This window comes from Lycium barbarum, chromosome 1 (genome assembly GCF_019175385.1).
Source record: "Lycium barbarum isolate Lr01 chromosome 1, ASM1917538v2, whole genome shotgun sequence".
Taxonomy (NCBI): domain Eukaryota; kingdom Viridiplantae; phylum Streptophyta; class Magnoliopsida; order Solanales; family Solanaceae; genus Lycium; species Lycium barbarum.
In genome coordinates, this window is record NC_083337.1 from 110,107,655 (window position 1) to 110,179,743 (window position 72,089).

Genomic DNA, 72,089 nt, shown 5'->3' on the forward strand with positions numbered 1-72,089 from the left:
GTGTGGGGTAGTCGACGTAATTATATTAGCATTAACGCATCAAAATGCATGAGAGTTTCGAGGTTAACCGTGCTGGGGCCAGAGTAATTTTGGGATGGGTGACCACCTGAGAAGTACCCCGAAAGTTTCATAAATGTAGATATAAAAGACAAATGGGGAATTTGGAGTAACCTAAAGGAAATTAGATGTACTGAACGGTTAGAAACCCTGAATAGGTCGGGTAGGCTAAGGCAGACCCAGCCGGTAAAGAAAAGGAAGCGTAACACAGTTCTGTGATCAGATTAAGTTTGAATAAGTGTTCGGAAATGTCTTGTGAGCAAAATGGTATTAAATATACGTGCATGTGTACGACATCCCATTTATGACCGCACCGATCGACGGTGGGCCCCAGCAGTCGGTGTTGTAATACATGAAAGAAAATAACTGTGGTAGAGTTTGAAAATTCATGAAGGAAAAACAGAGACCTTCCCGAAGTATGATGAACCCCATAAGGTCAGTTGAACATTCGAGGACGAATGTTCTAAAGGGGGGGAAGATGTTATATCCCGTATTTTCGAACGTCGGATTATTTGTAAGCTGAGGTGGGGCCCACGCGTCAAGATTTTTTTTATTTGGAACATGTGCCAAGTTATATGAATCGCATATGTAAAATTAAACACAACTCGTGAAGGGCCCTTGGGCCAAATCAAAGTGGAAGCCCTCCAAACGAATATTATTAAGAAAACGTTTTCGGGTGACTTGACTTCGAGGGGCAAAAACGGTATTATACGTTTCGAATTTGGAAAACTACCAAGAAATAGAAGTTGTAGGTAATTGAATTAGCTTTCCCACCATAGGTCGTGGGTTCCCAGGCGACGTCGGTACAAGGATATATGGACGTTTTAAGGTCGAAAAGTCAGTGGGCTAGGCCCAACTCGTGACCAATCGGGCTGGCCCAAAAAAAAAGAGAAGAGGCCCAAATTTGAGGGGGGTGGCCGGCCATATGGCCTTGTCCCAAGCCCAATTTATTATTCATGTGATTAATAATATAAAGGGGCTAAGCCTTCATTTTCATTCAAGAAGATTCAAGAAAAATCAAGAAGAGAGGAGAAAAGAGAGGCACGGCTAAAGGAGGGAAAAAAAAGAAAGAAGAAAAAATTCTTGAGCCTAAATTCTTGGTCCAAAAATTCATCTCCCTTTGAATTTCTACTAATCTCAAGGTGCTCTTCAACTTGGTATAATTATTTTGGCAAGAAAGTGACTTTGGTGGCAAGGAGAAGTTTGGAGGAAAAGGTAAGAGTTTATTCCTTTTATCATATTATGATGGTTTGTTTATGTTGTAGTGTGTGGAAATAGATGGAAAGTATGAAAATTTTGTGTGTTGTGGATGTGTGTGTTTGGCCGTGTGCATCAAATTGGAGGGGGAATATGAATTAAATTATTTAGTATGTTAATTGTGTTGTTGTAGCCTTGTGATGAAAATAGAAGTAAAATGGCTCTTGTTGTTAGGGAAAATTTGTCGTAAGGTTGTTGTAGGAAAATATGCAATTTGATTGTAGTTTATGTAAATATGGAGGTGAAAGTGGTAAGGTGCAAATTATGGTTGTTGTAAATGAAATTGGAAGATAGGAATATGTTGTGGATGTTTATGTTGAAGATTGGAAGTTTAGGTGAATTATGGTTTTGGTGGAAGTTTGTATATTTTGTATATTTTGTGAATATTTTGTAGAAACGATATGAAATGCTTTCGAATTGTATTGTGATGATTTTGGTTGGGAATGAATAGGAGAATGTTGGTATTGAGTTGAAAATGTGCAGTTGGAATAAAAGATATTGCGTTATGTTGGAAAGAAGATTAGTTATGCTATATTGTGTTTATAATGATTGTTGGTGTTGTGGGTATTGTTGTTGGTTTGGTTGTTGATATTTTGAGCCCAGTTATATTCTCGGGGAAGCGAAATCATAGGGGAAATGCTGCCCAAATTTTTGTAGACAAGTAGTGAATTAAAGATTTGAATGCTAAAAGCCTTACTATTGACAATTGGTAAATATGACCATTTGTAGATTTTGGGCGAAACGGGAATCGAATTTGAGCGAGCGTAAGGCGCAACTAAGGTATGTAAAGCTACCCTTTTCTTCTCTTGGCATGTCCTAGGTGTACTGGATTCGGATTTGAGCCTCGTGGGTTATTCTGCTCATAGAAATGCGAGTCTGAATTTTGGTACAATTCATTCAGCACAACTCAATTATAGCCCTTAAGTTTTGTTGTAAAACTGTTCAAACATCCATAACCCGTACAAACGTGATAGACTCGCTTTGAAACCTTCATGGATGACTCCATAGAGTCCAATGTTTGTAATTTATATCCGCCACCTCGACTTGGCCCGAGGTGGGCCCACAAGTTTCGAAACTTCCTTCGTTTGTCTCACTTGAGCTATTCTTGTATGATATAAAAGTAAGTATTCTGATATTCTGGATAAGCTACTCACCTTCTGTATTTTTCTTGATGTACGATTCTTGTGTGATGCATGATTCTGGCATGTGTGATTTATGTTTGGAAAGTAATAAAGTTGGCATTTATATTATTGTGCGCACTATGTGATATTGACCGCTGGACCCCTGACCGCGGTGTGTGCGACATTGACCGCTGGACCCCTGACCGCGGTATGCCGCACTATGTGATGTTGACCGCTGGACCCCTGACCGCGGTATCTGCGATATTGACCGCTGGACCCCTGACCGCGGTATGTCGGGTTTGGGATGCTAACCGCTGGACACTTGGTCGCGGTATGTGTGATAGTGACCGCTGGACTTTTAGCCGCGGTAATTGTGTGTTTGATTTTCTGTGTGTATGAGACGGAAATGTTTTTCAAAGGAAAGCAAAGTATTTTGGCATTTGGATTGCCGTATTTGTCTTCCGGAACCTTTTATGTATGATTTGTACGTCAGATGTAACACATGGGTATTTTGGCTATTGTGCTCACCTTCTGTACATTTTACTTCGGTTATGTTTTCGTTTTCTGTACTTCATGCTTTGCATACTCAGTACATCTTTCGTACTGATCCCCTTTCTTCGGGGGCTGCGTTTCATGCCCGCAGGTACAGAGTCACGTTTTGGTGACCCACCGGCGTAGGATTTCCCTTGTGCGGTTCGGAGTGCTCCCTTTGTTCCGGAGCCGACGTTTTGGGTACATACTCTTCTGATGTATATGTTTATGTTTATTCAGGGTACGGCGGGGCCCTGTCCCGCCATCTGATTTTGTTGTTCCGTGTTAGAGGTATGTAGACATAAACGTGGGTAATGTGCAGTTTTGTTTGGGCGTGTTGTGTGAATTGTGTTTGGGCGGCCCATCCGCCGTGGCAGCCCTATCGGCCGCGTGTATGTATGCTTTGGTAAGTTATGTATAGTATGATAGCCTTGCCGGCTTCTGTGCAGTATATATGATTGTAGGCACCAATGTGGAGCAACATCTGATATTTATTTGTGTACGAGTCGTCTGTATGCTGAATCTGGTAAATGAGCGCGTAGGGGTGCCCAGTTCGGGCACTAGTCATGACCTACGGGGATGGGTCGTGACAGCACCGTATGAGGCTTTATATGGGCGAAAGTGTAGATCCCCGATTGGGTGGTTTGAAGCAGGAGAGACTAAATTGATAGGGCCAGACTTGGTCCAGCAGGCCATAGAAAAAGTTGAGCTCATACAAGGTCGGCTATTAGCAGCCCAAAGTCGTCAAAAGTCCTATGCAGATAATCATCGAAGGGACTTAGAGTTCCAAGTTAAAGATTGGGTATTCCTAAAGGTGTCGCCAATGAAGGGCGTTATGAGATTTGGCATAAAGGGGAAACTAAGTCCCCGATACATTGGGCCTTATGAGATTGTGCGCAAGGTAGGCGAAGTGGCTTACGAATTAGATCTACCTCCTGATCTGGAGTCAGTTCACCCAGTTTTCCATGTTTCGATGCTTCGTAAATATGTTGGAGATCCTAATTGGATCGTGCCAGTAAATGATGTTCAAGTGACAGAAGAGTTGACTTATGAAGAGGTACCCATTGCCATATTAGATAAGCAAGTACGGAGGCTTAGAAACAAAGAAGTGGCCTCAGTTAAGGTTTTGTGGAGAAATAATAACCGAGAAGAAATGACTTGGGAAGCAGAAGAAAACATGAGATCCAAGTACCCGCACTTATTCCAACCCCCGGAAGAGACCCAAGATTAGACATCAAGATCATGAGGTATGTATGCTTTCTTTTTATGCATTTGGGTCGTGTGTGGCAAAATTCTATTGCTATTATGTTGTGGCCCTGTGAGGCATTGTTATTATGGGATGTTTTGACAGGATGGTAGTGCCATATTACAGGGGAAACTCTGGCGAAATTTTAATAGAATCCCCGAGGACTTAACATTCGAGGACGAATGTTCTTAAGGGGGGAAGAATGTTACACCTTAAAATTTTTTTCGTTGATGTACAGTGAATAGTCGAATGAAGAGCAGGAAGTATACGGTATTTCAATAAGTAAGGAATGTAATTTGATGATCCTAATTGAGATTTCAAAGACATTCGAGTTAATAGAAGAAAGTTTGCCAAGAGGAGGCAAGGCATACGATAGGTAACGAAAAGGATTTACGAGTAACAAGTTAATGATGACTTAATGATGTTTTGGAGAAGAGTTATAATGTCCATTAGATTGTTAATGAGGTGATAAACAAGTGTTAAGAAGGTTCCATAAGGATTGGAGATCAAACGAGTCGACGAGAATGAGTTCGGAAGAACTGGGCATTATACGGCCCAACATACTGGCCGTATAATCAGCCCAGATGGCCAGCCTCACTAGACCAAATCTACGGCCAGACATACAGTCAGTATAATTTATACGGACGGTATGTTGGTCCGTAGAAATTGGTCGAGACAGATGGAGTATTATTAATAAGGGATCAAGTTCATTTAATTTTATTTCCCCTTCACTCCCCTTCTCTCTAGAACTCTCTAGAATATTTATCCACACTTCTCCCACAAGAATTCAAGAGATATTAGTGATCAACTTCATCAAACCAAGAGAATCAATTGTAAGAAACCCATTAAATTTCATCCAAGACAAGGAATCCAAGTGAAGGTGAAACTAGGGTTTTGCTCAAGTGAAATGTTTCCACCCAAGGTTCATTCCTACACCATCTAAGGTAAGTTTTTTGGTATTTCCATGTTGTTTAAGGTATTGAGAGGTTGAAAGATTTGGATTGTAGAAGGAAATAGAAAATGGGTCATGAATGTGGGAATAGTGTCATTTTTGAATAATAGCTTGGATTGAGTCATGATTCTTGATATGTTGTGATTATGATTATGTTATAAATGATGTTAAGAACATGCGATAGACATTGTATATGAGTGAACGTAATAGTGTGCTATGACCATGGATAAGGATGATTGGAAGTGAATGGAGGAATATGGATAATATAGGTGAACAAAGACTATTGTTATGATGTTGTGAATGTTATTATATATGTTTGGGAGTTGATATATGATATGGAGGAAGATGTATAAACAAAGGAGATGCTGCCAAATTTTCTCTAGCTTTAGTCAAGTATGCTAAGTTATCGATTTTCTAATGTTAGTATAACTCTAATGAAGGTAGAAACGTGAGCATTGAAGGAGAACGTTCAAGCGATAGAATAGTTGAACGAAAAGGTATGTAGGGATAACCCTTCTTTAAATAAGGCATGGTTCTTTTGCTATACACCTATCTTTTCATGAGCCTATGATGTCCTCCAAATGATTCTATCTTTAAAAGGTACTATGCTGATGATTCTTGAGATGTTACGATTGTACTAAATTCTTTATATGATGAGTAATCCTCTAGGGATAGATGTAATGAATGGCGATAGTAATGATGCTAAAGATGCTTATGAGATTTTATGTATATGTGTCTATGTATTACTATTATGAAACCTCGAGCTTATATGGCCGGGTAGAATAAATATATTGCGCGCGCACCACTGCAGTTGGGTATGGATAACCATGAGCCTTGGTAGGGCCAGGTATGTATACTCACCGAGCCTTTCCATGGCCGAGTATGTGAAACACCGAACCTTCATGGTCGGGTATGCTATGTATATGATATGGATATGTATACGATATGAATATGAATATGAATACGAATATGCTATGAATATGAAAATGGATACGAATACGGATACGAATATGGATGTATGTACACAGTTTCGCATTAGAAATGGAAAGTCCCTATGAAAATCAAGTAAGTGTTTATGACGATGGTTCTGCTACCTCCCATCTTATGTTATTTCTTATGTCGTCTATTATGCTTGTATAATGATGTTGATCATGCTTTACATACTCAGTACATTCTTCGTACTGACGTCCTTTTATTTATGGACGCTGCGTCATGCCCGCAGGTGGCCAGGGAGACAGGCTTGATCCATAGCTTTATTACTCAGGGACTACATAGCGGAGCTCCATTTCATTCGGAGCTACATCTTTTGGTATTTATTCTTTTGTGTACATACTTATGGGCATGGCGGGGTCCTGTCCCGCCTTGTGATATGACATACTCACTTTAGAGGCTCGTAGACATGTATATATGGTTAGATGTATTTGGCCTTGTCGGCCTATATTTTGGATATCAATTTGTTAGCTACGTCGGCTTATGTACATTGTTATGGGCATAGTTGTTGATGGTAATATAAATGTATTGTTGCCAAATGGAAATAGTATGAATGACGGATTGAAAGTATGACTTAGCTATGTGGCTCACCTAGATGTAAATGTGAATGTACGATAAGAGGTGCCTGGGTGGGCTAGCACCAGTTACCCATTGTGGCCCTTCGGTTTGGTCGTGACAACCCTTTTCTGTGTCTACATTGGTTGGTGAGTCCGTTAATGTTAGGCGAACCTATCGAGGTTGTACGGTAAATATTTGTAGCCATCAGACCTCAGCAAATCTTGTTGAGTTAGAAATAGTCGACTTCAATGTTATTATGGGTATGGATTGGTTAGCATCTTGTTTCGCTAATGTTGAATGTTGGATAAGGATTTCCAAATATCATTTTTCGAGCTGAAATGGTAATGCATCGACACCTAAAGGTAGGTTTTTTTTTATCTCAAGGCAAAAAAGATGATACCTAAGGGTTGTATTTATCATATTGTGCGGGTTAGAGATGCATATGTTGAACCACCGACTTTTCAGTAAGTTTTGTTGATTAATGGATATCCGGATATGTTCTAGATGAGCTTCTAGCTATTCCTCCAGAACGGGAGATCGACTTCGGTATTGATGTTCTCCCAGACACTCAGCCGATATCTATTCTGTTATATCCCGTATTTTGTACGTTCGGATATTTCATGGTAGTCGTGGTAAGTTAAGGGAATGACCATCTTCCAAAATTATTTTAATGTACAAGTTTGTTTTGAATATTATTTATGAACATTATTAGTATGGAAATATTGAGAAAGGTTAAGGGTAAAAAGGGAAATTCACAAAATGGCTCATGGTAAAATTGCGGAAGGCCAGGGGCAAAATGGGAATTTCACAAAATATTCGAGAAAGTTCTTGGAGGGGCCATGTTGGCCGTGTGGCACATGCCATATTTTATTAAGTGGGGGCTAATTATAAATTATAAAGATATATGGACCAAAGCTTGCTTTAGAAGACAATTAGTCTTCTTTAACTATTTTTAAGAAATTTCAAGAAAAATGGAGAAGGGACATGTGTCCACTTACTATTTGAAGGAGCTATGTATATATATGTGTTAGCAAGAAAAATCATCTAGAAATTTCATCATTTTCTACAACATAAGAAAGCTTGAAGGAGAGAAAAAAAAAAAGGAGTCATTCGACCATGGTATGGCCGAACTTAGGTCATGAAAAATTGGTCAAGAAAAATAATTCTTTTCTAGCAATTCAACCAATTTGAAGGCCCTAATTAACATGGAGTGATTGTTGGAGCAAGCAAAGCATTTGTTGTGCAAGTTGGAAACCTTAGCCAAGCCAAGAAGTTGAGTGAGAAAGGTATGTGTTCAATCCTCTTTTACATATGTTATGGATGGTGGTGTATGTTGTAGTGTGTGGAAATGGATGAAAATCATGAATTTGGTATGTTGGGGGTGTTGGCCGAATATAGTTGCATTGTGTAGAACAAATGAATTGATTTTATTTAGTAGTTTGATTGTTGTGTTGTGGATTCCATGGTGTAAAATGAGGATTTAATGGCTTGAAATGAATTTGTAATCGTTGTGGTGTCGTTGTGGAAGTTAATGTGACATTAGCATGAATTCTTATATTTGTATGAATGAAGTTGTTAATTTAAAATGTTGGTGGAATTCATGAGTTTAGAAGTGAGACATTTGTTTGGAAGATTGTAAGTTGGGTTGTTGTGATTGAATTTGAAATAAGGAAATGGGTTGTTATTGTTCTTGTTGGAATTGGAAGGTTTCGGGTGAAGTAGTATGTTGATTGAGTCGTTTTGAATGTTACGTGAATTGAATTGAATATAAATGAAATGTCGTTAAATTGTATGACAAAGGTTGTTAGTGTAAGAATGCGTCTTGAATTGATTGTTGATGTTGTTGGTATGATTGATGGTATTGTTGTTGATAGATTGACCGAGTTGAATTCTTGGATTGTTGATTGATGATTTGGGCCGAGTTAGATTCTCGGGGATGGTGTATTTACAGGGGAGATGCTGCCGAAATTTCGGCGGATTATAAATGAATTCAGTTAAAGGATTAAGACATGTATATGGTGATGAATCTAATAATTGCGTCAATCTTCTTGAATGTAGACTAGCGATAGCGAGCTTGGACGATTAAGCGTAGCTAATAGGACGCGGAACAGGTATGTTAAGGCTCGTCCCTTTCTTTCCAAGGCATGATTCCGATGTTATGATCTCATAATTGCTTCCATACTCTCCTTGTTTTCAAAAGTTAGATGTTTATGATTTCAAGGCATGATTCTTTTCCGATAACCCGTCAATGCTTTCCAAAATGTCCGTATTTTTCCAAAACAAGGGTTTATGGTATTGTAAGCTTTAATGACAATAACGATGGATATGTTTTACAACGACATTGATGATGTCGAGGATGAGAATATTTCTATGATGACTATGATAAGTATGATTTCATGTTCGAAAGGTACTAGATATGATTATTGCTTTGATTTTCCAAAAATAGCTTCTGAAATGTTCGTAGAAGGTTCTGTACTTCAAACGCTCATAACTTTCTTATACTAAATCGGATTGACCTGAAACTTGTTTCTGAGCCTTCAGATGTCGGTTTATGTATGCTGTTATTCGTTGCTCGTCTCATCTTATAATAATTGTTCCTTCAAGGTGAGACAAAGCGGCCACGGTTATTCCATAATGTAATTGGAGGTTACCGACCTTACGTCACTCCGATACATACATGACTTTCTTTGGGCTCTCCTGCATGCTGCTTATATGATATATGTATATGTATATGTATATGGGGAAGATGGGGAAAAGGGAAATATGTTGCGCTATAGACGCATTGCCACCTGGTCAGTTGGCGTAACTTATCATCCCGGACGAGGGATGCCCGGACGCGGGACATATGTGGTGGAGCCGACGTTGTTCGGCGCTATGACATGTTCTATTTTCTATGTATATGAAAAAGAAATGTTTTCAAAGGAAAGCTAAGCATGCATGGCATCCGCCCTAAGAGGCACTCAGATGTACAGGTTACCCTTTTATCTCATGATTTGCTCTATATCTCTATTCTATTGTTGTTCATAATTACATCTCTTACTATGTTACTATTCATGCCTTACATACTCGGTACATTGCTCGTACTGACCCCCTTTCTTCGAGGGGCTGCGTTTCATGCCGCGCAGGTACACCCAGATGAGCTGAAGCTATTAGAGAAGACATTCCAGCGGAGTTGGCAAGCTCCACTTGTTCCTGGAGTGCTGCCGAGTCAGAGTATGTGTGCTATGATGTCTTGTTCGAAGTTAGAGACTTTGCAGACAGAGTCGTGGGTATAGAGTGTCGGTATCGTAAACGGCTCCACCAGCCGATGTGTCATCTTATGTTATGTTATAAAGTCCATGTGATTACAGATTCCATTTGATCTGAGTACGAGGGAAAAGAAAGATTCTGAAAGCTTACTATGTATTTCATTCTTATTCGATTTAAGAGTCCAAAGATATTATGCATGTAATAAGAGTCAACGGGTTCGTTCGGCTCCAAATATGGGGTCGGGTGCCCATCACACCCTAGTAAAGTCGGGGTGTGACATATTCCCCCTTATAGAATGACTCTTGTTGAGCTGAAAGAATTGAAGGAGCAATTTAAAGACTTGTTAGCGAAGGGCTACATCAAGCCTAATACTTCACCATGGGGTGCACCGTCAATATTTGTATGGAAGAAAGATGGTTCACTAAGGATGTGTATTAACTATTGGAAATTGAATAAGGTTGCTATAAAGAATAAATATCTGCTTCTGAGGATAGATGATTTATTTGACCAGTTGTAGGGTGCCAAATACTTCTCCAAAATTGATTTGAGGTCTGGGTACCAATAGGTTTGAGTTCGGGAGAGAGAGATCCTGAAGACATGTTTCAAGACCAGATACGGTCACTTCGAATTCCTTGTGATGTCCTTCAGAATAACGAATGTGCCAGCAAGGTTTATGTATCTGATAAATAGTGGATTCAGGCATTTCTAGATCTGTTCGTGATTGTTTTTATTGATGATATTCAGGTTCATTCACTTTAGAAGCAGAGCATGCAGATCGCTTGCGAGTAGTTCTTCAGACACTTTAGGATCGTAACCTTGATGCGAAGTTTTTGAAATGTGAGTTCTGGTTGAATTCTGTGATTTTCCCAGGCCATATTGTTTCAGATGAAAGCATAAGGGTCGATACTCATATGATCAAGGCCATGAGGACTTGGCCTAGACTTATGACTCCGACAATGGTTCGTAGTTCCTTGGGTTTAGCCAGTTACTACAGAAGGTTCATAGTGGGTTTCACCTCCCTTTTAGCACCCTTACAAAGCTAACGTAGAAGGTGGCTAAGTTTCAGCGGACAGATGCTTGCGAGCAGAGTTTCCAAAAGCTGAAGAATAGCTTGACATTGGCACCAGTTCTGACACTCCCAGAAGGTTTAGAGGATTATGCGGCCTGTTGTGATGCTTAAGGTGTCAGGTTGGATGTGTTCTGAAGCAGCACAAATGTAATTGCTTATGCTTCGAGACATTTGAGGAAGCACGCGAAAATTTATCAGACCCATGATTTAGAGCTAGCCGCACTTGTGCACACACTTAACATTCAGAGGCATTATCTATATGGCCTACATGTTGACATTTTTATATATCATAACTCAGTATATCTTCTAGCAGAAGGAGCTAAATTTATGACAGAGACGACGGCTTGAGTTGCCGAAGGATTATGATATTGGGATCTTATACCAACTGGGCAAGGCTACTATTGTAGGCAATGCTCTTAGTCACAAATCTATGGGCAGTTTTTCTCACTTTGAGGTTGAGAAGAAAGAGTTAACCAGATAGCTACATTAGCTAGTGAGTATAGAAGTTCAATTGCTAGAGTCAGATGACGGTGGAGTTGTGATCCAGAGCAAACATCATCATCGTTGGTAGCATAAGTGAAAGAGTGGAAGTACAAAGATCCTATTCTAGTGCAGCTTAAAAGGAAAGTCCAATGAATTGAGGTAACAACGTTTGAGGTAAAGGAAGATGGAGTCTAAAGGTATTGAGGCCGATTATGTGTTCTAGATGTAGCGGGACTTCGGCATCATATTATGGCAGACTACATTATTATCGTTACTCTTTCATCCAGGGTAAACTAAGATGTACCAAGATATTAAAGAGGTCTATGGTGGAAGGATATGAAGAAGAGTTAACATTACCAAGTTCGTAGCTCAGTGCCCTAACTGTCATGCAGTAAAGATGGAAGTGTAGATCCTTTATCGGATAGTTCGACGTAGGCGAGTCAGAATTACTTGGACCGATTTGTTCCATCAGGTCATAGAGAAAGACAAGTTTATTCTGTAGTGATTACTGATAGCCTAGAGTTGTTATAAGTCATATTCATGTGTGTGACGATTAGACTTGGAGTTCCATGCTGATGATTCGCTATTCTTGAAGGTTTCACCAATGAAAGGCGTTATGAGATTCTGCAGGAAAAGCAAGCTTAGACTGAGATACATTCGGCCGTACAAGATCATTCAGAGGATAGGCCAAGTGGCCTACGAGCTAGAGTTGCCTTCAGAGTTAGAGTCTGTCCATCCACTCTTCCATGTGTCTTTGCTACAGAAGTGTATCAGAGGCCTTTCTTAGGTTGTCCCAGTTGATGAAGTTTAGATTACTGAAGATTTGTCCTACGAAGAGGTTCAAATTGCCATTCTAGATCGGCAGGTCCACAAGTTGAGGACCAAGGCAGTGGTTTTCATAAAGGTATTATGGAGAAATAAGAATGTCAAAGAGATGACGTGGGAAGCTGAAAAAGAAATGAAATCGAAGTATCCCTACTTATTTTAGATAGAAGGTTCTTGATCATTTTGAATCGACTATATGTTTTCCTTGGCCTATGTTATGTGACTTTAGACTAACCCCCCATTCAATGATTAGGTGACACACAGAGTTTAAATGTTACAACATTGCCGGAGGAAGAGTTAGTTGTATTTGAGGTAAGTTATAGCATATGATGATTTATATTTGACGTTTGATGGCCGTGAGATGCCAGATGAGATGCTACTACTTGTGTGTGACCCTGTGAGGCATATAGTATGTTGTTTTTTAGCTGCTTGGCATGTTTGAGAAGCCGTGTTTACAGAGGAGACTCTGTCAAAATTTTGAAAACTTCTTTAAGAGTTAGTATACGCCTATACATTTGAGGACGAATGTTTCTAGGGGGAAAATGTTATATTTCTTTTTTTTTGTACGTTTAGTTGCATCATAAGTTAGTCGACATACTCTCGGTAAATGATGTTAATCCAAAGGTTATTGTCATGAACCAATTTACAGCTCGTGCGGGCACCTCCCTTATTCTCACCTACTAGGCGAACCCTTACCAACCAACCCGTTATTAAAACTCGTTTTCAATTCAACAAGAGGTAGGAAAGATGATTAAGTAAGAAAACAGAATGAAATTCTTCATAAATTTAAAAATTACAACTTCTCGGGACCTAGTCTAGACATGTGCAAGAGCTTCTACAATACAGTGGAGTAAACTCAAAATAAAATGACACAACTTCTGCCTTAGAATAAGATACACAGAAGTTGCAAAGAGATGTATGCCACTTTAGCTATCGAAACCTTCAAGCCATAGCCTGAATTTCACGACCCAACCCCATGGTCCATGACTAGGGCCCGAACTGGACACTCGTATACAAACCTATTAGATATAGTCAAACTGAATCTAAGAACAATATGAAAACTTGCAAAAGAACTCCAAAGGTTCATAACGTCATCATATATATATATATATATATATATATATATATATATCCAGATAACCTGTCTCCTGAGGAGTCACAACTAATCAAAACATAATGTGATACGTAAGCCGACAAGGCAGACACTACATGTCAATATGATACGCAAGCCGACAAGGCTGCCACTACATATCAATACCATACGCAAGCCGACAAGGCTACCACTACAGACGAACATATCCATAACACATCGTATAGACACAGCTGAACAAAACTTATACACAACCCACACATATGTCTAAAGACCTCTAGGAGTATCGATAGTGAAATATGACAGGACAGGGTCCCGCCGTACCCCTCGATAAACATACATATATATATCAAAAGATCTGTACCAAAAGTCTAGGCTCCGGAACAATGGAGCCCTCCAAGACAGCTGAGTGGAAATCTTAAGCTGGCGGATCATGACCGAAATAGAGATCATAGGAGACAAGTATGACATTTAAAGTACCGATACACTGGCCTTATGAAACGTAAAACATGCATGTCATTATCATATATCGTACCTGGCCCATTACGGGACTCGGTGAATAAAGTCATCACATACCATCCTTGGCGCCATAATCACATCATCATATCATCATATATATACATATACCGTACTCGGCCCTCTAGTAAGGGACTCGATGAGCAATGCAGTGAACTGTGCACGAGAACATACCCGGCCCGGGACTCGGTGAAAGATATATTACGGCATGCACGAGCAGAGTAGTGAGCAACCATGTGCAAACTAAGTCATAGCTGAGACTCAATAGAATAATCAAAATAAACTATCATTTGAAAATCAAGACAATAGTCATATCAAGTACCCTTCGAATGTCACTATGGATTATATCAAAATAGGACGTCTGAAATCATAGACACGTATCAAGACATAATAAAATAAGTTCTAGGAATTAGGAACATTAGCCATCCTAGTGCCTCTAAGAATAGGAGCTTCTTTGGAGTCATATACACGTCGTCTGTTTGTTTCATAAAGATCATGCAAAAATAAAGAAGGGTTAGCTTACATACCTATCGTAAATCAACCGTAACCAAGCTTGCTTCGTCGCCCCTTTAGCCTATTTAATATGAAAGTAACACTATTGTTAATAAACTACGACTTCCCAAACTCACGAATTTACAACCAATCACTTATGGGAATCACTTCTTAGTTCATACTTCTTGATTAGTATTTTTATTAGTTAAGAACTTAACGGAAATCGGGCAGCATTTCCTCTATATAACTCGCCTAACCCGGACTTCCAATTAATCTCCGATTATCACAACAATACCAACAACAATGAAATCATATCAAATCCTTAAAATCTATTCTTAAATCATTTCCAAAATAGCCCAATATACATTCGTATACCAATGCTTGTATACACTTCTTTATTTTCGTATATCCATAGTATAACGGCAACAAAACTAACAACAACTCAAATTACAACCAATCCCATGATATTCCAGCCCACAAAACAATTTATAACAACCACCAAACAGCCTACATGATAACAACAACAATAACTTGTGCGATTCCGCGCAATTAATTTCGTAGTTCCCGTCTCACAATTTAATTATGACCTGGACGAATTTAAATATATCTAGTAGAGGAGAATTCTTACCTTTTATTCCAAGAAATAATCTTCTTCCACCGTACTTCCCTTCGGATAAATCTCCAATTTGCTATCATCCGGAGGAAACCGACGTGGACATGACCTCTATGTCGTTAGTCGCATTTGCCTATACCATAGAACTTAATATATTTTGCTGTTGGGGAAAAGAAAATATAACTTATCCCCTAAAATGGAGGAGAACGTTGCTTCTCCTAAAATAAATCCTTATTCATCCTTCAAAGAATTAATCACGTTACAACATATCTTTAGAATTCTCTAAGGAAAGTTCACTGAGTACTTTAATAAATCTCATGGATGGGGTTCTGAAATATTCCATATGAACTCATCATCAACTAGAGTAAGATCATATATATCCCTTACCAGTGGATTATGGGGTCCACAAAAAATGTGTGTCATTTCTACCTTCAAGCAAACCACTAACACGTAGACATAAAGAATTAGTCATTTGTGGCTCTTCTACCATGAAGCCACGCGTCTTGCTAGTATCCTTAATTAATTACTTGCCTCCCATTAACAATTAACCATTTCACTACTTACCCACATAATTAATTTCCTGATCTCAATCCACTTAAATAGTACTTATATACTCATTATTATACTTGTTATATCCTGTATTTTCGAACGTCGGATTATTTGTAAGTCGAGGTGGGGCCCACACGTCAAGATTTTTTTTTGGGACATGTGACAAGTTATATGAATCGCGTATGTAAAGTTAAACACAACTCGTGAAGGGCCCTGGGGCCAAATCAAAGTGGAAGCCCTCCAAACGGATATTTTTAAGAAAACGGTTTCGGATGACCTGACTTGGAGGGGCAAAATCGGCATTATAAGTTTGGAATTGTGGAAACCGCCCAGAAATACAAGTTGTAGATAATTCAAATAGCTTTCCAACGGCAGGTCGTGGGCTTATAGGTGACATCGGTACAAGGACATATAGACGTTTTAAGGTTGAAAGGTTAGTGGGCTAGGCCCAACTCGTAACCAACCGAGTTGGCCCAAAAAAAAATGAAAAAAAAATATTAGGCCCAATGTTTAAGGGGTGGCCGGCCAAGTGAGGCCCAACCCATAGTTTAATTAAATTTCCATGTGCTAATTAATATAAGAGCCTTGGATGAGTCATAAAACATAGAAGTTTCAAGAAAACTTGAGAGAAAGAAAAGAAAGAACAAGGAGAAAACTCCATGGCCATTTCGGCCAAGATGGGGGAATTTTCCCCCCATGAAATATTGTTCTAAAAATTATTTTCTTGTTGTATACCCACTAATTCAAGGGTCCTCTACAACTTGGTGTAATTATTTTGGAAGATAGAACCCTTGGTTCATCAAATGCACACCTTGGTCAAGTGAAGAAGTAAGGAGAAAAAGGTAAGAATTAATCCCTTTTTATGTGGTATGAAGGGTTTATTTATGTTGTAGTATGTAGAAATGGTTAGAATTCATGAAAGTATGGAAGTTTGTATGGTGTTTATATGTGTGTAAGTAGCCGTGTGCATGTGAATATTGTATAGCCAAAATGAGTTAATTTTATGTTGTATTTTAGTTGTGGTTATGGTGAAAATTATATTGGGAATGAAAGTTGAATGAATTTTTGTTGAAGTTGGAATGTAGAAGTTATGTCACTTTAGAAGGATTTTGTGATATTATGGAAATGAAGTTGTTAAGATGTGAATTATGATTATGGTTGATGAAATTGGAAGATGGAAATATGTTATGGATAGGTAGGTTGAATATTAGAAGTTTTGGATGAATTATGACTTTGGTGGAAAGTTTGTATATTTTGTATACCTTGTGAATATTTTGTGGAAATGATATGAAATATTTCCAAATTGTATTGTAATGATCTTGATTAGTAAATGAATATGAGAAGGTTGATATTGACTTGAAAGTGTAAAGTTGGTTTGGAAGTTGTTGCATTATTTGAAAAAGAAGACAATGTTTGTTAGAATGCATTTCTAATGGATTGTTGATATTGTTGGCATTGTTGATTGGGTTGGTTGTTGCTATTTGAGCCGAGTTGAATCTCGGGGACGTTGTATGTATAGGGGAGATGCTGCCCAAATTTCCGTAGACAAGTATTGGCAAAAATTGAACCTTTAGGCCCTATGATTAATATTTGGTAAACATGACCAAATGCAGATTTCGGACGAAACGGGATTTGAATTTGGAAAGGTGTAAGGAGCGAATAAGGTATGTAAAGCCTACCCCTTCATTCTTAGGCATGTTCTGAACATAATAGGCTCGACCGCGAGCCCTAAATATAACCCCGTTCCTCGGAATTCGAGATGGAAATCCGCTCCAATTCCTTCAGTAAGATTGAATCCATTTCCTTATAACTTGTCTTCAAAGTGAGCTTTAAGTATGAAATTTTCCTAAACGGAGTCGGAATACTTCCAAATGATTATGGACGACCTCATAAGGTCTACTATCTGTAATTTACGTACGCCTCCTCGGGTTGGTCCGAGGTGGGCCCACAATGCCCGATACTTTCTGTATAATTTTAACTACCTTGTTTCTGTCCGATTTTCTCAGACAACATCTGGACTAATATTCTATCCGTTATATGGCAAGCGTTATGACTATTTTCATAAATCTGACAAAATATTTTTGACATCTGGAAATCTGATCCTGGTAATAATCTGTCGTGCCATCCCAAGTGATATATAGGCGCGTATTTTGAATACTGTCCGAATACTTTGATTTGACCTGCCGTTCGGCCTATTTCAGTTCCATTGAGTCTGTATGATGATCTGTATGTATATGGTTTCTCATTAATCTGTTCGTGGATGCCTCAACGCTTTCTTCACTGCGCCCGGGCCAGGTTCTGTTATCGTGCATATTCCTCTGCATTGTTCACCGCGTCCCTCGGTGTGCGGGCTGGGATCTGTTTATATCTGAATGATATTATCATTTGTGTATGGGGATGGCGGCCAGGATGGCATATGATCTGATTCTGTCTGTCCACCGCGTCCCGTACTAAGAGGGCCGGGTTCTGTTACCGCGTCCCTCATGAGAGGGTCGGGATCTGTATCTATGTATGTATATGCAATCTGCATCAGTATAAGCATATGACTCCGTATGACTCTGCATGCATAATTCTGTTTGTCCGTCTGGATTATGATTCCGTCCGTCCGTCTGGATTATGATTCTGTCCGTCCGTCTGGATTGTGATTCCGTCCGTCCGTCTGGATTATGATTCTGTCTGTCCGTCTGGATTATGATTCCGTCCGTCCGTCTGGATTATGATTCTGTCCGTCCGTCTGGATTATGATTCCGTCCGTCCGTCTGGATTATGATTCCGTCCGTCCGTCTGGATTATGATTCCGTCCGTCCGGCTGGATTATGATTCTGTCCGGTACATTTCTGCCCGTCCATTTGGATTATGATTCTGTCCGCTATATTTCTGTGCTTCTGGTTCAGACTATGATTATATTTGTTATATTTTCGCTTTACATACTCGGTACATTTTTCGTACTGACCCCCGATTCTTCGGGGGTTGCGTTACATGCCCGCAGGTACAGACGCATCCGGTGATACGCCGCCAGTCTAGGACACTGATTCTGCTGTTTTGGGAGAGCTCCTTTGATCCGGAGCGTGTACTTTTGGTATATATCTTCTGACATCTATATATTCTGTATGTATGGTAACTTGGGGTACGGCGGGGCCCTGTCCAGTCATCTGATTCTGTATGTCCGATTAGAGGCCTGTAGATATGTATGTGGGTTATGGTTGTCACTGTTCAGGTAGGTAAGTACGAGTTTGCTATTCTGTCTGCTATGATAGCCTTAACGGCTTAAGTGTAAGTCTAAGTATGCTTATATATGTATATGTTCTCGTGCGCTGTATTTTATTTTATTATGGATCCGTGTACAACTAATGTGAATTAGTTTTTTTGGGCACGCCAACTCTGGTAGGTAATTACGTACGGGTATCCAGTTAGGATACCAGTCACGGCCCACGGGGTTGGGTCGTGACAGAAGTGGTATCAGAGCGGTTTGTCCTCGGAATGTCTACAGGCCGTGTCTAGTAGAGTCTTGTTTATCAGTGTGTTGTGCACCACATCTATAAACAGGAGGCTACAGGACATTTAGGATGTTACCCTTTCTTTGAATCTTAGATCGTGCGATAGAGCCGTATGGTTAGGATGTTTCTTTTCCTACGAATTGCTGTATCTACGGCGAGGCTCCAACGAGCAACAGTGTCAGCATTTGGGAAATTGTTTCTGACCCTCTTCCTGCAGGTGATTGTGGATTGATAAAGAATGAAAAGGGCAGCTTCTGACGATGTGGATGGGGGTGCTAAGAAGGCCCCTAGGATATCACCAGGACCGAGTAAGCAGAGCCCCAGCTACTCGATTGAGACAGACCCTTCGGAGGATCCGGTGACGATACCTCCAGAGTTCCTTACCCCCAGAGAAGAGGATATCCACGATACAGATCCACTAGAGCATTCCTCTGGGACGCCGGAGGAGGAGGTTTCCGGGGACATGCCAGCAGCTCCCGTGGTGGAGCACTATGTCAGACAGGCCTCCCCGGAGAGTGTTACGCCCTACTCCAGTCCTTTGTCCTGGCCATCAGTGAACCAGGAATTGCCGGGCTACCTATACTCCTCCGATTCGGATGCAGGTAATAGTGGGAGCCAGACGAGTGGGGGGGGGGGGGGGGGCAGACAGACGATGATGATGATGGACACATTTCCCACGGCAGCTCCCCAGGTCAGACCCGAGATTGATCATTTATAAGTATATGAGTTTCCTAGAGCTTTCTATGTGTGTATGATATTTGTAGAATATTATTCAATGACGACAAGGGAAAAAAAATTAAAAAGGTATTAAAGACCCAGTGGTTAAAAACAAGGGCGACTGAGATGTCCCCGCCACCAGTGTGAATCTAGAAAACCCAGATGAAAGTGAAAATTGAAGATTCAGAAGGGCAACATGGTAATTGTATGGTTTAGACCGGAGTGGGACCCGTTATGAAAACTTTCCGAAAATTTACTAAGACCCCGATCGGCCCTAAATTACGTGACAAAGGTCGTGTGGGGCGGTCGACGCAATTATATTAGCATTAACGCATCAAAACACATGAAAGTTTTGAGGTTAAGCGTGCTGGAGCCAGAACAATTCTGGGATGGGTGACCCCCTGGGAAGGATACAAATTTTCACAAATGTAAGTATAACCTATGAATGGAAATTTGGGGTAACCTAAAGAAAAAGAGAATGTGTGGAGTAGCCAGCACCCTTATAGGAGTCACGCAGATCGAGTACGAAGAAATTGGAAAAGAGTCCGAATGAGGATCTGGAAACATTGCGAATAGATATATTGTGATTGCACTTTTGCGATGAGACACAATAAGGGAATGTTATGTATCAAAGGCATAAGGAGGGGATCCAAATAAAAATCTAAGAAATATGGTGAAGGAAAATATTGTAAATGTACCTCTGTAACAGCGCAACAACGATAAGGAAGTGGTATGCATAAGAAAGTAAGAAAGGGCCTAAGGGCTATTGTACAGGGTCAGTAGAGTTCCATAAGGATACAAACTTATTTGTTATATTTGATTGGATACATTGATGAAATAACTCGTGGTACAACGATCAGGGTGAGTAATGAAACGTCGACAAGGGAAATTTTCGTAAATCACTGAAGCCTTAGTGGAAGTGGTCTAATTCTAATCAAGATTCTGTCTGCTATACTTCTGCGCCTCTGACTGTACTTCTGCACCTTTGACTTTAATGAGGCTCTGTCTATGATGCCTCTGTACTTCTGGATCTGATTACGTTTCTGTCTGATATGCCTCTGTACGTTCGACTCTGATTACGAATTTGTCTGATACATCTCTGTACATCTGATTTTGATCACAGAACGTCTGACATACGTCCATACGTCTGACTTTGACTATGAATCTGTCCGCCATAGTTCAGTACATCTGACTCTGATTATGGATCTGTCTGGTATGCTTCTGTGCGTCTGACCCTAGTTATGAATCTGTTCGATATGACATGGGATTATGATAACGTTGTAAGTAACCGAGAAGTGTGACAAGGGGTGAAAGATGTTGATGGTAATTGTAACATTGAAAAGAATTTTGAAGGAGAGAAAGGAACCTCCCCGAAATATGATGAAACTTCATAAGGACAGTCGAACATTCGAGGACGAATGTTTTAAAGGGGGGGGGGGGGGAGGATGTTATATCCTGTATTTTCAAACATCGGATTATTTGTAAGTCGAGGTGGGGCCCACATGCCAAGAATTTTTTTGGGACATGTGACAAGTTATATGAATCGCATATGTAAAGTTAAACACAACTCGTGAAAGGCCCTGGGGCCAAATCAAAGTGGAAGCCCTCCAAACGGATATTTTTAAGAAAACGTTTTCGGATGACCTTACTTGGAGGGGCAAATTCGGCATTATAAGTTTGGAATTTTGGAAAACGCCCAGAAATAAAAGTTGTAGATGATTGAAATAGCTTTCCAACGGTAGGTCGTGGGCTTATAGGTGACATCGGTACAAGGAGATATTGACGTTTTAAGGTTGAAAGGTCAGTGGGCTAGGCCCAACTCGTGACCAACCGAGTTGGCCCAAAAAAAAAATGAAAAAAAAATATTAGGCCCAATGTTTAAGGGGTGGCCGGCCAAGTGAGGCCCAACCCATAGTTTAATTAAATTTCCATGTGCTAATTAATATAAGAGCCTTGGATGAGTCATAAAGCATAGAAGTTTCAAGAAAACTTGAGAGAAAGAAAAGAAAGAACAAGGAGAAAACTCCATGGCCTTTTCGGCCAAGATGGGGGAATTTTCCCCCCCATGAAATATTGTTCTAAAAATTATTTTCTTGTTGTATACCCACTAATTCAAGGGTCCTCTACAACTTGGTGTAATTATTTTGGAAGATAGAACCCTTGGTTCATCAAATGCAGACCTTGGTCAAGTGAAGAAGTAAGGAGAAAAAGGTAAGAATTAATCCCTTTTTATGTGGTATGAAGGGTTTATTTATGTTGTAGTATGTAGAAATGGTTAGAATTTATGAAAGTATGGAAGTTTGTATGGTGTTTATATGTGTGTAAGTAGCCGTGTGCATGTGAATATTGTATAGCCAAAATGAGTTAATTTTATGTTGTATTTTAGTTGTGGTTATGGTGAAAATTATATTGGGAATGAAAGTTGAATGAATTTTGGTTGAAGTTGGAATGTAGAAGATTATGTCACTTTAGAATGATTTTGTGATATTATGGAAATGAAGTTGTTAAAATGTGAATTATGATTATGGTTGATGAAATTGGAAGATGGAAATATGTTATGGATAGGTAGGTTGAATATTAGAAGTTTTGGATGAATTATGACTTTGGTGGAAAGTTTGTATATTTTGTATACCTTGTGAATATTTTGTGGAAATGATATGAAATATGTCCAAATTGTATTGTAATGATCTTGATTAGTAAATGAATATGAGAAGGTTGATATTGACTTGAAAGTGTAAAGTTGGTTTGGAAGTTGTTGCATTATTTGAAAAAGAAGACAATTTATGTTAGAATGCATTTCTAATGGATTGTTGATATTGTTGGCATTGTTGATTGGGTTGGTTGTTGCTATTTGAGCCGAGTTGAATCTCGGGGATGTTGTATGTATAGGGGAGATGCTGCCCAAATTTTCGTAGACAAGCATTGGCAAAAATTGAACCTTTAGGCCCTATGATTAATATTTGGTAAACATGACCAAATACAGATTTCGGACGAAACGGGATTTGAATTTGGAAAGGCGTAAGGAGCGAATAAGGTATGTAAAGCCTACCCCTTCATTCTTAGGCATGTTCTGAACATAATAGGCTCGACCGCAAGCCCTAAATACGACTCCGTTCCTCGGAATTCGAGATGGAAATCCGCTCCAATTCCTTCAGTAAGATTGAATCCATTTCCTTATAACTTGTCTTCAAAGTGAGCTTTAAGTATGCAATTTTCCTAAACGGAGTCGGAATACTTCCAAATGATTATGGACGACCTCATAAGGTCTACTATCTGTAATTTACGTACGCCTCCTCGGGTTGGTCCAAGGTGGGCCCACAATGCCCGATACTTTCTGTATAACTTTAACTACCTTGTTTCTGTCCGATTTTCTCAGACAACATCTTGACTAATATTCTATCCGTTATATGGCAAGCGTTATGACTATTTTCATAAATCTGACAAAATATTTTTGACATCTGGAAATCTGATCCTGGTAATAATCTGTCGTGCCATCCCAAGTGATATATAGGCGCGTATTTTGAATACTGTCCGAATACTTTGATTTGACCTGCCGTTCGGCCTATTTCAGTTCCATTGAGTCTGTATGATGATCTGTATGTATGTGGTTTCTCATTAATCTGTTCGTGGATGCCTCAACGCTTCCTTCACTGCGCCCGGGCCAGGTTCTGTTATCGTGCATATTCCTCTGCATTGTTCACCGCGTCCCTCGGTGTGCGGGCCGGGCTCTGTTTATATATGAATGATATTATCATTTGTGTATGGGGATGGCGGCCAGGATGGCATATGATCTGATTCTGTCTGTCCACCGCGTCCCGTACTAAGAGGGCCGGGTTCTGTTACCGCGTCCCTCATGAGAGGGCCGGGATCTGTATGTATGTATGTATATGCTATCTGCATCTGTATAAGCATATGACTCCGTATGACGCTGCATGCATGATTCTGTCTGTCCGTCTGGATTATGATTCCGTCCGTCCGTCTGGATTATGATTCTGTCTGTCCGTCTGGATTATGATTCCGTCCGTCCGTCTGGATTATGATTCTGTCTGTCCGTCTGGATTATGATTCTGTCTGTCCGTCTGGATTATGATTCCGTCCGTCCGTCTGGATTATGATTCCATCCGTCCGTCTGGATTATGATTCTGTCTGTCCGTCTGGATTATGATTCTGTCTGTCCGTCTGGATTATGATTCCGTCCGTCCGTCTGGATTATGATTCCGTCCGTCCGTCTGGATTATGATTCTGTCTGTCCGGCTGGATTATGATTCTGTCCGGTACATTTCTGCCCGTCCGTTTGGATTATGATTCTGTCCGCTATATTTCTGTGCTTCTGGTTCAGACTATGATTATATTTGTTATATTTTCGCTTTACATACTCGGTACATTTTTCGTACTGACCCCCGGTTCTTCGGGGGCTGCGTTACATGCCCGCAGGTATAGACGCACCCGGTGATACGCCGCCAGTCTAGGACACTGATTCTGCTGTTTTGGGAGAGCTCCTTTGATCCGGAGCGTGTAATTTTGGTATATATCTTCTGACATCTATATATTTTGTATGTATGGTAACTTGGGGTACGGCGGGGCCCTGTCCCGTCATCTGATTCTGTATGTCCGATTAGAGGCCTGTAGATATGTATGTGGGTTATGGGTTGTCACTGTTCAGGTAGGTATGTACGAGTTTGCTATTCTGTCTGCTATGATAGCCTTAACGGCTTAAGTGTAAGTCTAAGTATGCTTATGTATGTATATGTTCTCGTGCGCTGTATTTTATTTTATTATGGATCCGTGTACAGCTAATGTGAATTAGGTTTTTTGGGCACGCCAACTCTGGTAGGTAATTACGTACGGGTATCCAGTTAGGATACCAGTCACGGCCCACGGGGTTGGGTCGTGACAATACTAATGTGATATAGCACTAGCCCATAACCTCATTTGCCATACATAAAATATTATTTGTAATCATCGTCGTCACACTCTTCCATCTTAAATCATTTCGGCACTTCATTCCTCATATACACCGAGTTTTTGATTTTCATGCTTGAATATAATCAAATTTTCCGGACTCGAGTAAATTTGCTCATGATGAACGATTCAATTTCCTAGTCCAAAATATGAGCTATTATAGCTTGGACCATATTTCATTCAAATAAATTTCGAACCTCGACGAAACCTTCTCATATATCAAAAAACAAATTCAGCCACGTTTTGTGGGGCCCACTTAGTGGTCTAATTAAGTTAATTAATCATTAATCCCCACTTAATAATCTGATCATAGTTAATTAACCCCTAATCTCCACTAATATTTCTACACTAATTGTAATTTAAAGCAAATCGTGCACTTATTAAAATTGAGATTAAAAGTCCTTGTTCCATATCTTAAAAATAATCTTGTCCTTGAACTTATGTCGATTAACTTTCGACAAGTCCAATGTACAAAAGTACGGGATGTAACATTCTTCCCCCCTTTAGAACATTCGTCCTCGAATGTTAAATTAGTCCTGTATAAGCATACTGGTTATGGTGATCATATAACGAATCAATTGTAACTCGAACTCATCTATCATGTTGTGCCTTTCTTGACTTAACCTAATGCCATTCTCCACCTGATATCTGTTAATATTGAATCTCCAAAGAAAGTAAACATAATTTAGCTACCTCCGTAATTGACTGCAACTTACTATATCCATCTATACTTGAAGCTTGATTCGAGTTTTTCTTGTTTTGGGGTTATCCTTTTAATCCTTTGACATGCACTATCTTAACATTCCCTTCGAGTAGTTGAAAACGAGTTTTCTTCTTAGTAATGAATCTCAGTTGCAATACTCCCTTGACACCTCATGAATATCCTTTCAACAGATATAAGTGAGTCACTCTCCTGATGTGATTCTCCTTGATACTTGAACTCGTCGATCCCCTATTTTTTTTTTTGCCTCAATTAGTCTAGAAACCTTTCGTCCTTATCGTTACTCCTTCCCATCATCTTAATCGCATAGTCACTACCTCTATACTCACATTATTAAGTCAACCATGTGAATCATCTATTACATACTCTCTTAAACTTTCGTGATTACTAATAATCAGGAACCTTCTTCTTATCTTTAGAATCCTCTTCGGGTGTCTCTTCTCGCTTAACTTATATCTGAATAAAAGTTAAAATACATGATGATCTTAAGGGGTTTTAAATATCATGTTAATCATGTCCCATAATGAATCTCTCGAGAGCACTTGTTTGAGGTAAGTACTCGTCTCACATCGTGAGTGTCACACCCTAACCTTATTAGGGTGTGATGGGCACTCGACCCCACATACAGAGCCGAGCGAACCCGCAGACCCTGATTACACACCTAATGTTTTTTTTTGAATTCTGAAAGTCAATTACAAATAAAATACATGTTGAGCTTTCAAAATTTTCTGCTTACTATTTTTAAAATTTAACAAATCTGTAATTATATAAAATTTACTACATAACACAAAATGACATATCGGCTGATGGAGCCGCTTACAGACTGACTATCATTACCCACGACGCTGTCTGCAAAGTCTCTAATACTGATCAGACATCACAGCATACATACTCTGATTCGGCAGCACTCCTGGAGGAAATGGAGCCCGCCAATCCACTGGATCATCTTCAGCTAATCTCGTCTATCCACTTGTGGGTACCTGCGCGACATGAAACGCAGCCCCCGAAGAAGAGGGGGTCAGTACGGAATATGTACTGAGTATGTAAGGCATGAGTACAGAAAACGAAACCATGACTGAGACAGATAGAACAACATACAAATAGCCTATCCAGAATACCAAACACTTATTTTTTTTTTCTTTTCCAGACACGAATCATACTTACTCATCTCGTATGCCAGACGGATTACAGAACGTACAAATTACTCAAATGATGTCATATAGCAAACGGGATACAGAATATACGGAAGGTCAGAATGCTTACTCTCCAACACAAGTCATGCCTATCGGAATCGGATATCATATCACATACGCGGTAACCCCGGGGACATATACCACGCCGGGACAAATACCATATCATACATACGGTAACCTCGGGGACAAATATCACGCCGAGGGACCGGTCACATCCTATCATATACATGATAACCTTGGGGACAGATAACACGCCGAGGAACCGGTGAACAATGCCAAGGGATGCGCACGATAACGTAGGAACGTGGTCGCCAATCCTACCTTTGGCGCCACAACACATCATATTTCAGAAAATTTGCTCCGACCTCCGTCACACATCATAACATAACCACGGTACCCGAGGGCGGACAGACAACACGGCACCCCGAGTCCGGACACATCATACTTCATAATATATCCTCTGTAACCGGGGACGGACATATAACACAGTACCCCGGAACCGGACACATCATACTTCGGAATTCATATATGGAACCCGGCCCTTAACAGAGCAGAGTAGTGAGCAACTAAATGCACATAAATCGAGACTCAATAGAATGATCGAACGTGCCATCAGAATAATCATAGCAGGTTACCCATATCAGAATGCTTATATTAAAATACTTATGTCGGGGTACTCATATCAGAATACTTATGTCAGAATGCTTAGGTCAGAATACTTATATCAAAATACTTATATCAGAGTAGTTATAACAGAATACGTATGTCAGGATTCTCATATCCAAAATACTTATATCCGAATACTTCTATCAAAATGTTTACGTCAAATTTCTTGTATCGGAGTACTTACGTCAAAATACTTTTGTCAAAATATCCATATCAAAAATACTTGTATCCAAATGCCTATATAGGAATACTCATATCAGAATTTCCAGATACTTATATCAGAGAGTACATACAGAGTTCATAACAAATCCAGAACAATAGCCCAAGTTTCTCTTAATTATTATGCGGAAATGAGTCCAATAGAGCAATACAAATGGGGTTCGGGAATTATGGGCCCACCTCGGATTAAATCGAGGTGGCGTGTATAAACTATGAACATTTAGCCTTATAGAGTCATCCATGAAGGTTTCAGGGCAATCCGGTTTCATTTGTAGAAGTTACGGACGTTCAAACTATGTTTCCATCAAAGCATAAGGTTCTTAGTTCAATTTCACTGAATGAATAGGGGTCCAAATCAAGCTCGGATTTCTAGGAATAGAGTTTCCCTCGAGGCTCGTATCATAGCCTATTACAACTAGGACATGCCAAAAGAAAGGAAGGGTAAGCCTTACATACCTGTGCCGCGACCAACTGGCTACGCTCATTTGTGCAACTTGTTAGTCTTCATTCAAAAGAACTCATCCATTCGCTAGATTCATTATCACATACTTGCCTTAACCTTTCAAACGCATTCACTTATATTCTGCCGGAATTTCGGCAGCACCTCCCCTGTAAATATACCAACCCCGAGAATACGGCTCGGCTCCAAATCAACAACAACAATACCAACAATACCAACAACCATAACAATAGTCGTTAGGAATCAATTTGAACGCATTTTAACATTGATGACTCCTACGCAATTCAACAACATAACCTCATATTCAATTCAACTACTTACATTCAAACCAACATCAACGTTCATACATTCAATTACTGATCCGAAACCATTCAAAACAATATTCAAAACCCTTTAAACAATTCACACAATATTTCAAACGACCCAACCAACACGCCAACTTACCTGAATTCATCCCCAAACCCGTGAACAACATCACCAACACATTCCTCTTTCCCAAATTCACAATTTACATCAACGAGCCACACCTTAACAATGTCATTTCCATAAATATAAAAATTACATAAGAATCACATTAAGGCGTCAAACGTCCCATATCACTTACAATTTCATCTTAAATCATTAAATTCTCATTTCCGTCATAGAATCCATAACGACGACAACTAAAATACTAACTAGAATTTGTTCACTCATAACCACATCAAGAGGCCATATTCGGCCACCACACCCACATACAAACTTCATGATTTTCATTCCTTTCAACACACTACAACAACCAAACATGCTAAATAGAGCTAGTTCATCACTGCTACACACATACACCTACACGGCCACATCAACATACACACTTCCAGGAATTGTTATTCATTTCTACATACTCCAACATGTACAAGACACCCATAACATATAAGAAATAAGATTAAACTTTTACCTTGCTTCCTTACTTCACAACTTGCCTAATGTTGTCCACGGATGAAAACGGACAATCTAACGCTTCCAATAACACTTCCACGTTAATGAGCACCCTTCAATTGGTAGGAAAACTAGAAAGAAAATATTTTTCTTGATCTATTGTTATGGCCCCATATTTTGGGACCATGGCCGAATAGGCCTTAGCTCCCTTCTCCTTTTTTTTTTTTTTGTTCTTCCACTAGAAGATAACTCATATATATATGTACATGTATGTCCAAGCATGTGAGGGGCACATGCCCCTCTCTAGACTTTTCTTCTTTTTATTTTTCTAGACTTTTCTCAAATTTTCCAAAGACGATTTAGTCCCTCTCTTTTTTTTTCGGCCATGTGGCCATTTTTATGGAATTTTCAAGACTCATGTAAAATTCCCGTTTTACCCCTAGCCTTTCCACAAAATTACCATGACGCCCTTTTGAAATTTTCCTTTTTGCCCTTAGTCTTTCTCAATATTTCCATACTACCAATGTCCATAAATAATATTCACAACAACTTGTACACTAAAATAAATTTTGAACATTGTCTTGCCGTCAACGTACCACATCTACCCCGAAATTTCCGAACGTATAAAATACGGGCTATAACATCCTCCCCCCCCTTTAGAACATTCGTCCTCGAATGTTCAACTGACCTTACAGGGGCTTATAACACTTCGGGAGGGGGTTCCTTTATGGTTGCCCTTTCTTTCCATGCCCATTCCGTATAGTCGAGTCTTTTCGTCCTCATATAGGTCCTTATTCTGTCTCATGGGTTTCCTATGTGCTGGGCCAATTTTTTTTTATCCTTGTCTTCCTCCGATCATCTCTTTTCTGTTATTATTCCATAACCATATCTTAACAAAAGCCTCACCTTTAGATCTCTACCACAACTCTTCTTTAATCTTTCCTCTCGTATCTCTGGATGCAGGCGTACTTGTCTTTGACCTTATGTGTTGGTGCTCATTTCTTTCCTCGTTATTCCCTTTAGGCCTAATATGGCCTCCCCCCCTTTAAGGGGGTTCCTTATACGTCACGACCTTAAAGTACTCTTATCTTTAATTATTCTTCATCCCTCGTCACTCTTTCCAACTCTATGCATAACGTATCGAAACTTCTCAGCTCAAATTGTTTCCCTTTTTCTCTTTGCTCATATCATCGTTTTGTCCATCTTTTTCATTGCCTTCCCTCTCGGCTCATTGTAATTAATCCTTGAATCTTACATATTCCTCTTTCGTTCCATATTACCGCACTCCATCCTTGCCCCATGTCTGTATTTACACCTTTATCTGATAATCTCGTATCTCGCCGGAAATTTCCTCTTAGGGGTTTCATCCTGCAAGGTTTTCCTCGTTTACTCACCGATATCTGAATTTCCTTACTCCTCATTTACTTACCTACTTCTTTTTCTAACACCATACCGTCGAGACTTTTCTGTCCTTAACCTATAGTGGAAATAGCGTCCTATCTCGTAATACTAACACCATTCGTTTTCTCACTACTATTCAGGCTTCGGTGTCCCTTTACCCGATTGAGGCCTCCTTTACCGTAGCATAGGTTGTTAGGACACACGTGTCTACTGATACCATCACATATGGGATAACGTGTGCAACCATATCTATATATATAATTATTATCAACCAACCCACAAAATACTTCCAAACTTTATTCAAGCCTATCCTAGTTCCCGAGCTGTGACATACTCTTTTGCCTCTTCACCGAGCTAGTCTACCTCGTTTTATGCGCCTTCTTATGGTCTCCAACCACCCCATACACCATAGTCTCACTCAGGTTACCCTAGTTTTCCATTTGTTCCCTTAAATTTTTAATTTTGCAAAATTTTCCCAATTACTTCCCAGGGGGGTCACCCATCCTGAAATTGCTCCCACCTGAGCACGCTTTAACCTCGAATGTTTAGTGGAATCCGATGCCTTAATGCTGATATTTTCGGATCCAATTTATCGCATAACCTTTACTACATGATTCGGGACTAATCGAGGTCTTACAGATCCTGGGACACCCTCGTGGTACGTCTTTTCTTCCATAATTACCATTTTACCCCTTTCGACCCTCGGTGCTCACCTTCCACTTTCTTACATAACTATCTCTCATTCTGGGTTCCCAGACTCCTGCTGATAACAGATACACCTTCGTTGTCACTGTTTTATGGATGCCCCGATATTAGTCCGTTTGAACTTCTTACTCACCGCTTTTACATAGTAACCTGCAGCAAAACTAATTGTCAACTTTCTGAAAACTCCATCTAACCTTGTTTTTCTTATACCATCCTCCTGTACACTGCAAATAACAATAACACATTATAGAACATACAACTACACCACATTCCGATCATCCGGGGCTGCCAATTCTTGGGAACAGATCAAATACACTAGTACTTACCCGTCTTCCTCCATCGTATGTGAGACTTTGCATATAAGGAATCTTACCCCCTATGACTTGGCTCTAGGCACGATCTGAGACAGATAGAAGGTCAACAATCCCTAGATGCCCCGTAGCCTCTTGTTTATAGATGTGGCGCGCTACACACCACAAACAGGACTCTACTAGACACGACTTTGCAGACAACCCCTAGGACAGACCTGCTCTGATACCACTTTGTCACACCCTAACATTATTAGGGTGTGATGGGCACTTGACCCCACATACAGAGACGAGCGAACCCGCAGACCCTGATTACACACCTAATGTTTTATTTTGAATTCTGAAAGTCAATTACAAATAAAATACATGTTGAGCTTTCAAAATTTTCTGCTTACTATTTCCAGAATTTAACAAATCTGTAATTATATAAAATTTACTACATAACACAAAATGACATATCGGCTGATGGAGCCGCTTACAGACTGACTATCATTACCCACGACGCTGTCTGCAAAGTCTCTAATACTGATCAGACATCACAGCATACATACTCTGATTCGGCAGCACTCCTGGAGGAAATGGAGCCCGCCAATCCACTGGATCATCTTCAGCTAATCTCGTCTATCCACTTGTGGGTACCTGCGCGGCATGAAACGCAGCCCCCGAAGAAAAGGGGGTCAGTACGGAATATGTACAGAGTATGTAAGGCATGAGTACAGAAAACGAAACCATGACTGAGACAGATAGAACAACATACAAATAGCCTATCCAGAATACCAAACACTTATTATTTTTTTTTCTTTTCCAGACACGAATCATACTTACTCATCTCGTATGCCAGACGGATTACAGAACGTACAAATTACTCAAATGATGTCATATAGCAAACGGGATACAGAATATACGGAAGGTCAGAATGCTTACTCTCCAACACAAGTCATGTATATCGGAATCGGATATCATATCACATACGCGGTAACCCCGGGGACATATACTACGCCGGGACAAATACCATATCATACATACGGTAACCTCGGGGACAAATATCACGCCGAGGGACCGGTCAAATCCTATCATATACATGATAACCTTGGGGACAGATAACACGCCGAGGAACCGGTGAACAATGCCAAGGGATGCGCACGATAACGTAGGAACGTGGTCGCCACTCCTACCTTTGGCGCCACAACACATCATATTTCAGAAAATTTGCTCCGACCTCCATCACACATCATAACATAACCACGGTACCCGGGGGCGGACAGAAAACACGGCACCCCGAGTCCGGACACATCATACTTCATAATATATCTTCGGTAACCGGGGACGGACATATAACACAGTACCCCGGAACCGGACACATCATATTTCAGAATTCATATATGGAACCCGGCCCTTAACAGAGGACTCGGCGAACCATCTGCACGATATATATATACCGGCCCGGGATCCGGTGAAAGGGATCATAGCACATGCACGAGCAGAGTAGTAAGCAACTAAATGCACATAAATCGAGACTCGATAGAATGATCGAACGTGCCATCAGAATAATCATAGCAGGTTACCCATATCAGAATGCTTATATTAAAATACTTATGTCGGGGTACTCATATCAGAATACTTATGTCAGAATGCTTAGGTCAGAATACTTATATCAAAATACTTATATCAGAATAGTTATAACAGAATACGTATGTCAGGATTCTCAAATCCAAAATACTTATATCAGAATACTTCTATCAAAATGTTTACGTCAAATTTCTTGTATCGGAGTACTTACGTCAAAATACTTTTGTCAAAATATCCATATCAAAAATACTTGTATCCAAATGCCTATATAGGAATACTCATATCAGAATTTCCTGATACGTATATCAGAGAGTACATACAGTTCATAACAAATCCAGAACAATAGCCCAAGTTTCTCTTAATTACTATGCGGAAATGAGTCCAATAGAGCAATACAAATGGGGTTCGGGAATTATGGGCCCACCTCGGATTAAGTCGAGGTGGCGTGTATAAACTATGAACATTTAGCCTTATAGAGTCATCCATGAAAGTTTCAGGGCAATCCGGTTTCATTTGTAGAAGTTACGGACGTTCAAACTATGTTTCCATCAAAGCATAAGGTTCGTAGTTCAATTTCACTGAATGAATAGGGGTCCAAATCAAGCTCGGATTTCTAGGAATAGAGTTTCCCTCGAGGCTCGTAACATAGCCTATTACAACTAGGACATGCCAAAAGAAAGGAAGGGTAAGCCTTACATACCTGTGCCGCGACCAACTGGCTACGCTCATTTGTGCAACTTGTTAGTCTTCATTCAAAAGAACTCATCCATTCGCTAGATTCATTATCACATACTTGCCTTAACCTTTCAAACGCATTCACTTATATTCTGCCGGAATTTCGGCATCACCTACCCTGTAAATATACCAACCCCGAGAATACGGCTCGGCTCCAAATCAACAACAACAATACCAACAATACCAACAACCATAACAATAGTCGTTAGGAATCAATTTGAACGCATTCTAACATTGATGACTCCTACGCAATTCAACAACATAACCTCATATTCAATTCAACTACTTACATTCAAACCAACATCAACGTTCATACATTCAATTGCTGATCCGAAACCATTCAAAACAATATTCAAAACCCTTTAAACAATTCACAGAATATTTCAAACGACCCAACCAACACGCCAACTTACCTGAATTCATCCCCAAACCCGTCAACAACATCACAAACACATTCCTCTTTCCCAAATTCATAATTTACATCAACGAGCCACACCTTAACAATGTCATTTCCATAAATATAAAAATTACATAAGAATCACATTAAGGAGTCAAACATCCCATATCACTTACAACTTCATCTTAAATCATTAAATTCTCATTTCCGTCATAGAATCCATAACGACGACAACTAAAATACTAACTAGAATTTGTTCACTCATAACCACATCAAGAGGCCATATTCGGCCACCACACACACATACAAACTTCATGATTTTCATTCCTTTCAACACACTACAACAACCAAACATGCTAAATAGAGCTAGTTCATCACTGCTACACACATACACCTACACGGCCACATCAACATACACACTTCCAGGAATTGTTATTCATTTCTACATACTCCAACATGTACAAGACACCCATAACATATAAGAAATAAGATTAAACTTTTACCTTGCTTCCTTACTTCACAACTTGCCTAAAGTTGGCCACGGATGAACACGGACAATCTAACGCTTCCAATAACACTTCCACGTTAATGAGCACCCTTCAATTGCTAGGTAAACTAGAAAGAAAATATTTTTCTTGATCCATTGTTATGGCCCCATATTTTGGGACCATGGCCGAATAGGCCTTAGCTCCCTTCTCCTTCTTCTTTTTTTTTTGTTCTTCCACTAGAAGATAACTCATATATATATGTACATGTATGTCCAAGCATGTGAGGGGCACATGCCCCTCTCTAGACTTTTCTTCTTTTTATTTTTCTAGACTTTTCTCAAATTTTCCAAAGATGATTTAGTCCCTCTTTGTTTTTTTTCGGCCATGTGGCCATTTTTATGGAATTTTCAAGACTCATGTAAAATTCCCGTTTTACCCCTAGCCTTTCCACAAAATTACCATGATGCCCTTTTGAAATTTTCCTTTTTGCCCTTAGTCTTTCTCAATATTTCCATACTACCAATGTCCATAAATAATATTCACAACAACTTGTACAATAAAATAAATTTTGAAAATTGTCTTGCCGTCAACGTACCACATCTACCCCGAAATTTCCGAACGTATAAAATACGGGCTATAACAGTGAGTGAACACTTGATAGGTAGTTTTTCCTATAGCACCCCTATCATCACTGTTACATCCGGCATTTTTGCGTATTCGAAAATTTTGAGATAAATTGACTTGTAATAATTAAAGCCATATTTGGACCTTACTTGGTATGAATGTGTAGACTATGAATACGATGGTGTGGAATTACGAAAGGTGGCCAAGTGCAAAAATTGGAATTTTGGATACTTGTTCCATAAATTTCAAGTCTAGCCTATTGGACTCAAACAAAAAAATAAGAGAAGTGAGGCTCAAATTGCGAAGGCCCAACCGGCCACAAGCCTTGATCCAAGCCCATGGATTAAATAATTTCCATGTGAATTATATAGTCATAATTATCCTTAGAAACTTCAAGACAAAGCAAGAGAAACCAAGAAAAAAAAGAGGAGAGAGTTCGGGTAGAAAGAGAGAAAAGAAAGAAAAGAAAGAAAAAACATTTGGGGCCTAATCTTGGATTCAAAAATTCATTCCTTGTGAAATAACTACTATGTGCAAAGTCCTCTACAACTTGGTACAATTAGTTTGGCAAGAGGACAACTTTTGTAACAAGTGAAGAACTTGGAGGAAAGGTAAGAATTTTATGCTTTTGACATGTTATGAGAGGTGTATGTATGTTGTAGTAAGTTGAAATGAATGAAAAACATGGAAATTTTGTGTGTTGAGATTTATGCATGTTGGCCGAATGCATGTACATATATTACATGTCTTTGATGATTTGAATTCATGTTGTAATTTAGTTGTAGTATGGTGGAAATTGTATTAGAAATGAAAGTGGAATGAATTAGTGAAAGTTGGAGAATATAGTATGTGGCCGTGTGGTACTATGTTGGTTATGGAATATGAATTTAATCTTGTTAGTATGTAAGTGTGTTATGGTGAAATGAATGGAAAGATAATAGTCTTTGTTGTCATGGAAAAATGGTTACTAAGCTGTTGAAGGAAATTATGCAACCTTGTTATGGTTTATGTAAAAATGGAAATGAAAGTATCAAGAGGCAAATTATGATTAATGTTGATGAATTTGGAAGATGGAAATGTGTTATGAACTTGTATGCTGAAGGTTAGGAAAATTGGATAAATTGTGGCTTGATGGAAAGTTTGTATGTTTGTATATCTTATGTATATCTTGTGAAAATGATATGATATGCCCCCGAATCGTGTTGTAATGACTTTGATGGGTGATGAATATGAAAATAATAAGATTGGTTTGAAAGTGTAAGGTCGGAACGGAAAGTTGGCAAATTGTGCCCTATTATGTATTTTGAGCTACTTGTCGTTATTATGAATATTGTTGTTGGGTTGTTTTGATTGTTTGGCTGTGTTTAACTTTTGGGGAGGTCATGTATACAGAGGAAATGCTGCCGAAATTTCGGTAGGCAAGTATGTGTTAAGTTTGGACTATTGAAAAGTTGAAACTAACAAATGGTAAACTTGACCATTTCTAGATTTTGGACGAAATTGGAATCGACGCCAAGCGAGCATAAGGCGCTATCGAGGAATTTATAGCCTTCCCCTTTATTCTTAGGCATGTTCCGGAAGTGATAGGCTCGGCCGCGAGCCTTAAGTACGACTCCGTTCCTCGGAATTCGAGATGGGAATCCGCTCCAATTCCTTCAGTACAATTGAAACCATTTCCTTATAAAATGCCTTCAAAGTGAACATTTGCACGAAACCTTCCCAAACGGAATCGGAACACTTCCAAATGATTATGGATGACCTCATAAGGTCTATTATAAGTAATTTACATATGTCGCCTCGAGTTGGTCCGAGGCGGGCCCACAAGACCCGATGCCTTCTGTATAACCTTAATTACTTTGGTTCTGTCCGATTTTCTCAGAAAACATCTGGATTATTATTTTGACTATGAAATGACTATTTTTATGCAAATCTTACAAAATGATTTCTGGACATCTGAGAATCTGATTCTGATAATAATCTGTCGTGCCTTCCCAAGTAGGACATAGGCGCGTATTATGCATACTAACCGGGTACTCTGACTTGACTCGCCGTTTGGCACCGTTCAGTTTGATTGAGTCTGTATGTTGAGTCTGTATGTATGTTTCTCATTAATCTGTTCGTGGCTGTCTCAATGCATTCCTTCACTGCGTCCCTGGCCAGGTTCTGTTATCGTGCATATTCCTCTGCATTGTTCACCGCGTCCCTCGGTGTGCGGGCCGGGATCTGTTTATATCTGTATGATATTATGATCTGTGTATGGGGATGGCGGCCAGGATGGCATATGATCTGATCTGATTTTGTCTGTCCACCGCGTCTCGTACTAAGAGGGCCGGGTTCTGTTACCGTGCCCCCAGACAGGGCTGGGATCTGTATGTATGTATGCATGTGCCATCAGCATTTATATAAGCACATGCCTCTATATGATTCTGTATGACTCTGTATGATTCTGTATAACTCTGTATGACTCTGCATGCATAATTCTGTCCGTCCGTCTGGATTACGATTTTGTCTGTATGTCCGTATGGATTCTGATTCTGTATGTCCGTATGATTTACGATTCTATCTGTCTGTCTGAACCATGATTCTGTCCGTCTGTCGGGATTATGATTCCGTCCGTCCGTTTGACTTATGGTTCTGTCCGCTATATATATATATGCTTCCGGTTCAGACTATGATTGTGTTTGCTATGTTTCTGCTTTACATACTCGGTACATTTTTCGTACTGACCCCCGGTTCTTCGGGGGCTGCGTTACATGCCCGCAGGTACAGACGCACCTGGAGATACACCGCCAGTCTAGGGCTCAGATTCTGCTATTGTGAAGAGCTCCTTTAATCCGGAGCAAATACTTTTGGAATATATCTTCTGTCATCTGTAGACTCTGTATGTATGGTATTATGGGGTACGGCGGGGCCCTATCCCGTCATCTGATTCTGTATGTCTGTAGAGGCCTGTAGATAGATATGTGGGTTACGGGTTTCATCTGTTTAGGTAAGTACGAACGATTTTGTGACTCCGTCTGTATGTTAGCCTTATCGGCTTGTCTGTAAATTTCTGTATGTTCAGGTATGTATATGTTCGCGCGCGCCGCATCTGTATCAGCCTGATTCTGTACACATCTGTTTGAAAAAAAATCTGTATGGTACGAAATTCTGTTAAGTAGGTACGTATGGGTATCCAGTTAGGATACCAGTCGCGGCCCACGGGGTTGGGTCGTGACAATCACATTGAGGTAATACCTCTCTTCTATCCTATGCCCATTTTTCCAATCTGTTTCACATTTTGCATCACTTTACGAAGTGCTATCTTGAACTTTCCGTCCCTTTTTTTGTCCTTCGGTCTATACCTCTTACCATTTCATTCTTACGTCTATGCGTGTCGTATCACCTCGTAATGTCGAAGGTCAATTTCCCTTCGTTGTCTAATGTCTATAACTATCTCATCATAGGATAGATGCCTTTGTCATAGTGTTCTTCGCCACACGTTCATTGAGACCCATAGGTCATCTTACGCATTAGCCCTTTTTAGTAATATAGCTCATAACTAATCCTTATGTTACAACCCAAACTTAAGGTGCCCGTCCTTTTGTTCGTTCTCTTTAAATTCACTCTTCTAGTAACCAACTCGTTCTGATCATCTCGCTTAAACTATTTCACAGTTTCCCTTAATCCAACTTATAACACTTTAGGCATATTATGTCATGTCGTTTCTTAGTCATACTCCTTTCCCTTCCTTTATTCACCCTTTGATTTTCTTATATCCTACTGTAGGAGATTTTTCTGTCCCTTCTCCTTTGCTACTTGTAAGTCACAATATCATTAGCAAACAACTCTATTGCCAACATCTTAGCCTCTAATCCAGTATAGCATTGCTATCCTTCGTAATATCTCTTAAGTTACTCGTTACCATTCTCTTGCAGTACTCTTTCTTTTTATAAGCACCCACTTTTAATGTCATACAATTGACCTTTACAAATGATTCTCAGCACTGTCTCAAATACCACCCTGGCTTCTATCCATTTATTGTTGGCTTTCAGATCTTACTAACTTGTTTCGGCAAGGGATCTCAATTGAAATTTAAGCATCTATACCAAATATATTTCAGTGTCAATCGTTTCCGTCTTACACCTGCGTTTCTCTCACCCGCTTCCCCCCTTTAGGGTGTACTTATTATTATCTATTTATATTCTGCTCTATGTCCCCATTTTCAATCTTCAAATTCATCTGATCTCCCCCCCTTTTTTTTTCAATTCACTTGGCACACTATACCATATCCATATCTTTTCTTTATAATTTATAACTTTGATTATCCACGTACGAAACCTTAATCAAAATCAGGAAGCGACGAGAACCTTTCTAGATATAGTACAAAATCTCATCTGACCAGATGTACTCGAGTAATGCAACCCATGTAGCAACTCATCCAAGGCCACATTCCACTTACCCCAATCAGTAATTAATTATAGTACTTGTAGTTGTTCCATATTCTCAATTAGGTGACACTTATATTCTGTTGATAAGTGTCCAAAGCTCTCTTGTAATATTATCTTTATCCCAACCTATATCATCTGCTTCCTTAAATAAATTTACAATACATTATTTGTTCCTCAGGCCTACAGTCCTTGTCCTTTAAGGATTCCACTATTTTCGAGGTGAAGTCATATACACGCAGTACTCCTTTATGCCTTATACTCTTTTACCCTTGTGGTGTACCCAACACTGATTTCTAACTTACTAAAAATCATATCAAGTTCACCTTGATAATGTTCTTATCTTATCACCTTGTCATCGTACTATACCTTTAAGGTCGTAGCTTTATTGTTACACCCCGAAAAAAGTCCTCGTATACGTATAACGAATAGACCAACGAAGGGTATGAGGGTGCGATGTTATACTAAGTAGGGAATGACCATACCTGAATTTAGGAATGAGGAGTTGCGGAATTTCATTCAGCCCAGTGGTCGTAAAGTGCTTTACAGCCCGTAAAGTGCCATCGTCCTCCAGCCTTCCAAAAATTTCAACTTTCTGTTAAGTGTGGAAATGGTTAAATACGACTTGGTATACGGCCCGTAAACTGGTTTACGGACCGTAAATCTCGATCGTAAACTGCCATGATCCTCAGCCAACCTTTCTGTTTTTGACAATCTTGAATACGACCATACTATACGGTCCGTAAACTGGTATACGACCCGTAAAGTGTGGTTTACGACCACTGTTCACCCCGACGATTGTCCATTAAAAATCAGATTGTGTGATTTATAAAAGGGACCCAAGCCTCATTTTATTTCATTACTCATCCATACAACTCAAGAAACCTCAAGAACTCTCCAACACTTCATCAATAGGAATTCAAGGGAATCAAAGGGAAACTAAGATCATCAACATCAAATCCAAGCAACAAAGTGTATGAAACCTAGTTGGAAGTCATCTTCTTCAAGAAATTCCAAAAGAGGTGAAGAAGGGTTTTAGTGCTAGAGGAGTATTCTCATTCAAGGCTTGCTCAACCATCAACCAAGGTAAGTTTCATGACCATTCCATGTTGTTTAAAGTATTGGGAAGCTGAGACACTTGAAACATAGAAGAACATAGAAAATGGGTCTTGAATGAGGGAATAGTGTAACCATTGGGAGATGGTTGAATGGAATCATGAAAGTTGATATGCTATGATTATGAATACGTTGTAAATGATGTTTAGGTCATGAAATAAGTATTATATACAAGGAAATGTGATAACGAACTGTAACCATAAATGTGAAGGAAATTGGGGGGAAAATGATGGAACGTAGTGAATATATATAAACGATGGTTGTTGATTGTAATAATGTGGATGTTGTTGAGAACGCTGGGAGTTGATAGGGACTATGGGAAAAGTAGTATAAATAAAGGAAGTTCTGCCCAATTTTCCCTAGAAATAACGACGCATTTTAAAATCGATTAACTAATGTTAATACGATTCTCTCGTGAAGGTAACGACGTGACCTCGAAGGAAGACGAGTGATCGATAGCGTAGCTAAGCGACAAGGTATGTGAGGCTAGCCTTTCTTTCTAATGGCACGAATCCTATAGTATAAGTTCCTTTCCTCTTCATGAGTTCCTATATCCATAACTATCCACATAAAATAAGAGACATGATACGATGATGCCATATTGATAATGATATTAATCATTGCTTACACTCACCTTATGTACTAATTCCTTCAAGGTGAGGCAGAATGTCAATAATTGCTCCATAATGACATCGGGGGATCACGACCTTACGTCACCTCGATAGGATATAGATGATCTTGAGCCTTATGCATGTACTATGATAGGATAAGCATATTATGATAAGCATATGATTATAAGTATTTTATGATAAGCATGTCATGATTGCATCACACCGTGCCTAGTTGGCCGGGCAGTCACCGCTAAGGCGGGCAGCTATACAGATACACCATGACCATTTTCGCATGGGCAGACACCACTAGTGGGTTGCATGAGATGGTACCCCGGACGCGGGAGGCCTGAACGCGGGCTAATATTACTGATTATCACACCGTTCTGATATGGACGGGCAGCTTGCATGTCATGCATACACGATATGGTGATAAGTATGAGTAAGACAGCATGCATCACTTCTCTTATGATTATCATTCAGATTCAGATGTTCATATTGATGTTCTCATTATATTATTGTGTTGTCCTTCTTCATTGTTCATGCCTCTCATACTCAGTACAATATTCGTACTGACGTACTTTTTCTTTGGACGCTGTGTTCATGCCCACAGGTAGACGGGGAGGTGAGCTAGATCCAGATCCATAGCAGCGGTCAGTTGAGTGAGAGCACTCCATTGTCCGGAGGTGCTTATGCTCATTCTGTTGTTATATAGATGCATGTTTTGGGCACGATGGTGTCTTGTTCCATCTATGTGTATTTAGTCTGTCAGTAGAGGCTCGTAGATACGCAGTGTGGGTTAGATGGTCTCACATGATGTTACTATATGTATATATTATTTTGATATCCGAGAGGCAAATGTATATAAGGCATTTATGTTTCTACTTAAAATATGATTTTTCCTGCATTTCGTGTATAAAAATTGCAAAGAAGTATTAAATGAGTAAGATGAGCATTAGAACGAGTGGTGCTCGGTGGCTAGCCCCGGGTACCCGTCGCAGCCCCTAGCTGGGTCGTGACATTTATATTTCCCTTTTATTTTACACTCGTACTCAATTAATTACGTCTATCTTGGGTGCTTTCTTTAGTATTCCTTTCCATTTCTCCAGTCTATGTCCATCTTTTATTCTGTGCACGAGGAATCTCATGCTACCCCTGTATCCTTCGGAAAACACTACTCCTGCATAATCCCTTTCTCATTTTCATAACGTATTCTGTTCATTCCTATTTGTTCTTATCATCCTAGTCATTTTTTTGCACTCATTCTACCTCATTTCTCATCTTTCTATAGTTTGGTCTTTCACAGTTCCGTCACTTATATTACTCGTTTCTTGCTATACAAGTCATAACTTATTACTACATTGTATCCGGCTGGCTTTCTTCTTATTTCCTTCTTTCAATTAACTCCTTCTTTTCTTGTGCTCGCTTTCATTTTCGTTATCACATAATTTTTATTCTGAACTTTCCCTATAAAACTTTATAAGTCTTTCTTATTCGTTCTACACCTTGCCCTTCCATTTCACATTTGCCTTTATACTTTAGTCGGATAGATCACGTCATAACTTTTAGTCACTTTCTGTTATAGCCCGTATTTTGTACGTTCGGATAATTTGAGATAGTCGTGATAAGTTGGGGGCAAGACCATTTTCAAAAATTATTTTAATGTACAAGTTGTTATGAATATTATTTATGAATATTATTAGTATGGAAATATTGAGAAAGGCTAAGGGTAAAAAGGAAAATTCGCAAAGAGGTTCATGGTAATATTGTGGAAGGCTAGGGGCAAAATGGGGATTTCACAAAAACAACATTCAAGAAAATTCTTGAAAAAGGCCACTTTGGCCGTGTACCATAGATGGGGGCCCCACCCATGACCATGTGCCCATATTTTTGTTATAGCCCGTATTTTGTACGTTTGGATATTTTAAAGTCGTCGTGGAAAGTTAAGGGCGAGACTATTTTCAAAAATTATTTTAATGTACAAGTTGTTATGAATATTATTTATGACTATTATTAGTATGGAAATATTGAGAAAGGCTAAGGGCAAAAAGAGAAATTCGCAAAATGGGCCGTGGTAATATTGTGGCAGACTAGGGGCAAAACGGGAATTTCACAAGCATTCAAGAAAATTCTTGCATGGACCAAAGTTTATATAACAAAACAAATGGTCATATTTATTTATTTTAAGAAATTTCTAGAGAGGGCATGTGCCCCTCACATGCTTATGGGAATTATATATATGAATAAATGGAAGAAAACTCTAGATAATTCATCTTTCCCCACAACTTAAGAGAAAGGAAAAGAAGAAGGAGGGAGAGTAGAGGGGTTCGGCCATGGAGGACAAAATTTAGTCCCTTGAAATCTTGTTCAAAAAAAATTATTTCTTCTAGATTCCTACTAATTCAAGGGTCCTCTTCAACGTGGTATAAGTGTTGAAACAAGAAAACCGCTCTTTGTTGCAAAATCACAACTCTAGCTAAGTGGAGAAGTTGAGAAGAAAAGGTAAGATTTTGTTATGTCCCGTGTTTTCGCATAATTGGAAATCGAGAAAGATGATTAAGACTTGTGTGTTGTGAGGAAATATTTTGATTTTAGTTAACGTGACTATGTTGGTTGCGAAATTATTGGTGTAAATACATTGGGGAAGGCCGAGGGTAAGTTTGGAATTTCGGAAATTAGTTTCGGGAATTACAAAACGAGCCTTCATCGAATTGGGCCAAGGAAAAACTTAACAAAAATTGAGCCCAAGTCCAAGGGGGTGGCCGGCCAAGGCTAGGCCCAAGCCCCTTATTAAGTGGTCATGTGATTTTCACATGACCTTTAGTTGGATATCTATCATTGCTCCTTTGGAATTATTAAGAAACCTTATCAAAAAAAAAAAAAAAGAATTGAAGAACACCCCATTTGAGGCTCTTGGCCGAACCCCCTTTGGGGAGAAAGAAATTTTTTTTCTATCCTTTGTTTTGATCCAAAAATCTTGTTCCTCCCATATTTGTAGTGTACTCAAGACGCTCTTCAACGGGATATAATTAGTTTGGCGAAAGGAGCACGTTTGCGACAAGTCAGAATTTCAAGAAAAGGTAAGAATTTTACCCTTTTAATGTTATGGAATTGGTACGAATATGATAAGGATTGAGAATAGACGAGAACCTCGTAGTTTTGATGTATGTATGAAACCGTGGGTGTGTGTGTGTGTGGTGTTGTGGCCGTGACTTGTGTAGTGTGGAAGGCAAGTGAAATTGATTTTGTTTAAGTTGATTAGTTGCGTCGTTGTGGTATTTATGACGTAAATGAATGTTTAACGAATTGAATTGGCGTTGGAAATGGTTGCGGATTATTATGGGAAAGTATATGATTTCGGTATATTTGTGTATATCCTTGCATAATTATGATATTAAGACTGTAAATGTGACTTATGGTTGTTGTTAATGAATTCGGAATGAAACAATACGAGTTAGCATGTTCGTCGGAAATTTTGACGTTTCGGATGAAATATGGAAAGTGACGAACTTCTTGAATTTGTGTATATTGTTTGGAACATAATTGGGATGTGTTTGAATAACCTTGAATGAGTAAATGGATATAATAATGTGGACATTAGTTTGGTATTGTGAAGTTTGAATGAAAGTTGTCAACTTATATAGAAAGGAAGAATATTGAAGTTAGAGTGCTTTAGTTATGGTTTATGGTGTTTGTGATGTTTGGGTTGTTGTGTTGATGTATATTGAGCCGAGCTAAGTCTCGGGGGTGTTAGATATATAGGGGAAATGCTGCCGAAATTTCGGTAGACAAAAATGAAGTTAAGGAAATTCTTAAGCCTTAGAATCTCTAATTGGTAACTTTGACCATTTGCAGATTCTGGACGAAACGGAATTTGAGTTTGGGTTGAGCATAAGACGTTTATAAGGTATGTAAAGCTCCCCACTTCTTCTTTTGGCATGTCTTAGTATGTTAGGTTGATATCGGAACCCCGCGAGCAATTCTGCTCCTCGAAATCCGATCTATAAAATGGCTACTATTCATTCAATTCAACTGAAGCCTAATGACCCTATTTTGGCTAGAAAGCAAGTAAGCATCCAAAACTTATGCAAATGCAATCGGATTACTTCGAAATCTTTATGTATGATCCCATAGACACTAAATGTTCGTAATTTATGTTCGCCACCTTGACTTGACCCGAGGTGGGCCCGCTAACCCCGAGATGCCTTATTCGTTCTATTAGGCTCTCTTTTTGGATAAGTTTCGATAAAGAATCTTCGATTTTGAAATTGTCCTCTATGAAATAATGTTTTGATTACTATGATATACTAAGCTATGTTGTGAGCCATACGTACCACTTTGGAAACATTTTTGTGAAATAAACTTCCGTACTAACTAATTAACCGACTACTTTGGTTAATGAAATGACTTATGAAGCACTCAAGTTTTGAAAGGCTATTTTGATATACAATTGCATTGTTTGCTCACGACTCTGCTCGTGCCTTACTATGACTTCGTTCACCGGTTCCCGGGCCGGTTATGATTCGTGCGCACTATGATAAATTCGGTCGTATGCTGTGTTACGGTTCCCGAGACCTCGCCATAGGGCCGGGTTCCGTTTGGTGTTATGCTGTGATATGGCTGGTGATATGATATGCTGATATTTGTGTGCTCGGGGATGTACGGAGATTTGAACCTTCTGGTGTTATGCTGTGTGTGGCACCAGCGTCGGAGTGGTGACCACGTTCCTGAGCTTTGCATGATTTCGTTAGCATTATGTATATATGATTTTGATACACATTTTGATATACTGTTCGGCATTTCTCTCTTTTGTATCCTGTTTGCTTTTAGTTGTGGCCTATATTTCTGTACTCCATGCTTTACATACTCAGTACATCTTTCGTACTGACCCCCTTTCTTCGGGGGGCTGCGTTTCATGCCCGCAGGTACAGACGCCGGTGATCCACCACTGTAGGCTCCACTTCTGGTATTTCGGAGTACTCCCTTTGATTCGGAGTCCACTTTTGGTATATATATCTTTTGCCATATATATATATTTCTGTATATCGGACTATTTGGGTACGGCGGGGCCCTGTCCCGTCATATGGTTCTGTCGGTCAGTTTAGAGGTCTGTGGACATGTCTGTGGGTTATGGTCTTTCTGTATGCTTATGTGTATATGTTGTTTGGGCGATCCCTTACGCCGAGGCGGCCGGTCCGCATGTGGTTATACGTTGCTTTGTTAGCCCTGTGTGGCCTTTGTTGGTGTCTGCTGTGTACAGGGCTATTTTGGATAGTCTGTAAAACAAAGGAAACTCTGCCGAAATTTTCCTAGAAATTATCTAGATTTGGAATATAGCCTTATCGGCTTCTACTATTTATATTTGAATGCATTTGATAGATGGGTTTGGGTGCCCAGATCGGGCACTGGTCACGGCCTACGGGGTTGGGTCGTGACAAATTTAATCCTCTTTTATATGTTATGGAGGGTTTGTTTATGTTGTAGTATGTAGAAATAAATGGAAACCACGAAATCATGCATGTTGGGGATTGGCCGTGAGGTGTATATGTTGTGTAGGAAAGATGAACAAATTTCTATGTAGTAATTTGATTGTTGTAGATATGTATTCTATGATGAAAATGAGAATTTGATGATTCAAATTGATGTTGGAATTGTTACGGGCTGATTTGGAAGCCAACATAACTTTGGTGCCGTTTCTTTAATAGTGAGAATAATGTTGTTAAAATGTGTGTCGTTGGGATAGTTCATGAATTTGGGAGCAAGAAATGCATTGAAATTGCTCCTAGGGAAGTTGGGGAGTTTTGGGGTGAAGTATGGTATGTTGGTAGAATTGTTGAATATTGTGTAGATTATTTGAATGTGTTCTTGAATTGTGTTTGAATGATCTTGGATTAGTAACGAATGTGTGAGCGTTAATATAAGCTTGAATGTACATAGAGAAGAGGATTACTAATGTTAGAATGCAAATTGGATTGATTGTTGATGTTATTAGTATGGTTGTTGGTATTGTTGTTGATGTTTTGGCCGAGTTGAAGTCTCGGGGATGTTGAATTTATAAGGGAGATGCTGCCCAAATTTCTGTAGAAAAATGTTACTTTAAGATCTAACTCCTAAGGGCTTATGGTTAATGTTTGGTATTTGTGACCAATTGTAGATTTTGGGAAGATCGGGACTTGAGTTTGGATTAGCGTAAGAAGCGAATAAGGTATGTAAAGCTCTACCTTTCTTTCTTTTGGCATGTCCTAGTCCTAATAGGTTATCATACGAGTCTTGGGGAAAACTCCATTCTTAGAAATCCGAGCATAGTTACGACCCTTATTCATTTCAATGTAATTGAATTATGAACTTTATGCTTTGATATGCTTGATGAAAAATAGCTTAAACACTTTTTACTTCTAAAAGAGTCTTGTGCCATAAAACGTCCGTAACTTTTACAAATAGAATCAGATTACCTTGAAACGTTCGTAGATGACTTCATAAGGCCTAATGTTCGTTATTTATGTACGCCTCCTCGACTTGACCCGAGGTGGGCTCACAATTTCCGAAACCTTCTCGTATTGTTCTATTTGACCTATTTCCGTACTATAATTAGAAGAAACCTTTGGTTATTGTTCCGACCACTAAACGATAGTTTTTTTAACTATTCCATTGAATCCTATGATATATTTTGATATGTACAAACGATCTCAGAAATTTTTCTTTGACATAATCCGTCGTAACATCCGAAAGTTATGTACTATGACTATCGTCTGATTTCTTTTCTAAATGACCTGTCGTTCGGACTATTCTATCGAGTCTTTCTAAATATTTTATGATGCATATAGTTCTCACTACTCCACTCATGGATGCCTCAATGCCTCCTTCACTGAGCCCGGGCCAGGATATGTTATCACGCGTATTCCACTGCATTGTTCGCCGTGCCTCGATGTGAGGGGGCAGGTATGACATGTACATGGGTTGTGGAGTATGCTGTGCCATGTACATATATTATGATATTTGATGATATGATATGATATGGCCATATGATTTGTTATGATATGTTACGGAGCTATTCCCTACTCTGGAGTATGATGTGTTGTGGCGCCAGTGATGGGGTGGCGACCACGTTCTGTTCACCGAGTCCCATAATGGGGCCGGATATGGCATATGTTCTGACATGCATTATCTATGTTTTATGAGTAAGCATTTTTGATACTCCGGCTATTGCACTTATTTTCTGCACTCCCTGTTCAGATTATGATTTTGTTTATTGTATCTCATGCTTTACATACTCAGTACATATTCCGTACTGACCCCCTTTCTTTGGGGGCTGCGTTTCATGCCGCGCAGGTACACCCAGATGATGTGAAGTTATTATAGAGGATGTCCCAGCAGAGGTGCCAAGCTCCATTTGCTCCTGGAGTGCTGCCGAGTCAGAGATTGTATGTTATGCTTTTTCTGGATTGATGTTAGAGACTTTGCAGACAGAGTCGTGGGTACAGTATGTCAGTTGTGTAAGCGGCTTCATCAGCCGATATGTCATTCTGTATTATGTGTTAAATTCTATATGATCACAGATTCTGTTTGATTTGGAAAGCATCGAAAAAGAATATTTTGAGAGTTTATTATGTAATTTATCTTTATTTGATTTAAAAGTCTAATAAGATTATGTGTGCCCTAAAGGTCTGTGGGTTCGCTTAGCTCCGGATGTGGGGCCGGGTGGCCATCACACCCTAGTGGAGTTAGGGTGTGACAATTTTATTTGAGGGACTTAATTATAAATATAGATAAGTGGTGGAGAAAATAATAAGACATAATATTCCCTCACAAGTTCATGAAACTTCAAGAAGAAGAAAAATGGAGAAGCATTCGGCTACCATGGCCAAAATTCAAGCCATGGAAATTGATCAAGAAAAATTATTTTCTTCTAGCTTTTCTACTAATTGGAAGGTCCTCTTTAACGTGGAGTGATTGTAGGAGTAAGTAAAGCAATTGTTGTGCAAGTTGTGAACCTAGCCGAGCAAGAAGAGATAAGTGGAGAAAGGTATGTGTTTAATCTTCTTTTACATGTGTTATGGGTGATTTGTACATGTTGTAGTGTGTAGAAATGAATGAAAATCATGAATTTGGTGTGTTGGGGTGTTGGCCGTGTACATGCTATGTTGTAGGAATGATGAACTAATTTTTATTTAGGATTTGATTGTTGTAGTTGTGAATTCCATGATATGAAATAAGGATTTAATGGTTTGAAGTGAAGTTGTAATTGTTTGTGGATTATGGAAGAAGCTAATGTGATATTAGTATCGTTCATTATAATTATAAGAATAGAGTTGCTAATGTGTAGGTTGTAAATATAACTCATGAATTATGAAGTGAGACAGGTGTTTGGAATATTGTAAGTTGGGTTGTTGTGTTTGAATTTGAAAGAAGGAAATGTGTCGTTATCATTCTTATTGAATTTGGAAGGTTTCAGACGAAGTAATATGTTGATTGGGTTGTTTGGAAAATTATGAGAATTTTTTGAAGTATTCTTGAACCATGTTAGGATGATTTCGGATTAATACTTGGATGTGAGATCATTGATGTTAGCTTGACTATATGTGATTGAATTGAATATGAGTGAAATGTCGTGGAATTTTGTGACGAGGGTTGTTTCGATTATGGTTCTGCCTTCTGTATTTCATGCCTTACATACTCAGTACATTTTCCGTACTGACCCCTTTTCTTCGGGGGCTGCGTTTCATGCCACGCAGGTACACCCAGATGAGTAAAGCACATTGCTAGAAGATGCTTCAGCTAGATTGGCAAGCTCCATTTGCCTTGGAGTGTTGCCGGGTCGGAGTATTATGCTATGATGTTTCGTTCGAAGTTAGAGACTTTGCAGACAGAGTCATGGGTATTGGTTGTTAGTTCTGTAAGCGGCTCCATCAGCCGATGTGTCATTTTGTGTTATGATAAAGGTTCTATATGATTACAGATTTTGTTTGATTTGGAAGCAACGAAAAAGAATATTTCTGAAAGTTGTGCTATGCATTTCATCTTTATTTGATTTAAAAAGTCCAAAAGATTATGTATGTAATAAGAGTCCGCGGGTTTGCTCGGCTCCGAATATGGGGTCGGGTGCCCATCACACCCTAGTAAGGTTAGGGTGTGACACTTTCTCACTAGGCTTTACTCATTTTCATAACAATCCTTATTATATCCACATAATATCCTGTTCGTAATCGATCATATAGTGTAACACTTCTTAACCTTATTCATGATTCTTACTATGGTTTAATTACACTCTGTGGAGCAGGCGTACTTAACCTTTTACCCTTTCTGATCAATCTTACCCTTAATATCTCACAAGCTGTCTCATCAATACATTCATATTCGTCACAATTCTTCCTCCTCTGCACTCTTGTCTCAATCATACTATTACTATAAACTCGTCGTAATTTATCCCTGCTTATCAGTTCAGCTGATACCTCAATATAACACTCTATTAAGACTTTCTAGCCCTTCCTAAATCATCTTTTAGTATCACAAGCCCTTCCAAATTATCCTAGCATTTCTTTTTACCATATCGATACCGACCTCATAATTACTATTACCATCAATTCAACAGTTAACTTATTTCTCGAAGTCAATCGTACTCGCAACTTAGTCAAATCCTATCTTTACCGTTGACACGACCTTTCAAGACATATTACGAACTTATATCTCATTCTCTTTTTATTTCTAGGAAAATTGTGGCAGAGTTTCCTCTGTATTTCTTACTATCCCAAAACATGCACGCAGGAAATACCAACAATGCCTCTCAGGACCAACATATATACGTATATTTCATATCATATCATAGCCACATAGGGCTCCCAATTTCAAGTAAAGGTATAAAGATGTCGAAACTTACCTCATATATCACACCTCGAGACGTACCTGATCTTTTAACGATCTGTCCTGTTATAACTTCCTATCTACCTTCCCTTTCATTCTTCAACTTTACATTTCAATCATACTTCAATATTCTTACCTTATCCGACATGCATCTTTCGCACCATTGCTTACCTGTGTACTTTGTAACTTCCAATATCATCAGTCACTTTCTTTTGTCGATGCCATTCTAGTGCCCGAACTGGACACTCGTATACAATCCTATTAGATATAGTCAAACTGAATCTAAGAACAGTACGAAAACTTGCAAAAGAACTCCAAAGGTTCATAACGTCATCATATATATATATATATATATATATATATATCCAGATAACCTGTCTCCTGAGGATTCACAACTAATCAAAACATAATGTGATACGCAAGCCGACAAGGCTGCCACTACATGTCAATACGATACGCAAGACGAAAAGGATACCACTACATATCAATACCATACGCAAGCCAGCAAGGCTGCCACTACAGACGAACATATCCATAGCACATGGTATAGACACAGCTGAACAAAACTTATACACAACCCACGCATATGTCTACAAACCTCTAAGAGTATCGATAGTGAAATATGATGGGACAGGACCCCGCCGTACCCCTGGATAAACATACATATATATATCAAAAGATCTGTACCAAAATTCTAGGCTCCGGAACAATGGAGCCCTCCAAGACAGCTGAGTGGAAATCTTAAGCTGGAGGATCACCAAATCTAGTATCTGTACCTGCGGGCATGAAACGCAGCCCCCCGAAGAAAGGGGGTCAGTACGAGATATGTACTAAGTATATAAAGCATGAAATACAACAAAGAGAATCACGACTGAAATAGAGATCATAGGAGACAAGTATGACATTTAAAGTACCAATACACTGGCCTTATGAAACGTAAAACATGCATGTCATTATCATATATCGTACAAGGCCCATTACGGGGCTCGGTGAATAAAGTCATCACATACCATCCTTGGCGCCGTAATCACATCATCATATCATCACATCATAATATCATCATATCATCATATATATACATATACCGTACCCGGCCCTCTAGTGAGGGACTCGGTGAACAATGCAGTGAACTGTGCACGAGAACATACCCGGCCCGGGACTCGGTGAAAGATATATTACGGCATGCACGAGCAGAGTAGTGAGCAACCATATGCAAACTAAGTCATATCTGAGACTCAATAGAATAATCAAAATGAACTATCATTTGAAAATCAAGACAATAGTCATATCAAGTACCCTTCGAATGTCACTATGGATTATATCAAAATACGACGTCAGAAATCATAGACACGTATCAAGACATAATAAAATAAGTTCTAGGAATCAAGAACATTAGCCATCCTAGTGTCTCTAAGAATAGGAGGTTCTTTGGAGTCATATACACGTCGTCTGTTTGTTTCATAAAGATCATGCCAAAAGAAAGAAGGGCTAGCTTACATACCTGTCGTAGATCAACCGTAACCAAGCTTGCTTCGTCGCCCCTTTACCTATTTAATATGAAAGTAACACTATTGTTAATAAACTACGACTTCCCAAACTCACGAATTTACAACCAATCACTTATGGGAATCACTTCTTAGTTCATACTTCTTGATTAGTATTTTGATTAGTTAAACTTAACGGAAATCGGGCAGCATTTCCTCTATATAACTCGCCTAACCCGGACTTCCAATTAATCTCCGATTATCACAACAATACCAACAACAATGAAATCATATCAAATCTTTAAAATCTATTCTTAAATCATTTCCAAAACAGCCCAATACATTCGTATACCAATGCTTGTATACACTTCTTTATTTTCATATATCCATAGTATAACGGCAACAAAAATAACAACAACTCAAACTACAACCAATCCCATGATATTCCAGCCCACAAAACAATTTATAACAACCACCAAATAGCCCACATGATAACAACAACAATAACTTATCCGATTCCCCGCAATTAATTTCGTAGTTCCCGTCTCACAATTTAACTATGACCTGGACGAATTTAAATATATCTAGTAGAGGAGAATTCTTACCTTTTATTCCAAGAAATAATATTCTTCCACCTGACTTCCCTTTGAAGAAATCTCCAATTTGCTATCATCCGGAGGAAACCGACGTGGACATGACCTCTATGTCGTTAGTCGCATTTGCCTATACCATAGAACTTAATATATTTTGTCGTTGGGTAAAAGAAAATATAACTTATCTCCTAAAATGGAGGAGAACGTTGCTTCTCCTAAAATAAATCCTTATTCATCCTTCAAAGAATTAATCACGTTACAACATATCTTTAGAATTCTCTAAGGAAAGTTCACTGAGTACTTTAATAAATCTCATGGATGGGGTACTGAAATATTCCATATGAACTCATCATCAACTAGAGTAAGATCATATATATCCCTTACCAGTGGATTATAGGGTCCACAATAAATGTGTGTCATTTCTACCTTCAAGCTAACCACTAACACGTAGACATAAAGAATTAGTCATTTGCGGCTCTTCTACCATGAAGCCACGCGTCTTGCTAGTATCCTTAATTAATTACTTGCCTCCCATTAACAATTAACCATTTCACTACTTACCCACATAATTAATTTATTGATCTTAATCCACTTAAATAGTACTTATATACTCATTATTATACTAATGTGATATAGCACTAGCCCATAACCTCATTTGCCATACACAAAATATTATTTGCGATCATCGTCGTCACACTCTTCCATCTTAAATCATTTCGGGACTTCATTCCTCGTATACACCGAGTTTTTGATTTTCATGCTTGAATATAACCTAATTTTCTTGACTCGAGTAAATTTGCTCATGATGAACGGTTCAATTTCCTAGTCCAAAATATGAGATATTAGAGCTTGGACCGTATTTCATTCAAATAAATTTCGAACCTCGACGAAACCTTCTCATATATCAAAAAAAAAAAAAAAAAATCAGCCACGTTTTGGGGGGCCCACTTAGTGGTCTAATTAAGTTAATTAATCATTAATCCCCACTTAATAATCTGATCATTGTTAATTAATCTCTAATCTCCACTAATATTTCTACACTAATTGTAATTTAAAGCAAATCGTGCACTTATTAAAATTGAGATTAAAAGTCCTTGTTCCATATTTAAAAATAATCTTGTCCTTGAACTTATGTCGATTAACTTTCGACAAGTCCAATGTACAAAAGTACGGGATATAACACTGAAAAACATTTATATCCCGAAAAGAATGTAGCAAGAGTAGTATCAGTACTCCACACGTACTCGTAAGCAGCATAGGCCGACTAAGATTAGTTCACGCAATACGATATAGAATCAATCGGAATAAACAAATAACTACAATCGTAACACCTTTTTAAATCCTACGCAAGCTTAAACAGTTCCGACATAAACATGCTCATATCCCTGTACCATGTCAGGGCAAGATCAAGAAGTAAGGACCAATGGATAACAAACAGTTATATTCAAGACAGACTCCGAGACCAGCTAACCCACAACATTTAATAAAGAACAGACATCAACCCCCATACCAACCAATACTAAGTGGGACCACTAATCCTTATGTTTACCCCCCATAATTTTACAGACTTGTAAATTGACAGATAGACACAACAACACAATAGCCAACATTAGACATTAGCCAATTATCACTTATCAATGCAGTTAAACTAAGTAAAAGCAATACAACCAACAACAGTATCTCAACTGTACTACCAAACCTGAACCATGTTAAATGGAATCACTCGAACACCACCTTTCCTTCTTAGTCAATAGAGTCATGAAGTTGCACGTAACCAAAATTCTCACAACCAAAATAAAATCACCAACAGGATCAGCCATCAACCAATCACAGGGATATGATAAGTCCAATCATCAACCAACACAGTAATAATATGAGACCAATGCAATGCAAAGAAATAATAATAGTATCACATTAGTGGACACACATGCTAAATGGCAATATTTGCCCAATTAACCATGACCTGCAGGGGAACCATGGTATCCATGCAACACTCGCTTCGGGATTGACCTCGGATCATTAGTTTGTAACTAGGCCATATCCTAACTCCCTGTCAAACGTGCATTGGTGTGTGTCTATATATATAGTTCCCTGCATCTTACCACAACATGAATCTCAACGTATTTCCAGTTCAACAATCAGTATGGAACATAATCAGTCATTAATTTCAATGCTGAGAAATACAAGGCACCATTCCACAAGCCATAACAAGACCTAGATAATTAAACTCGTCAACGGAAAAAATATGCAACCATCTCAATCAACAAGAAGAGTACCAATGCTAAGGAATGCAAGACCCCAATTTCACAATTTCATGATAGACTCACAGGATCAACTCAACAATAACATGGATACACAATGAAGTTAATTACATTCAAAGTACGAGCCCCCCAATCATATGGGATGATAAGACCCTATTGTGGAAAGTTCAGTAATAGATGACTACCCCACACTAACTAATCCACACAAAGAATGTATGCATAACACTTCCTTCCCCTCAAACACAATTACTACACGCCTTGGTCCTACTTCTCATTTAGTGGCGACTAGCCCAGAAAACAAAATTCATATTAACCTAGATAATATCCAACCGAACTCCATGTTCGAAGACCTAGTCATGCTTTCTTTCATCAATTCTATAACACATATACGATTCACTAATCAAAGTCTAACTTAAGTAAACCATAACCTACCTTAATGCCGAGCAGCTGTCACGAACATCCCTGAAATCTCCACTTTCCCGTTTCCAACTGGAAGTTGTGATAGAGTAGTCTAGAAATATCACGAACCCGAGAGTGAGAGTCAAATTTAAGCATACGTAGTAGTCCAGAATCCATAATTACTAGTCTTTATAATACATAGGAAACAACCGTTCCCTTCATGATTCCATTTCAATAAGTCAAGTCTTAATCCATTCTCTAAATATTTGGGAATCATTATTTGTGTTTAGTTTATCATCCTAAAACAAGAATCTATATGAAGTTTCTGAAAGTACAAGATTTCTGGTCAACATTACCCGTTACACTTTTCTAGGGTGGGAATAATGATAAGGACCCCATCATTATTAATCACATGAGATAATGCTTAACAAAAGAAGAATTTTCTTTGAAGAAGTTAGCATGAAGAGTGTTTGAAGGTTACCTTTCAAGCCTCTAAGCGTTCTGTTTAGAAATCCTCCAAGGTGACGGCCTAGAATAAGGTTTTGTGTAAAAGTTGGATCAAATGCAGAAATAAGGTTTTTAAGCTGCGTCTGGTTCGCATAGACCGCTGTAGCGGTCCACTTGTTCGCTGGCGCGGACTCGCTGTGACTGTTCCTAGACGCTACGACAAAGCAGTTCTACCTGACCTCACAACTTTAAACCCCTACTGACTCGACTATAGTTAAAATCTCGCATAAAACTTCCCCACAGACTAGTAATATGACAAATCAACTTGGTTCTCGTATACGGGAAAGTCTAATGACGATCAAACGGGTCGTTATATCAGATACCAATTAAACAACCGTTCATCCTCGAATGGCTTAGGGTGATATGGGATTAAGCGGTCATATCATTCTGAGTACTGAAAATTTGATGGAGCTCATACTAAAATTGCGATACCCAAAATCCTTGGTCTTGGTTTCTGTATACTAACAAAAAATTGCTTGAGTTCGTATTGGATATCACCCACTAACGGACATTAATACCTCAAGCTACATGGGACAATTCTTTACTTGACCGGCCGAACAAAAGAAGGGACGAGGTTCTAAATTCTCAATAATATCACTAGCCCCTTTAAGGCCATACATATAAGCAGGAAAGGAACTTGGAGCGCACAACACAGATAAATTTATTATTGCTCAAAAGGCGGGATATCAGAATCGCGGACTGCTGTAGTGTGTTTCATAGGCACTGTAGCTGTACCGCTGCGGCGGTGGTAGTGTCGCTGCAGTGGAACCATCCTAGATAGAAGTTAAAACGGGGAGAGTGATTCATTTCACCTCCCCACTTTCATTCACCCCTCCTTAACTGAAAACTCCTCCCCGCTGCCTATGTGTTACTCCCCTCATTCATCACCTCAGTTCTCTAATTTCCCCCCACTTCATGCATTTAAACCCCCCACACACCTCATTCACAATCTATACTTCAAAACAAAAGGGAAAAAGGCAAAATTCTGGTGAAATAGCAAGGGTCTCTTTCTTGGAAACTTACACTATCTCCGGCTACTTCAAGGTATGTAATTCATCATATCACACTGGGAAGTTGATTTTAAGCCTTATTTCGAATTTCTCATGCTTGAAAAATGTGTGATGATGAAAAATTTATGGGGTTTGAGACAAGGGTTTGACTACTTTGGGGAGGGAGAATATGTGTTATAGCATGTTATCTAACACTCAAAAGGTCATAACATCGTCTATTACCTAAGATTAGCTTGAAAATGAGGGTAAAACCTTATTGGGGTGGTGGGTATAATTATTAAAGGGGATTTTATATTTGCTCGAAATCAGAGACCTATAAGTCGTTATATTGATGTGTTATGGGGTGCAAACGACATGCATGTTAACATACTAAATGATCTATGTCAAAATCTGTTGTAATTTGGCCCAAATTTTGAGGCACCATTTCTAAGAAAATAAGGGTTTTTTGCTGAAGAAGAAGGATTCGATGCAGCAAATTTTTTTTCGCTGGCGCGGACCCGCCATAGCGTTCGCTTGAGCACTGGCGCGAAACACAGTATATCAGGCTTTTTGCATTAGCAGTCGCTGGCTTGCCGTAGCGGGCTCACTACCGCGGTACTGGTAACGCTGCAGCGGATGTGCTGAAACAGAACATAAATAACTTCACACCTAGGTTTATTTTTGTTGGTTTTCCTTGGTTGTCAAACGTCTTATTGCTGACTAAACTCGGTGTAATATTGAAATAATGTTGTTTTCTTTCCATAGGTACACATTTTCACCACAACATGGCCCAAAATCAAGAAGCTCCTAGTTACGATAGGTTCATCACCCCATAATGCAAATAACGCTTCTTGGAGTAGAAAAGCAAGGTGTTGTTATGTGAGAGAGGCTTCAATATGGAGCGGGTGGATGAACTCGCACCAGAATTTTATAATCACCTACAAGCTATTGTGTGGAAGAAACGAATTGAGGATCCCGGTCAATGCAATGCAAATTAGGTTAGAGAGTTTTATGCCATGCTTCCCACTGTGGGCTTTTCTTCTCCCGACCCGGAGATTCAGATTCGGGGTTTCAAGGTAAAGATTGGGGCGGAGGTGATAAATGAGATTTATGAGCCGGATAACCATTCGGATGATGAGATAAATGCCAAGGATTTTAACAGCAATGTTCCTTAGTTGGTGTGTATGTTAGTACCAGAGGGAAGAAGGAGTAAGATTACTTGGGTCCACAACTGGACTGGAATTAAGAGCCGTTACAATTTAGCTTACGCCCGCAGGTGGTTGAACCTTGTGTCCTACAGAATTCGCCCCTCGAGTAATACCACAGACATTACCTACCCTCGAGAATTCGTGGTGGGTTATGTGTTGGATGGTGTGTCGGTTAACGTGGGTAGGCAAGTGATCCTGGAGTGCAGAAGTTTCGTGCCAGAAGTGATTCGAGTTTGATATTTCCCTCTCTTATTACCTCATTGTGCACGTGAGCCAGGGTGCCTAAGGAACCCACTGATACTATAGTCAATTCTGACGTTGACTTTGACTCATTGAGGGTGAAGGGTTCGAATAGCCGAGGCAAGAAAAGCAAGGTTGACTCCGATGATGAGGGTAGTGACGGTCAAGAGGAGGGAGAGGACGGGGCCAGCACTTCACAGACTCAGGGCCCCTTTGAGCGGGTACAAACCGATATGGCGTTAATAAAGATCGTGATAATGGGCTGGGCTCGGCATTCCATAGAGGCTGGTTCGTCTACTGGTGCTGCTAGTTCAAGCGGTTTCACCCCGGATGAGGTTAAAAATGAATGGACACTCACATGAAGATGCATGAATCAGTGGACACTCTTCAGGGCATCTACATTTCTATGGCTGAGGCCCAAGGGAAGCTCCGGAAGAACTTTGATAGGCATAAGAAAAAGAGTCGATCTAGGGACAAGATGTTCGCCAGGATGTGGAAAGGCATCAAGGGCCTTATAAGGACTATGAACCCCAAGGCGAAGCTTCCAAAGGTGACCAAGGACGACGCCCAACAGTTCTCCTTCATGAGCGGGTCTGCGCTTGACAGTGATGCTTCCAACGGCTTGGGTGACGGAGGTGATGAGGCGACTAGCAGGGCAGTGGCATAGTGATTCCTCCCCCCCCCCCCAACACTTTAAAGCTTTGTTTTCCTTGCCCTTGTAGGGCTTTCATTTCAGACAATGGTTTTTATTTGCTTTGGCTTATTTTGTTTATATGTTTGAGCAATTTGCTTTTTGTTTTTTGTATCTTGGTTTGGATGTTTTTGGTTGATACTTGAATGACTTTTGCCCTCGTTGGGCTAGGTGATTTATGGAAAGGTTGTTTTGGAATTGTTGGTTTCCTTGGGTTTTTCCTGAATTGTACAGGTTGGAAAATTCTTTCAGCAGGAATACTGGTTACTGGAATATGGCAATTGCTGTAGCGAGTGACTTTCCGCTATAGCGACATCGCTATGGTGAAGGAACTCCGCTATGACGGAGAAAAGAAACATCGAAGGTCCACTGTAGCGGGCCGAATTCCGTTACGGCGGACCCGCTATAGCGAATGATGCATCGCTACAATGAAATGATTGATCCAGTGGGCATTTTTTGATACCCAAAAGAATTGTACAACACAAGGAACTTATTGATTTACTCATAACATACACACACGAGCCACATATCACCATCAGGACGCTACGGCTAGACACTAATTGGAATCGTCCAAACACTAATTGGAGTCATCGAGATACTAATTGGAATCACCCAGATACCAATTGAATTCTACTAGGAGATCGAGTGACTGAGATAGCATGATAGGAAAGAAAAAAGGGAAGATTTCCTAGATGCCCCATAGCCTCTCGTGGATGGGTACGGACGTCAACGTACAATTCCACGAGACTCTACTAGGCATTGCTCTTTTACTTGTGAGACCGATAACCTAGGCTCTAATACTAACTATCACGACCCAATTTACAGCTCGTGCGGGTACCTACCTTATGCTAACCTAGTAGGCGAACCCTTACCAACCAATCTATTATTAAAACTCGTTTTCAATTCAACAAGAGGTAGGAAAGACTAATAAGTAAGAAAACACAACTACACTATTTATAAATTTAAAATAATGACTTGCCAGGTGTCACGACCCGACTAGGGGCCATGACGGGTACTCGGAGCTGACTACCGAGCACCTCTCATTAGGCTAATCATCATACCCAACCTGAACATATATAATCTCCAACGCAACCCATATCTATATACATATGCCCTCACAGCTACAAAAATGATATACAAAAGTACAATGTGATCATCGTGGGACATCAACAACCCATACGTACGTAACTACAAGCCTCTACTAGAGTACTAGAAATAAGGACGGGACAGGACCCTATCTTGCCCAAATATATACACAAAAGAGTATGATCATAAGTAGCACCTCCGGAATAGTGGAGTGCTTCTGTGAATCCACCGATAAGTTCCTATAGATCTGCACCGTCTCCCTGTCTACCTATGGGCATGAACATAGCGTCCAAAAAGGAAAGGACGTCAGTACGAATAAAGTACTGAGTATGCAAGGCATGAATAATACTAGCATAATAAGGAAATCATGAAACACGAGATGAAGATATAACCTGCTTATCCTTTAAAAGAAAACACATGTCATACATATCACATATACCATCAGTGTTAACCCGCGTCTGGGTAACCATCGCACGCGGCCCACTAGTGGTGTCATATCCGGCCTTCTAGGCATGGTGTAATCATATGCAACCCACCTTCGAGGTGACTTGTCCGGCCAGCTAGGTACGGTGTAATTGTATGCAGCCCACCTTCACGGTGACATGTACGACCTTCTAGGCACGGTGTAATCTCATCATCATATACTTATCATAAAGCATACATTAGAAGTCAAATATAATCTATAACTAAGTCGGGGTGACGTAAGGTCGACAACCCCCGATTCCAATATGGAGTAATCATAATCGTCATACCTTACCTTGAAGGAACTAGCATCATAAGGTGGGTCTAGCAATAATGAATAACATCAAAGAATCGTACAAGGATCATTAGCTTCATGGAAATATCATATCATAAGCTTTGGGATCTCTGGGCTTAGACTCATCATTATCATTATTGTACTCATGACATATCTCTTATCTTTGTCTCATAAGAAGCTCTTTATGAGCATTAACTCATATTTTCCGGAATGTAAGAAGGTCATGGAATAGTAAAGAAAGTCATGTCATAGGAATCATGCCTTGGAAAAGAAGGGACTAGCCTTACACACCTTTACGTTTCGCTAACTTTATCACTTGAACGCTTCCCTCCGATATTCACGTTTCTGCATTCAAGAGAGTTCGTATTAAAATTAGATAATTGAAAAAATACTTAAGCTTAAGCTAGAGCTAATGAAAATTGGGTAACATCTCCTTTATTACGATGACTTCTTCCACGTAATAAGAAACTCCCAACATCAATAACAACACCCATAATATTTTAATCAATAGCTTCATCAAGCTTGACATTATTAAATCCTTAACATTCCCTATCAAAGCCCTTCATAACTCTAGCTATGGCACCATACCGTATCCACCCTCATACAAGGCCTCTATAATATCCTTAATACTATTCATAGCAAGGTTATACTCATTACATATCAAGAACTATGATTTAAGAATAGTACTAATTTCATGTTTGAACTCCATATTCTCTTCCCTTCGATAATCCAAGTCTTTCAACCTCACAATAATCTTAATAACATGAATTAAACATAGAAAACACCTTGGATGATGTAGTAATGGACTTTAGATAAGAATACTCAACTTGGAGAAAACCCTACTTCAACACAAAAGGGTGTCTTGATCCCCACAAACCCTAGCGAGCATTCTTGCACTAGATTCTACTAATTCTTGGTGATTACTCCTTATTTCCCTTGGATATATGATAATATAATTAGAGAATTTTTCTAGAACCTTCAAGACTTGGAGAGAAAATCAAAAATCTGAAATTTCAGGGTGTGACTAGTCTATTTATAGCTGGAACTGGAGTGTTCCAGATAAACGTTTCGACGAGTGGGTCGATGGTCACGACGACGTGTCGACGGTCCATTGACGTGTCTCGTTGATCAGTTTTTGCAGGTTGGAATTCTCAGAACATAACGACGATACACGTTGATGGCCCGTTGACATGGTCGACGGTCCGTCGATAATGTCTGGTGTCTGCAAATTTCCCAAAATCTGCTCAGCCTATGTCGGTTCAATCCATTCAACTTCTAATCCTCTAATATACCTGAAATACCTGCTAGTACCTCTATGCAGGGGTAAAATACTTATCATCCCAATACTCGGGTACAAATCTCCATTTCAGGGCATACTCAACTAGGAAGCCTCAAGTTTTTCCTACCATGAAAACGAGAGGTGTAACATTCTCCCCCCCCCCCTTTAAAAACATTTGTCCTTTAATGTTAAGGGTTCGAGAATCCTATAGCAATCTTTTTGCCAGAGTTTCCCCTATAATATGGTGCTACCATCCTGCCACAACAGCCCATAATACATTGCCTCACAGGGCTATAACACAATAGTAAGAAATTATGACCACACACGATCAAAAGCATAAAAAGAAAGCATACATACCTCATAATATTGACGTCTCATCTTGGGTCCCTTCCGGGGGTTGAAATAAGTGCGGGTACTTGGATTTCATGTTTCCTTCTACTTCCCAAGTCATTTCCTCTCGACTATTGTTTCGCCACAAGACCATAACTGAGGCTACCTCTTTATTTCTAAGCCTCCGTACTTGGCTATCTAGTATAGCAACAGGCACCTCTTCATAAGCCAACTTTTCTGTAACTTGAACATCCGCTACCTGCACAATTCTAGTAGGATCTCCGATGCACTTGCGAAGCATTGATATGTGAAAAACTGGATGGACTAATTTTATTCTGGAGGCAGGTCAAGTTCATAAGCCGCTTGGCCTATCTTGCGGACAATCTTATAAGGTCCAATGTATCGAGGACTCAATTTTCCCTTCTTGCCAAATCTCATCACACCTTTTATCGGTGATACCTTTAAGAATACCCAATCATCAACTTGGAATTCTAAGTCTCGCCATCGGTTGTCCGCATAAGATTTCTAGCGACTTTGGGCTGTCACTAGTCGATCTCAGATAACCTTGACCTTCTCCACTGCTTGTTGAATCAACTCAGGGCCTATAAAATTGTACCTCTCCTACTTCAAACCACCCAATTCGGGATCTACACTTCCTTCCATATAGAGCTTCATACGGGGCCATCTGAATACTGGAATTATAGCTATTATTGTATGCGAACTCAATAAGAGGTAAGTGGTTATCCCAATTACCACCGAAATCTAACACACATGCCCGTAACATATCATCTAAGGTCTGAATAGTATGTTCGGCTTGCCTATCAGTTTGTGGATGAAAGGCTGTGCTAAGCCTTACCTGAGTACCCAATCCTTCTTGGAAAGACCTCTAGAATTTGGCTGTAAATTGTGCTCCTTTATCTGTAATATAGATATCGGGACCCCATGAAGTTGCACAATCTCTTTAAGATACATCCTTGCATAATCTTCTGCCGAATATATGGTTCTGACTGGAAGAAAATAAGCTGATTTCATGAGTTTGTCCACGATCACCCATATGGAGTCATACTTGCTTCGGGAGCGAGGTAACCCTACAATGAAATCCATGTTAATCACTTCCTATTTCCAAGTTGGAATCTCCATAGCCTGCAATAATCCTCCTAGTTTTTGATGTTCGATTTTCCCTTATTGACAATTTGGACATTGAGCTACAAATTCTGCTATGTCCTTCTTCATTCCATCCCACCAATACATTAGGTTAAGATCGTGATACATCTTTGTATCCCCTGGGTGAATAGAATACCGAGAGTAATGAGCTTCTTCTAGAATCCGATGATGTAGTCCCACAACATTCGGAACACATAGCCTGTCTCGGTATCTAAGAACTCCATCTATAGAAACTTCAAATGACGACTTTTCCTGCTCATAAAATTTATCTCTATAGTGGCTCAACTGGGGATCTTCATATTGGCGCTCTCTCACCTCCATATCTAAGGATGAAACAGTTAGGTTATGAATACTAATTCCTGCATTGCCTGAATCAATTAGGCGAACTCCACGGCTGGCTAGTTGGTGGAGCTCACGAATTAATTCTTTCTTCTCTGAAGGAACCTCACATAGACTTCCCATTGATTTACGGCTAAGTGCATCAGCAACTACATTCGCCTTTCCGGTGTGGTATAAGATACTCACATCATAATCTTTCAGTAGCTCTAACCACCGTCTCTGCCGTAGGTTTAACTCCTTCTGCTTCAAGATATATTGGAGACTCTTGTGATCTGTATAAATGTCAACATGAACGCCATACAAATAGTGTCTCCACATCTTTAGAGCATGAATAACTGCGGCCAATTCAAGATTATGGGTCGGATAATTCTTTGCATGTTTTCGCAGCTGCCGGGAAGCATATGCAATAACTTTTTCTTGCTGCATCAACATACAGCCTAACCCAACACCAGAGGCATCACAATACACCACATAACCATCTGGCCCTTCTGGGAGTGTCAGGATTAGGGCTGAAGTTAATCTATCTTTCAATTCCTGGAAACTGCATTCACAATGGTTTCTGAGTTAGCTTCGTCCATGGTGCTGAAATAGAGGAAAACCCTTCCACAAATCTTCTATAATAACCTGCCAATCCTAGAAAACTATAGACTTCTGTAGGTGTTGTGGGCCTTGGCCAAGTCTTCACAGCTTCATTTTTCTGAGTATGAACTCGAATTCCATCGGCTGAAATAATATGGCCTAGAAAAGTTACAGAATTTAGCCAAAATTCACATTTTGAAAACTTAGCATACAATTCATGAGTCCGAAGAATCCCAAGGACAATACGCAAATGGTCTGCATGCTCGGATTCTGTCCGAGAGTATACCAGAATATCATCAATGAACACAATCACAAACAGATCTAAAAGAGGCCTGAATACATTATTCATCAGATTCATAAACACCGTCGGGGCATTAGTTAACCTAAATGACATCAACCGAAATTCATAGTGACCATATCTCATTGTGAAAGCTATTTTGGGCATATCTTCTTCTCTAACTCTCACTTGATGATAACCTGACCTCAGATCTATTTTGGAAAATAATTTGGCACCCTGTAATTGGTCAAACAAATCATCAGTTCTTGGAAACGGATACTTATTCTTTATTGTCACCTTGTTCAGTTTCCTATAATCAATGCACATCCGTAGGGAACCATCTTTCTTCCTCACAAATAGGACGGGTGCTCCCCATGGTGATGAACTGGGCCTAATAAACCCATTCTCAAGCAAATCTTTTAGTTGTGCCTTTAGCTCTTTCAATTCTGCAGGAGCCATTCGGTAAGGAGGAATAGAGATTGGTTTAGTATCCGGTAATACATCAATAGCGAAATCAATTTCTCTTTCCGGAGGAAGGCCAGGAAGTTCATCTAGAAATACATCCGGGAATTCATTTACTATCGGGACGGATTGAAAAGTCGGAGTCTTTACTTCAGTGTCATGAACTCAGACTAGGTGATATATATAGCCTTTGGCGATCATCTTCCTCGCCTTAAGGTAGGAAATCAACCTACCTCTGGGAGACGCTGTATTACCTTTCCCTTTGAGCACGGGCTCTTCCGGGAATTGGAATCGAACTACTTTCATTCGACAATCGACATTGGCATAACAAGAGGCCAACCAATCCATACCCATAATCACATCAAAATCTAGCATTTTCAGCTCAACTAAATCAACGTTAGTCTGACAATCACATACCACAATCACACAATCCTTGTATACTTATCCAGCTATTACAGGATCACCAATCGGAGTGGATACCTCAAAACGTTAAATTGGCTCGGGTTTCACCCCAATATGATCAGCAATATACGGAGTGATATAAGACAACGTGGAACCCAGATCAATCAGCGCATAAACATCATGAGAGAATATAGTCAATATACATGTAACAACATCTGGGGAAGACTCAAGATCCTGACGTCCGGCTAGAGCATAAATACGTGGTTGAGTGCCACCTAAACTGGACGCTCCCCCTCTGCCCCTACCACGGCCTACTGGAATCTGGGGAGTCGGCCCTATCGGGAGCATAGATGAGGAAGAACCAGCTGCTGATCCTGTGGGATGAACCCCACCTCTACCGTACCTCGAGGGACAATCACGCATCAAGTGCTCAGTCTGTCCACAAACATAACAAGCATCTGAACCTTGGCGACACGGGCCCGAATGTAACTTTTTGCACTAACTACATCGCGGAACCAGTGGTCTCCCCTGACTATAATCATCCCCAAACAGGGAACCCGAAGCTCTCGAGCTTTAACCTTGTCCTGAATGAATAGAGCGATCAAATCTCCTGCCTGCAAATCGAAGGGGTGCACTAGTCGCCGACTGGCCTGAATGTCTAGAATATGACTGCCTCGATCCCCCTCTATAGTCGCTGCCAGCACCAACAGATTTGGCCCTCTTACTCTGCCCTCTATCAATATCACGTTCACCCCTTTACGGATGTTGCTGCTCTTCTAAGTTCTGGGTGTGGGCCTGAATACCGGAAATATCCATCCCCTCCTGCAATGAAGCTGTCAAGTAATCTTTAAACAGGTGCAGCCCTAAGCCACTCACAAATCTATTCACTCTATCTCCTATATCGTCCACTATAGTCGGAGCATATATAGCTAATGAATTAAAGTGAAGGCTATACTCCCGAGCACTTATATTCCCTTGCTTTAGATTCAAAAACCTATCCGCATGAGCCCTTCAAACCTCGGGTGGCAAATAATGATGAAGAAAAGCATCCACAAATTCCCGCCAAACCGGAGGAGGTGCATTTTCCTTTCTTGAAGATATCCAGTTATTATTCCAAAGAACCGCCACATCCCGGGGTATATAAGATGTTAACTCTACAGATTCAGTATCGAAGGCATGGATAATTCTTAACGTTCTCAGCATCACATCAATAAAGCCTTGCGGGTCTTCATCCGGCTTTGACCCAAAAAATTCTAGAGGATTTAAACTCATCAAATCACGGGCTCTAGAACTAGTGGGTCTGTCACCTGAACCCGTACTCTGCCGCTGTGCCTGGACAGCATCTAACTGTGTCAATAACTGAATAGCTTCGGTCATTTGTTGACCCGAAGCACCCAGTGGAGGAACTAGAGGTATAGGAGCCGGAGCTGAAGCCCCCTCTTGCTCTTCTAGATTATGCAGAGTGTGAGAGGTATTTTATGGAGCCTCATTATGAGATTCACCTTCTTCTACATTCGTTGGTGGCTCCCTTTCCATCCGCCTTTCTGTCGTAGCCTTGCACTTCTAGGCGGCTGTGGCTTTCCTTTTTATTGAGATCACTGAAATCATAACACACCATTAGGGAGAAGAAAATCTTATAACATGGCTCTATCGCACGATCTAGCAAGAAGAAGAATGGTCATTTTTCCTAGATGCCCCGCAACCTCTTGTTTATAAGTGTGCCGCACTTCACACCCATAAACAAGACTCTACTGTACACGGCTCGTAGACACACCCTAGGATAGAACTGCTCTGATACCACTTTTGTCACGACTGACTAGGGGCCATGACGGGTACCCGGAGCTGACTACCGAGCACCTCTCGTTAGGCTAATCATCATACTCAACCTAAACATATATAATCTCCAAAGCAACCTGTCACGACCCAACCCCGTAGGCCGTGACTAGTGCCCGAATTGGACACTCATATTGCCTGTCAACTGTAATCATTTATAACTAGCATGTCATGAACTTATTTGTATAAAAAGGTAGGGTGTTATTTTAAAGCTGTCACGATTCTGTATGTCATAAGCACCTATCTCCTGAGGAGTTACCATTTTCAACAACAACATATATTTATATATACGCAAGCCGACAAGGCTGCCATTACACGCAACATTCCAAACATACATACATATGCAAGCCGACAAGGCTGCCATCACGAATGGGTACGCCCCAAACATAAGTCATGTTCATACAACGCAACAACAACTATACACAGACCCACACAGATGTCCACAGACCTCTAAGAGTAATGACAGTATCATGTGACGGGACAGGGCCCCGCCGTACCCCGAATAAACACATACACATACAACAAAAGGGAGTTATACCATAAGCTAGGCTCCGGAACAAAGGAGCACTCCAAAGTAGCTGAATAGATATCCTAAGCTGGCGGATCTCCAAAATGAGCGTCTGTACCTGCGGGCATGAACGCAGCCCCCCGAAGAGAAAGGGGTCAGTACAGAATATGTACTGAGCATGTAAAGCATGAAACATAGTGATAGACTCATACTGAGATAAGATGTATAGGACTCAATGCAACCAACAGAATTTCATAAAAACTTGCCTGTGAACATATTTCATCTGTATCGTTCTCATATCAATATCAACATAGTGTTTTGTAATCAATGCTGCATAATCATTCCGTATATAACATGTATAACGTGTCCCGACCCTTTAATGAGGGACTCGGTAATTATAATCATAGCATCATAAACATAAACATATACGTGTCCCGGCCCTTTAGTAAGGGACTCGGTAATAAGGAATATATGCCCTCCTGGCCACCATCTCCATATCATCATATCATCATATCATCATGTCATCCTGTCATATATATATAACGTGTCCCGGCCCTCTAGTGAGGGACTCGGTGAATAATATAGTAAACATGCACACGAAAATGTGTCCTGGCCCGGGACTCAGTGAAGGATATATCGGTAAGCACGAGCAGAATAATAAGCAACCACATATATGCAATTCATCTTTTGAGACTCAATAGATAAGCAACTAACCAGCTCTAAAGTGTTGGGATAATAATCATATTCAATTCTTTTCAACTCTCATTATAAGCCATAGCAAGGAACGTTTCAGCTTTCATGTACATGTATCAATTTCCATGATGTAGTTTTTTAAAGTCAAGTATGCTTCTGTTCATGCCATTCTTTTAAGAGTAGGAACTTCTATACATCATTCATTAGTCAATCATGTAGTAGGCTCGTGACAATAGCATTAAGGAAATATAGAATCATAAGTCATGCATGGAACTAGAGAATAGAATTTACCCCAAGGTTCATATCATTTCATACTTACGTCTAGGACATGCCAAAAGAAAGAAGGAATAGGCTTTACATACCTTTAGCGTTTAGTCGTATTATAACTTGTACTTGCTGCCCAAAAATACTTATCGTATATAAAGATATCAAGAGCTACAATTAGTCTACAAAGGAATTTAATACGTATTTTGACGCTCAAAATCCCTTTCTAACATTTAAACGACGTTTCGTTCGCATTCAAACCAACTAGTGCTACAAGCTAACATTGCTAATCATTCTTTCATATATCAATCCAAACTTGTTTAACATGACTTAGGGGATTTTGTACAGCTTGCACATCATTCAAAGCAGTCCCAAACTCACGGCCAAACAGCACATACCACAATACCATTTTCACATAGCAATTTTCCAGATTTAACTTACAACGACAACAACACATTTAACAACATTACCTTTACGATTCTTGGAACTGTTTTAGTATCATTTTCATTCTTACAACAGCCCACAAACCATTTCAATTTCAACTTGAATCATTAACTTCAACCACAACAACATGCACGAATTGTTCCTTCAAATTATCATACAACACAAGAAAAATGATCATTCTTACCTTGTAACTAACTTCTTCAATCGGTTAGCCCCTCAAACTCTCTTCTTGAATTTTAACTCTTGTTCTTGCTATATCAATGGATGCTACACGTTAATATACCTTCAATGGAGTTGAATTGCTTAATAAAACTGAATTTTTGGAGCAAATTTAGAACCCTCACTCTTGGCTAGCTCTAGGCCGAGAGTTTCCCTTTCTCTCTCTATGTGTTCTTAACTTGTGATTGTTAAAATGATGTAGTGAATTGTGGGGTGAATCATATTTTTACCTTATATATGGGTTACAAGGTTTGGACAAGTGTCCCACTCAAGTTTTTGGGTCAAGAATCTTTGACCATTGCACTCAACTACACGGCCAAACATGGCTTAAAAAAAATGGACTGATTTTTGTTCCCAATCCCACTAATAATCTAATCATGATTAATTTAATCCCGATTTCCCATTAATACTTCCATGCCAACGAAATTTGTAGGTAATTTGTGACTTGAAATGAAACCGGAAGTTAAAGTCTCTACTTCGTATCTTGAGATAGTCTTATCTTTAACTTGTCGCATTTATTTTAAAACGTCCCAATGTATGAAAATATGGGTTATAACACAACCAATATCTATATACATAAGCCCTCATAGCTATAAAAATGATATACAAATGTACAATGTGATCATCGTAGGACATCAACAACTCACACGTACGTATCTACGAGCCTATACTAGAGTACTAGACATAAGGAGGGGACAGGACCCCGTCATGCCCAAATATATACACAAAAGAGTATGATCATAAGTAGCACCTCCGGAATAATGGAGTGCTCCTGTGAATCCACTGATAAGCTCCTACGGATCACACTGTCACCCTGTCTACCTGTGGGCATGAACACAGTGTCCAAAAAGGAAGGATGTCAGTACGAATAAAGTACTGGGTATGCAAGGTATGAATAATACTAGCAGAATAAGGAAATCATGAAACACGAGATGAAGATATAACTTGCTTATCCTTTAAAAGAAAACACATGTCGTATATATCACATATACCATCAGTATTAACCTGCGTCCGGGTAACCATCGCACACCGCCCACTAGTGGTGTCATGTTCGGCCCTCTAAGCACGGTGTAATCATATGCAGCCCGCCTTCGAGGTGACATGTCCGGCCAGCTAGGCACGGTGTAATTGTATGCATCCCGCCTTCGCGGTGACATGTCCAGATTTCTAGGCATGGTGTAATCTCATCATGATGTACATATCATAAAGCATAGATCAAAACTCAAAGATAATCTACAACTATGTCGGGGTGACGTAAGGTCGAGAACCCCCGATTCCATTATGGAGTAATCATAATTGTCATACCTCACCTTGAAGGAACTAACATCATAAGGTGGTCTAGAAATAATGAATAGCATCAAAGAATCGTACAAGGATCATTAGCTTCATGGAAATATCATATCATAAGCTTTTGGATCTCTAGGCTTAGACTCATCATTATCGTTATCATACTCATGACATATCTCTTATCTTTGTCTAATAAGAAGCTCTTTATGAACATTAATTCACATTTTCCGGAATGCAAGAAGGTCATGGAATAGTAAAGGAAATCATGTCGTAGGAATCATGCCTTAGAAAAGAATGGACTAGCCTTACATACCTTTCCGTTTCGCTAACTTTATCACTTGAACGCTTCCCTCCAATATTCACGTTGCTACATTCAAGAGAGTTCGTACTAAAATTAGATAATCGAAAACATACTTAAGCTTAAGCTAGAGCTAACGAAAATTGGGTAACATCTCCTTTATTGCGATGAATTCTTCCAAGTAATAAGCAACTCTCAACATCACTAACAACACCCACAATATTTTAATCAATAGCGTTATCAAGCTAGACATTAATAAATCCTCAACATTCCCTATCAAAGCCTTTTATAACTCTACCTATTGCACCATACCGT